General features: G+C 36.6%; 4 protein-coding genes across 7 annotated transcripts in view; all 4 read left to right on the plus strand.

Moving 5' to 3' along the window:
* The window catches only part of LOC138326798 (uncharacterized), an 8,902-nt gene extending 8,190 nt beyond the window's left edge, over positions 1–712 (plus strand). The window contains exon 5 of the mRNA XM_069272800.1: positions 1–712. This exon is cut by the window's left edge and continues 693 nt beyond it. The gene's annotated coding sequence lies outside the window, so the exon portion shown is untranslated.
* Positions 713–1,847: 1,135 nt separating this feature from the next.
* On the plus strand, positions 1,848–52,904 carry LOC138327553 (fibrillin-2-like). 2 transcript variants are annotated; one of them, XM_069273726.1, is made up of 24 exons: positions 1,848–2,000; positions 4,691–4,864; positions 5,266–5,430; positions 5,865–6,200; positions 6,422–6,553; positions 10,016–10,132; positions 32,956–33,084; positions 35,185–35,313; positions 36,552–36,680; positions 36,907–37,032; positions 37,534–37,659; positions 40,649–40,813; positions 41,198–41,314; positions 41,642–41,767; positions 45,177–45,302; positions 46,276–46,404; positions 46,869–46,994; positions 47,359–47,481; positions 47,609–47,764; positions 49,481–49,612; positions 49,960–50,082; positions 50,692–50,817; positions 50,929–51,159; positions 51,607–52,904. In XM_069273726.1, the coding sequence occupies exons 1-24, from the start codon at positions 1,907–1,909 to the stop codon at positions 52,122–52,124; spliced, it is 3,855 nt and encodes a 1,284-aa protein (XP_069129827.1). In that variant the 5' UTR covers positions 1,848–1,906; the 3' UTR covers positions 52,125–52,904. The 2 variants fall into 2 exon arrangements, with proteins under 2 accessions (XP_069129827.1, XP_069129828.1); XM_069273727.1 differs by lacking the exon at positions 1,848–2,000 and having other exon boundaries at positions 4,721–4,860.
* LOC138327554 (gastrula zinc finger protein xFG20-1-like) lies at positions 14,140–24,751 on the plus strand. 2 transcript variants are annotated; one of them, XM_069273728.1, is made up of 2 exons: positions 14,140–14,429; positions 20,479–24,751. In XM_069273728.1, the coding sequence occupies exon 2, from the start codon at positions 20,486–20,488 to the stop codon at positions 23,129–23,131; it is 2,646 nt and encodes an 881-aa protein (XP_069129829.1). In that variant the 5' UTR covers positions 14,140–14,429; positions 20,479–20,485; the 3' UTR covers positions 23,132–24,751. The 2 variants fall into 2 exon arrangements, with proteins under 2 accessions (XP_069129829.1, XP_069129831.1); XM_069273730.1 differs by lacking the exon at positions 14,140–14,429 and adding an exon at positions 17,006–17,432.
* A 5,443-nt stretch (positions 52,905–58,347) lies between the features above and the next one.
* LOC138327555 (protein ABHD18-like) overlaps positions 58,348–72,089 on the plus strand; it is a 19,537-nt gene continuing 5,795 nt past the window's right edge. The window contains exons 1-11 of one of the 2 annotated variants that reach the window (XM_069273731.1): positions 58,348–58,603; positions 60,065–60,296; positions 65,290–65,377; positions 66,420–66,526; positions 67,733–67,814; positions 68,504–68,585; positions 68,737–68,764; positions 68,886–69,024; positions 69,694–69,783; positions 70,165–70,263; positions 71,805–72,089. The exon at positions 71,805–72,089 is cut by the window's right edge and continues 353 nt beyond it. In XM_069273731.1, the coding sequence (XP_069129832.1) occupies positions 60,202–60,296; positions 65,290–65,377; positions 66,420–66,526; positions 67,733–67,814; positions 68,504–68,585; positions 68,737–68,764; positions 68,886–69,024; positions 69,694–69,783; positions 70,165–70,263; positions 71,805–72,089 (1,095 nt within the window). In that variant the 5' untranslated portion in view covers positions 58,348–58,603; positions 60,065–60,201. The remainder of the gene's footprint in view (positions 58,604–60,064; positions 60,297–65,289; positions 65,378–66,419; positions 66,527–67,732; positions 67,815–68,503; positions 68,586–68,736; positions 68,765–68,885; positions 69,025–69,693; positions 69,784–70,164; positions 70,264–71,804) is intronic. The other variant, XM_069273732.1, reaches the window with a different exon arrangement.

A 72,089-nucleotide genomic window follows, 5' to 3' on the forward strand; every position in this document is an offset into this window, starting at 1 on the left:
TTTTACAGTGTATAAAGACTATTGCGCTTATGAACTAATTACTTGTCCAATTATTGATTTCCCCAGGGCGACGTTCTTAGACTATAGTTCTTCTCGTAATTAATTTGCATATCAAATGATGATACTGACTTTTTTAAACAAAAAATCAATAGCATCATGTTAACCCCAGTAAATGTCCATAATTGGTCAATTATTGTTTGTATCTGTGTGTATATAACTTATTATTAAGAGAAATAAAGATACCCATGTACTTTTGCCTAGCAGCACAAAAAAGTGATATCAAGTCGTACATTGCTTATGAGTGGACTACGCCATGTGCTAGTGTTTTTAGTGATTTGTGGATTTCTATAGAGATATATACATGTACATGTTGTATGCGTAGATTAAAGCACTGTGAATTGTATTACATTTAAAAATTGCAGTGTACAACAGTCGCTATATTTGTAACCGATTTTTTTTTATAAAATGTATTGTTTCCTGTTGTGATATTGATCCGCTGTATATTAATAACTATATACCGAAGCTATATCAATGTATGTCTTTAGTGAAAGCTGTGTTTGTAAATGTTACATGTACATATTAAAACGAACTTATTATTGTAAATTGCAGAGATAATATATCATCTTAATCTCTGGGAATTGTATATATAAAGAACTACTCTTGTAATTAGTATGTTATAGATACGCGTGTATATAAAGCATATGAATAAGTATAGGCCTATAAGTTATAACATATTTATAAAGTACATTGTATAAGCTGTAACATATTTGTTAATTGTTTGTTTTTGTTGTTGTTGTTGTTGTTTATATCATTAATTTTATTTATGTTTATAATATTTAACGTGTGCGACAATGGTTTGCTTTTCATTACATCAAGCTTCTTTATCTGGGACAAAAATGAATCAATTTATCAAATAAATAACCACATTTTGCGGTTCAAAATTTAATAAACCCCGAAACATAAGTAGAAGTATGCCTGGTGGTATGGGAGAGCATTAATTACAGTTACAGACGAATAAATCTGAGGTTCTAAACCCTAGCTTTACTAGAACAGAATAAACCCCGAAATGTTACGGGTAATTCGCCTTGCCAAATCAACCAAGAACATTTCAATTTTGGATCGATAGGATTTTCACTAAAATTAGACCCCGTTTCAATTATTCTTTATTTGAGAAATTGCAGAGGCATATTAAATAACAAGTTAGGCATTAGGAATAACAAGTATATTTCCTGTGAAACATGGAATGATTTCAGAATTAAATCAAAATTTTTGTTATGGCCAAAACGACTACAGAATGATGTTCTTTATAACTGTGATAGGTCCTTGTACATATGGAGTGTAGCTAATGCCCTGATCCCTGTGAATCAGATGGACTCCGACACTTAGACTCTCAAGTACATAAAGTGGGGACGTATTAAATATAGGGTCACTATCCTTAAGATCGCCATGAGTGTCCACATCATCAACAATACAGAATCCAGAAAACTGCCGAATGGATTTTATGACACCCAAGAACGGTGCCACTAAAATTTATACATTATGATTCATACTAGATATATTAGTTTAAATAAGAACCTTACAAAATGTATACTATGTTGATAATAAATCATTGTACTCAAATGAATTTTAGTATAACATTTCACATTATAAGCTTGACAGCGTGCATAGCCATTATATCTTGTAATATATCTAGTGAATTGTTATTTACTGAACCTTTCCCATCAGACAATGATGTTGTCTATATACAGAGTATTTTATGTACCACACGAAGCTAGACACATACGGCTCACATACCGTCCCTACCGTAACCGGAAGTCGACCACTTGGTTCCCATCGAACTCTCGACTCCTGTACATCTAACGACCACTAAAACAAGACAGCTTTTTTATAAGTAGCTAGATTTAAAATGGCGATCTCCATGTGGCTAGAAATCGCGTTGTCTACTCTTCTAACGACATCCTTTTACGTTTCCATCACCTCCCCGGGAATGGAGGCTGCAGGTAAGTCATCAGACGGAAAATAAGGTTTAAAGAGTCAAAATGAGATTTTATCTTGCTATGTAAATAATAATCCATAATAACTAAAAATATATCTATCACGTCATGTTTCCCCTTAGTAAAAATAGTCATCCCCTCCCCTGACAGCAATTGAAGCTATTGGACAAGCCACGACTTGTAGAGTAGCTAGACTGGAGACGTATTACCATTGGTTTTTCCCGTAACATATGAATACTCATTTGTAGATGTTTCTTATCATACAACATGCATATATGTATTATCAAAGAAGTATGATTTTGTACTTGAGGGGGGATTCCCATTAGTATCCGCTTTTACTACCCATAAAGTATGATTTTGAATGAGTCTCCTTATGTACATGCTCTCTTGTTCGTATCCCACAGTCCTTTACTTTGCTATATTTACATATGCCCCTATATAGTCAATGGGAGGGAGTTGCGTTCAAATTAACGTAATCGCAATGACGTATGAATACAAACGCAGTGCAGGTTCGGACTACTTCTAGTTCACGCTTCGATAAGATTTTGCGTAATACGTTGAGTCTTGACGGATTTCAAAATGACAATAAAGAGTTTCTATTAGATCCAATTAAAAATATGTATTTGACATCAAAACAAAAGATGTGTTCAAGAATTGTAACGGTAATAAACAACAAAATGAATCACTGGTAGGGGCTACAACTGAGGGGCTTTTCTCGGGAATGTTCGGGGAAATTCCATACAGTAGTTACGCCAGTATGTGTAATACAGAACATCTGATTGTCGGAGCACAATTGCGGGATCGTCTAAGGTAACAATATGTTAACAGGTCATGTACAGGTTTCCAGAAGAAAAAAACATTACAGGTAATACCCTATCCGAAACAGTATCATGAGCTTTACTCCCGTCTTTGCATTCAAAATAGGCCTACACACACCATGCAATCACTTGTCTATTCTCCGTACAATAAAATAAAAGTCATGACTATTGTAACGTTAGGTGGTTCACGCTTGACTACATATGGATTATACACATTATACGATGTCTTCTGTTTATAAAACTGTGTGAGAATCGAGAGTGTGTTACGTTGTTTCAGTAAGCTTGACGTGTGACAGACGAGTGTTACGAATACGAAATATGAGCCGATATATTGTATATATTTGTTGTCAGTAAGAAATTATGTAATACCTCAATCTAGTAGATCGTTTGTGAATCATCGCTGCATGTGTTGCTTTTGTGAGTCGTAATATATTGTCGTTGTTAGTCATTTTAATCAACTGGTATCAATACTGATTGTTGACAACATGCTTTTCGCCGGTAGTGGCCTCTGCGCATGTCACTACCGGATGTCGTCATTGCATCACTAGTAGCCAATCAGATGACGGTCCCGGCACGTGGATATTTCGGGACATGTCCCGTAGCTTTCGGGACATTTGTATTGAAACGCCAGTCACGACCCAGCAGCCGATGAGAGTAGCAGGAATTATATAGGGCTCGGAACCGTTGACCAGGTTCGGGCGTGACTCACTCTCTATTTCTCCTAGGGAACAATACTTGTTATGTAATATATTTATACCAGTACGGTAGGTTATTTATAGTCGGGGTTTCCCCCTGAATTACGTATTGTTTACATTCGCTACCAGGAAAATTCATTGAGGCTAGAAAGATAGCGCACGTCATTTAAGAGAGTTATTATCATTATCTAACTAATTAAGTATATTATTGGAGGTGTATCTAGTAGAAAATACATTGTAGTGAGTATTACGTGAGAGAGAACATTGTGGCCTGTCGTAGACAAAAGTGTATCACGAACTCATACTCTGTTTATCTATTTGTACTTATTAATAAATTATAATTAACTGTTTATCTGGCATTTGTTATATTACTGAGTGGTACTAAAACAATTACAAAACCTTGAGGGCCTTGTGACCAAAGGCTGAATAAATCTATACTCCGTGTACCAGGAGTAGACCAGTGACACTGACCAGTGGTCTGTTACCAAGACCAGATATCTCACTTGGTGAAGTCTATCGAAAGATAGACCCGATCACGTTACACTATAAAGAATTTAGTCTATATCGCGTTCGTAGACAAACACATATATGATAAACAGCAGCTCAATGGTCATACGGTTATCTCATTTTTTGTTCGAAATGAACATTATTGATATATTATCAAATTGAGAAGAAAAAATTATAAAAAAAAAAAAAAAAAAAAAACATAATTCAAAAATAATTTAAAGGTGTCATTGTTATATTTCAAGTCAATCTGCAGCTATAACATTCAACAATCGAAACTATAACCTTTGTCATCATGACTACCGTAGTTACCCAACTTAGCAACAATCACCGTTTTAAATTTGACGTAAAAGTAGACTTATTTAATACAAATATAAAGATTGAACAATGTTTTGATTGCGTTATAGGTGGTATGAACGGGTATGAATGGGATACAGACATATTCTACATGTAGCGCTAACGCGCTACATTGAATATGTCTGCAACCCATGGCGTTCATACCCCCTTTAACGCAATCAAAACACTCTTCAATATCTATTTGGTACTATTTTTTTGTGCGTACATGTAGGTGTAGAATACACCCTTACAACCAACGGAGTAATTTCTGATAATCTCGCACATGTTTTCTACATATTAATGTTTCATTACTTTGGATACAGTAGTATTTTGATTTTTACAGAAATGTCTGTGTGTACGCCCCCTAGGGAGCTGCAGTACGGCCGCGTGGTAGTATGGGGTCCTAATCTCCTGATAGAGTATATTTGTGACGAAGGATTCGTGGCGGACGGGGAGACGTTTGGCGCGTGTATCACAGAGGAGGGACGATGGACCATAGAGAAACCTAAATGCGTAGGTAATTCTCCCTCCTTACATATTTAACCCGATATAAACCTAAAAATACATGCATTTATTTCGTTAAGCACTAATCTTTTAAACACATAGCCCGTTCTGATCTTCCAGAGTTACTTCCCTTCGTTCACTATTGACGGAGTGTAAACGAAGGGAAGTAACTCTGGTACCTGACAGAGAGTGAATGAAGGGAAGTTACTCATGACAAAGTGTGAATGAAGGGAAGTCACTCATGACAAAGTGTGAATGAAGGAAAGTAACTCTGGTAACTGAAAGAGTATGAATGAAGGAAAGTAACTGTGGTAGATCAGAAATTCTGACATATCCCAACAAGTTCTATGCTACGTGTCAAGGGAATAATTCATGATATACCGATCCTCTAACTTCAATACTGCGATCTTTCAGCTACCGGATGCGATCCCCCAAATGTGCCCCGTAATATGCACGTGCGTCTAGAGATGGATGGAGCTGTGGCGCATTTCTCATGCGGGCGTGGTCACTATCTGATTGGACAATCACGTGCTTACTGCAACGGTCAAAACTGGACAAAACCATTCCCATCATGTGTAGGTAAGTGGCAATTTTAAAGAGATTCCGTTTGGAGGTTCGATGCAGTGGTTGGTTTATGTCCTGTCGTCTGTAATGTCACCGTTCAAAAAGGTACTATTGGGGAAATTAATTGTTAATGAAACAATATCCATGTGAATAACAGCATATGTTCATACAGCATACATACTATAAAGGGGGGCTGGAGAACATCATCTACTATAACCAACACAACTTTATGACATGGTACACAAGCAATGAGCCCTTAGAAATGTCTGCACATTGACAATCTACTATATTTGCTTGCTAACAAATAGCATACAAGGTTCGATATCTCATTAGAGAGATCATTTCGTCGTATTTCCGTTAGTTTGGTGAAACTAGGAGGTAACTCAGACACAAAAAGAATATGCGCGTCTCATTTGACACATGTCTAATCCATTTGTTGGTATAACTAGGGTCCTCTGTCCGGACGCGCGCGGATCCACAGAACCGGAACCTTCCTGGCAGACATGTCCGTGATCCACTGGCCTTCAATATATCCGCCATTGACTTTGAAGCGAACCTGCGTGTAAGTGATAGCACATGTTTCCGGTACCGCTACAAAGCTCCACCGGAAATAGATCATGGGACTGCGTCTCCTCGCTACCTGTACAACCCACGGAGGCGGAGTTATGTTCTCGTCACCAACTACACGTGCGATCCTGGTTACGTCATCGAAAACAACCTCACGCGCTACTATTTCTGTAAGAACTACCAGTGGGTGGCTCCTGTGGCTCCTAAATGTATAAAACGTAAGTATCTGTCGCTAAGTTCACTGTGTCCTATCCATCATGGTACGAATATGCTGCCTGACCTACTAATATAGTATACTGTTCGGTCGGATGAAGACGACGTCGTTATCTGTTTTAAAAATCTTCTTGGCTACAATATCGCAGATATATTTACCAGATATGTTTCCTTCCTTGACCTTGACAACTTTATATAAACTAATCTGATGACGTCTATGTTGTAGCACTCGAGTCGACAGCATGCCAAGGAAATCGCCGTCTGTGTCACCAGATTTGTATTCCCGGAATAAGGAACAGGTTCGCGTGCGATTGTTTCCGTGGATTCCTTCTCCATAGTAACGGGAGGGACTGTTTTGGTAAGGCCAGAGACGCATTTCTATTTTTACTTCTACTTTTTCTCCTGTTTTTTTTTTTTTTTTTTTTCATCTTTGACCCTGCAGAATTGTTTCTTTTTCCCCTTTGTCTATTTACGCATTGCATCAGTTTGGATTTTTGTCTGTGCATCTGTTTTTCTCGTTTACACGATGCCAATTCTCTTTATCTCTACCTTTTTATGTTTGCTCTTTCGTCGTTGTTTTTCTTTTCCCCATACGCCCCTGTTTCTCTTTGCTCAGCCTTTGTCCCTCGTTGTGCCGTACGTCTTTTTATCTCTATGGTTCCTTCGCCTTTGTTGCTTCTTATTCCAAACGTATTTGTTATTCTTTGCCCTATACGTCTTTGTCTTTCTTTGTCCAATGCGTCTTTGCTTCTCTTTGATCCTCTGCATTTGTTTCTCTTTGCTCTTTCGCCTTTGTTCCAAAGTTAGCACATAGGTCTTGTGTCCCATACGTCTTTATTTTGTGTTTGTCCCATACGTTTTTAGTTTGTGTTTGTCCCATACGTCTTTATTTTGTCTTTGTCCCATACGTCTTTATTTTGTCATTGTCCCATACGTCTTTATTTTGTCTTTGTCCCATACATCTTTATTTTGTCTTTGTCCCATACGTCTTTATTTTGTCTTTGTCCCATACGTCTTTATTTTGTCTTTGTCCCATACGTCTTTATTTTGTCTTTGTCCCATACGTCTTTACTTTGTCTTTGTCCCATACGTCTTTATTTTGTCTTTGTCCCATACGTATTTAGTTTGTTTTTGTCCCATACGTCTTTATGTTGTCTTTGTCCCATAGGTTTTATTTCGTCTTTGTCCCAAACGTCTTTACTTTGTCTTTGTCCCATAGGTTTTTACTTTGTCTTTGTCCCATACGTCTTTATGTTGTCTGTGTCCCATAGGTTTTTATTTTGTCTTTGTCCAATACGTCTTTATTTTGTCTTTGTCCCATACGTCTTTATTTTGTCATTGTCCCATACGTCTTTATTTTGTCTTTGTCCCATACATCTTTATTTTGTCTTTGTCCCATACGTCTTTATTTTGTGTTTGTCCCATACGTCTTTAGTTTGTGTTTGTCCCATACGTCTTTATTTTGTCTTTGTCCCATACGTCTTTATTTTGTCTTTGTCCCATACATCTTTATTTTGTCTTTGTCCCATACGTCTTTATTTTGTCTTTGTCCCATACGTCTTTATTTTGTCTTTGTACCATACGTCTTTATTTTGTCTTTGTCCCATACGTCTTTATTTTGTCTTTGTCCAATACGTCTTTACTTTGTCTTTGTCCCATACGTCTTTATTTTGTCTTTGTCCCATACGTCTTTACTTTGTCTTTGTCCCATACGTCTTTATTTTGTCTTTGTCCCATACGTATTTAGTTTGTTTTTGTCCCATACGTCTTTATGTTGTCTTTGTCCCATAGGTTTTATTTCGTCTTTGTCCCAAACGTCTTTACTTTGTCTTTGTCCCATAGGTTTTTACTTTGTCTTTGTCCCATACGTCTTTATGTTGTCTGTGTCCCATACGTCTTTATTTTGTCTTTGTCCCATACGTCTTTACTTTGTCTTTGTCCCATACGTCTTTATTTTGTCTTTGTCCCATACGTATTTAGTTTGTTTTTGTCCCATACGTCTTTATGTTGTCTTTGTCCCATAGGTTTTATTTCGTCTTTGTCCCAAACGTCTTTACTTTGTCTTTGTCCCATAGGTTTTTACTTTGTCTTTGTCCCATACGTCTTTATGTTGTCTGTGTCCCATAGGTTTTTATTTTGTCTTTGTTCAATACGTCTTTATTTTGTCTTTGTCCCATACGTCTTTATTTTGTCATTGTCCCATACGTCTTTATTTTGTCTTTGTCCCATACATCTTTATTTTGTCTTTGTCCCATACGTCTTTATTTTGTCTTTGTCCCATACGTCTTTATTTTGTCATTGTCCCATACGTCTTTATTTTGTCTTTGTCCCATACATCTTTATTTTGTCTTTGTCCCATACGTCTTTATTTTGTCTTTGTCCCATACGTCTTTATTTTGTCTTTGTCCCATACGTCTTTATTTTGTCTTTGTCCCATACGTCTTTATTTTGTCTTTGTCCCATACATCTTTAGTTTGTTTTTGTCCAATACGTCTTTACTTTGTCTTTGTCCCATACGTCTTTATTTTGTCTTTGTCCCATACGTCTTTAGTTTGTTTTTGTCCAATACGTCTTTACTTTGTCTTTGTCCCATACGTCTTTATTTTGTATTGTCCCATACGTCTTTATTTTGTCTTTGTCCCATAGGTTTTATTTCGTCTTTGTCCCAAACGTCTTTACTTTGTCTTTGTCCCATAGGTTTTTATTTTGTCTTTGTCCCATACGTCTTTAGTTTGTTTTTGTCCCATACGTCTTTATGTTGTCTTTGTCCCATAGGTTTCATTTCGTCTTTGTCCCAAACGATTTTACTTTGTCTTTGTCCGATACGTCTTTATTTTGTCTTTGTCCCATACGTATTTAGTTTGTTTTTGTCCCATACGTCTTTATTTTGTCTTTGTCCCATACGTATTTAGTTCGTTTTTGTTCCATACGTCTTTATGTTGTCTTTGTCCCATAGGTTTTATTTTGTCTTTGTCCCAAACGTCTTTATGTTGTCTTTGTCCCATACGTCTTTATTTTGTCTTTGTCCCATACGTCTTTATTTTGTCTTTGTCCCATACGTCTTTATTTTGTCTTTGTCCCATACGTCTTTATTTTGTCTTTGTCCCATACGTCTTTATTTTGTCTTTGTCCCATACGTCTTTATTTTGTCTTTGTCCCATACGTCTTTACTTTGTCTTTGTCCCATACGTCTTTATTTTGTCTTTGTCCCATACGTATTTAATTTGTTTTTGTCCCATACGTCTTTATGTTGTCTTTGTCCCATAGGATTTATTTCGTCTTTGTCCCAAACGTCTTTACTTTGTCTTTGTCCCATAGGTTTTTACTTTGTCTTTGTCCCATACGTCTTTATGTTGTCTTTGTCCCATAGGTTTTTATTTTGTCTTTGTCATATACGTCTTTGTCTTTTTTTGTTATAAACATTTCCATCTCTGTTTTCTCCATTGCAAATTTTCTGCTCAGTTCATGCGTCTATGCTTTTCTTTATTCATTTGCATTTATTTTTCTTTCTTTGTCCTTTGTTCTCTTTGTTTCTTCACCTTTATTTTTTTCTATGATCCTACGTCTCTGTCTCTTATTTTGCATTCTTTTCTTCTCAGACACTTACGTCTTTATTCCATTGCTCCTTCGAATCTGCATCCCCTCCTCTCTGTGTCTTCCTTATCTGAACTCCTTTACACATCCGTTTTTATAAGCCTTTGACTATTTTTATCTGTGTGTGTCATCCTTCCAGATGACCTGACTTTACAATCTGTATCTCTATTTTGTGTCTGTCTTGATTTTTACTCTGAATTGAATGAAACAACCGGTTCGTTTTCAGACCATAACGAGTGTCTGTATGACAACGGTGGGTGTGAGCACGAGTGTCACAATACGTACGGATCGCGGATCTGTTCGTGTAGGGATGGATACCGGAGGGTCGGGACACAGTGTATCGGTAAGTCGATGAATACCGGAGGGTCGGGACACAGTGTATCGGTAAGTCGATGAATACCGGAGGGTCGGGACACAGTGTATCGGTAAGTCGGTGGTAACCGAAGGGTCGGGACACAGTGTGTCGGTAAGTCAGTGGATACCGGAGGGTCGGGACACAGTGTAACGGTAGGTCTGTGGATACCGGAGGGTCGGGACACAGTGTAACGGTAGGTCAGTGGATATCGGAGGGTCGAGACACAGTGTGTCGGTAGGTCAGTGGATACCGGAGGGTCGGAACACAGTGTGTCGGTAGGTCCGTGGATACCGGAGGGTCGAGACACAGTGTGTCGGTAGGTCAGTGGATACCGGAGGGTCGGAACACAGTGTGTCGGTAGGTCCGTGGATACCGGAGGGTCGAGACACAGTGTGTCGGTAGGTCCGTGGATACCGGAGGGTCGGGGTACAGTGTATCAGTAAAGCAGGGGATACCGGAGGGTCGGGATACAGTGTATCGGTAGGTCCGTGGATACCGGATGGTCGGGATACAGTGTATCGGTAGGTCCGTGGATGCCGGAGGGTCGGGACACAGTGTATCGATAGGTTCGTGGATACCGGAGGGTCGGAACGCAGTGTATCGGTAAGGAAGTGGATTCTGGGGGTCGGGACACAGTGTATCGGTAAGTCAATGGATACCTGAGGGCTGGGACACAGTGTATCGGTAGGTCCGTGGATACCTGAGGGTCGAGAAACAGTGTATCGGATGGTCCGTGGATACCGGAGGGTCGGAACACAGTGTATCGGATGGTCCGTGGATACCGGAGGGTCGGAACACAGTGTATCGGTAAGTCAGTGGATACTGGAGGGTCGGGACACAGTGTATCGGTAAGTCAGTGGATACCGGAGGGTCGGGACACAGTGTATCGATAGGTTCGTGGATACCGGAGATTCGGGACACAGTATATCGGTAAGTCAGTGGATACCGGAGGGTCGGAACACAGAGTATCGGTAGGTCCGTGGATACCGGAGGGTCGGAACACAGTGTATTGGTAAGTCAGTGGATACCGGAAGGTCGGGACACAGTGTATCGGTTAATCAGTGGATACCGGAGGGTCGGAACACAGTGTATCGGTAGGTCCGTGGATAACGGAGGCTTGGGACACAGTGTATTGGTAAGTCAGTGGATACCGGAGGGTCGGGACACAGTGTATCGGTTAATCAGTGGATACCGGAGGGTCGGAACACAGTGTATCGGTAGGTCCCTGGTTACCGGGGGTCGTTACAGTGTATCGGTAAGTCTTTGGATACCAGAAGTTGAATTATGAGATGATAGACATCATGTTTGGAGGGGGGTGTAGGTAAGTCAGTTGATATGGGGGTCGGGAATGGTGTATATGCTAGGTAAGTCAATGGATACCGGGAGTCGGGACACTGTGTATAGGTAAGTCAACTTACAAAGAAAGGAGGTGGGGTTATTGTGTATTTGAGAAAGAGACATTCTAAGTCCACATAAAGGAAATTAGGAAAGAGTCATAGTACTATCATCCAGTCAGTTTTAAAAGAATCTGGTTAAGAGAAATACAATGCAATAGGAAATGGGAGGATCGGGACATTCTATTAATGGAAGTTAGCCCATAATAAGAATACCCTTTCCCCATCCCCAAGTTGGGAGCAAATGATTGTCTAAGGATTAACTTGAATAGATTTTTATGTTATTGAGATATAATACAAAAATCTGAGTGAAGCGAAGTGGTTTATGATGAGAGTACACTCAGCTTTTTCTGTAATATCTCCATAATATAAAATATCTATTCAAATTAATCCTTTTTAAACATGTACTTCAATTTACTAAATAGTATCTCTTCAATATTCAAAATTCATTTTTGGACTCTTTTAACAATCAAATTATTACGCCGTCATCACATCCAATCAGAAGTGACGTTACAAAAGGCGACGCCATAATTCTCTTTACAAGCAAAACTGACTTTTTTCTTTAGTTGTCCAAAATATGTTCTGTATGGAGCAACGTTGTTACTGTCGCGATGCAAGAAAGATAACTCGTCCAGTATTTCTTGGCTCGCAGTTGTATAATCTATTATATTTTCTTCTCTTTGACCTTTGAAGGGAATTCATTGTGACTTGCCGTCTGTTTTACCGAAACAAAAACGTTTAAGTGACTCAACCTCTTTATTACCGACAACGTTTGAGTGACTTGCCCTCTTTATTACCAACAACGTTCTAGAGACTTGCCCTCTTTATTACCGACAACGTTCTAGAGACTTGCCCTCTTTACTACCGACAACGTTTGAGTGACTTGCCCTCTTTATTACCAACAACGTTCTAGAGACTTGCCCTCTTTAATTATTACCGACAAAGTTTGAGTGACTTGCCCTCTTTATTACTGACAACGTTTGAGTGACTTGCCCTCTTTATTACCAACAACGTTCTAGAGACTTGCCCTCTTTAATTATTACCGACAACGTTTGAGTGACTTGCCCTCTTTAATTATTACCGACAACGTTTTAGAGACTTGCCCTCTTTAATTATTACCGACAACGTTTTAGAGACTTGCCCTCTTTAATTATTACCGACAACGTTTGAGTGACTTGCCCTCTTTATTACCGACAACGTTCTAGAGACTTGCCCTCTTTATTACCGACAACGTTTGAGTGACTTGCCCTCTTTATTACCGACAACGTTTCTAGTGACTTGCCCTCTTTATTACCGACAACGTTTGAGTGACTTGCCCTCTTTACTACCGACAACGTTTCTGTGACTTGCCCTCTTTATTACCGACAAAGTTTGAGTGACTTGCCCTCTTTACTACCGACAACGTTTGTGTGACTTGCCCTCTTTATTACCGATAACGTTTGAGAGACTTGTCCTCTTTACTCAGAGCTTATGGGTGATTTTCCCTCTTTTTACAGAGATCGTTTCACTGACTTGCCATTTTGTAGTATAGAGAAACGTTTGAATAACTTCCCCTCTTTATTACCGAGAGCGTTTAAGTGATTTGCTCTCTTTCGACAGAGAACGTTTGGGTGACTTTTCATCTTTACTCAGAGCGTTTGAGTGAGTTAATTAAGAGTGCAAATTAATCGCCCACTTTATTTCAGAGAGCGTTTTACTTTTTCTAAATCTAAATATTACTCTATCTTTGACTATCTCTCTTTATATAAAGGTATACTAAACCATATTAGTGACATATTCATGTCCTCTTTATGTTTATTTCGAGAACATTGGTGACTTGCCCCCCCCCCCCCCTCCCTAATTTATTTCTGAAGCGTTTGAGTGACTTGTTATGCATACACTCGTATTTAAACTTCATTTTTTGTCGTTAAAATTGAATTGTCCTGTTGGATACGTGTGTCTCGCCGTTTTATCTTATTTATTGTTCAATAATTCAACTTTGCTTTTTACGAGCATTTTCATCTTAAATATTTACTTTATCAGTCCATAAAAGAAAAAATGGCGTCACTGATTGTTACGTCGCTTTTGATAGGCTGAGATGACGGTGTAATGATTTCATAGACAAAAGAGTCCCAACATAAATTTGGAATATTGAAAAGATTATCTTTAGTAAATTGAATTTTACGGATTCATTTGCATCGATTATGTTATGGAGATATAACACAAAAATCTGAATGTACTCTCATCATCAACCACTCCAAGTTAATCCTCAATTCTTTTACATTGTCTTATCATACTCCATCTCACCTATATTTGACAGTGAAAAGCAAACAAATGAACATCTGGAACAAAAAGTAGATAATTGTTCACAGCAGTTTTATGTTCCTGACGTGGATTTATCTAGCATTGTCATATGATTCTTCCGATTGTGTTCTTTTTATACAACTACTACAGACAGAAACATATTATTATGTATATATGTTTCTGCTACAGCTAGATACATGTAGAAGTCACCATTATTTCTATACGTGAACGTTACTACTTATACACATACATGTATGAACGGCGCCGACACCCGAATTATTCCTATTCCCACTAAGCCCCAGTAGTTTCTCCGCTCCTCCTGGCATGTCGGCCAGGGTCCCGTACAAACTCCAGATAACTTGACACATATGTGTCCTTATTTATTCTGCCTCACGGCTTCGTTCCGTTTTTTGCCCACACATACGCGGTAATTTATAGGAACCATACGTGCCATGCGTCCGGGTCGGAAAAGGACACAGTTTGTCGGTCGGTTGGTGGGCTGGCGTCTGCTCCAAAGTTTCCGAGTGTGAATTCAGGGCTGTTTTTGGCGGACTTTAAAGTTGTCAACTGGAGCTAAAGTTCACTGAGGGACATTCCGTCACTTTAAAGTAAGTATATCCTATGTTGGAGAAAGTTTGGAGAAGTTTGGGAGAGTTTTTACATTCCTATGGGATCAGATAACTGTACACAGTCAGGATAATCCGAGGCGAAGGGGCCCGTCACGGGGTATTCAACCTTAAGATTTTGTCGACATTAATTGTTTACACATCTACGGCTCTTATACGTGTTTGTAAACTACATTTCGATGTTGGTAATGCATAATTAGGCCTGATTTAGCAGTGTGAAGTCTCTTCTAAGAGAACTGACTATGTTGGGTGAAAGTGAGAGTGGATGTGTATTGCCTGCGGTAACGATATGTTATATAGGTATACGGTTCATTGACACTTGACAGAGCTACTTGAGCGATTCCACTTCGATATTACACCGAGTTTATATAATTGACGTCTGAGTCATATTCACTATAATTTTTATCCTTTATTTATATACTGGAGTGTTAGGGACCCCACGGTGCCCCCTTTGTCCCATATCCGTGGTAAGTGTGAGCTGAGACGGATATCGTCTGCTCGGCTCATGTTTACTGACGACATAGCATACATTTTCCCATTTTCCTGGTCTCGATTCAGGAGATATAACTTTACAAACAGGCTTTAAAAAATCTACGTCTATATCACATGTATTAGCCATTTGGGAAACTGTCAGAGAAGGTTTCCGGACGGGAAGGGAGGGGGATCCGGATTTTTTATCGTACGGTAGCGGGGTTAGTCTAGCTGCAGTTGATTAATCTCCAGATGTGGGTCCTAGCCACGTGGTGTCCGTATATGTGTACACACTCAGGATAGGTACTGGCGTATTGTATGGCGTTTAATTAGTGAGATTATCGTCTGGCCTGTCCGGTATGTTAGAGGGGAGGGGGTCATCAAGGAGGGGTACTGGACATGTGTACAATACTCTCATTATCACCAGCTTTATAACGGTATAAGTTACGCTATAATCAAGTCGACTATATAACTGACAATATCCGGTCCTAGGGGCGTACGCTCCAGATTCCGAAATCTGGTTGTAAAATTTCTCTTTTCACGTTTGACGCCTAAATAATATTCTGAATCGGACAAGTGACTATGATGCATCGTATCCGATTTCCATGTATAAAGTTAGTTTTTGTAATTTGTATTACATCTACAATACTCATATTCGCCTAAAACCCGACCTACAAATCCTTCTCATCACTTATAAATGATGATGATGATTATGATGATGATGAGACGACGGGAGGAGAAATACAACGACGATCCATCTTCAAAATTCATTTTTTGATACATTTGCCCAGGCCTGTATATTTATTTGCATGTGTATATTATTTTGAATAAAATTTAACAATAAAATTGAATATAATAAATTATAATGTATAAATCATTTCTCTAGATATGTTGGGCAACGTCGGGTAACATCTGGCGGAATAGTGAATACTTCGTTGGATTTTACATCGGATTAAAAAAAAACTACGTTTAGACTGTTTACGTGTATATCGATCACTAGCGATAGGATTGGAATAAACTCGACTGCGAAAATATTATGAATAATGGAATGTTATTGTTAAGATGTGAAACTAAAACCTCATTGAGTTTTTATGGTAATAGTTAACTCAACCTGTACGGTAAGGTTTCATGACGTGTAATGTCATTTATAGTAAAAATAGTATAGAATAGTAAATACTAAACGGGTTCAACTCGTCATCACCATCATCATCATCATACTCATCATCGTCATCTTCGTCGTCATCACCACCACCACCACACGTACATCATCATTATCATCAATCATCATCATCATCATCATCATCTTCGTCGTCATCACCACACGTACATTATCATCACCACCACCACCACACGTACATCATCATCATCATCATCAATCATCATCATCATCATCATCATCTTCGTCGTCATCACCACACGTACATTATCATTATCATCATCAATCATCATCATCATCATCAATCATCATTATCATCATCAATCATCATCATCATCATCTTCGTCGTCATCACCACACGTACATTATCATCACCACCACCACCACCACAGGTACATCATCATCATCATCATCACCATCACCTCCACACGTACATCTTCATCATCGACATCATCATCATCACCATCATCGTCATAATCATCATCATCATCACTACACGTACATCATCATCATCACCACACGTACATCATCATTATCATCGACTTCATCATCATCATCATCATCATCATCATCATCATCATCATCATATTATCATATCATCAGCAGCAGCAGCAGCATCACACGTACAACCACATCATTTTAATCACAATCATCATCATCATCATCGCATGCATAACCACCATCATCATCAGTATATAGATGCAATAGATATGATCAAAGATAAATGAACCATTGTACTTGCGACAATAACCAGGCGTTATAAAAAGTGATCATGAAATCGTGATAGGGTCATTGTGATTTGTATGACGGGGTGGGAGTGGTCTTTGGGCTGGTGTCTGTATGTACCTTGTTTAGTCAGGCAGGTTTACCCAGTGTGCTATGTCCGGGTCTGGTTTTCCCAAACTTTTCCGGAGTCGTCCTTGACTGCTAATGTGATAATGAACCTATAAGCCATGCCGCCTTAATATACAGTATTACATACTTCCCATGCCCGATGTTTTGATCCCTAAAGTAAATACGAACAAGAGCGAGAATTGATTTGGAAACAACATTGAACCTTTACTTCCAGTTGATATTAATTAAGACAGACACTGTCAAGTGTTTAGCGGGAAGTACATGGTGTTTTTTTGGCTGGACACGCACCAGAGTATATATATATAGTTGTCATTATATTGAGGAGGCGTGATTAGCAGGAAGCTGTTACTCCGTGTTCCTGTGTTTGAAGTGGGGCCTTATATAATGAGTCCCTCGTACGGGTAGTCACTTCCATGCCGGGGAGACACGTTCTACCAAACACTGGATTATACTGTTCATAGAAACACTATTTCACCGGAACGTTCCTTCTCTGATGCCGCCAGGTAATATTGATTTTTCTAATTAACGAAAACAGGGAGGAATTATGTTAGAAAATAATTAAATATTATGGCAAAAATATAGATAAATACACTGTCAAACATATTAAATAGTATAGCCTTAATTATAGGAAAGTGTATCTAAGGGACAATCGCGTCACGTGACTGTTATGTCCTTTGGGAATGTATTTTATTGTACAATCAAGGCCTTTTCCTTCTGGGAAGCACTGCAAAGTTCTTAATACAGATATCTATAGAAATATCTACCCGTAAACATCCCTCGTGAATAACTTAAAACCAGGAAGAATGCATTAATTTATGTCGACGTGTCATTGTCGCATGGCATTGTTATAGTGATTGGAGAATATAATCATCCATATAAAGTGTAAAATATTTGTTGATTCAGAATTAAGATTGTTTATTCTCTTGACTCTTGTACTTAAACATCCTGTTTGCATTGACGAGTTCGTCCTTACTTTGGTTGGCAGTAGTTCGGACTATTTGATACGGTAGCTATGGACTGTAGATAAGTTATGAGATGGATCAATCTAGATTTTGTTACAGACTGGTAGATCACGTGATCTGACGAATTACTGACAGGTACATCACATAATCTGGCGAGTTACTGACAGGTGTATCACATGATTTGACGAGTTACTGATGGGTATATCACATGATCTGACGAGCTTCTGACAGGTGTATCACATGATTTGACGAGTTATTGATGGGTATATCACATGATCTGACGAGTTACTGACGGCTGTATCACATGATCTGACGAGTTACTGATAGGTATATCACATGATCTGACGAGTTACTGATAGGTATATCACATGATCTGACGAGTTACTGATAGGTATATCACATGATCTGACGAGTTACTGATAGGTATATCACATGATCTGACGAGTTACTGATAGCTATATCACATGATCTGACGAGTTACTGATAGGTATATCACATGATCTGACGAGTTACTGACGGATATATCACATGATCTGACGAGTTACTGACGGCTATATCACATGATCTGACGAGTTACTGACGGCTGTATCACATGATCTGACGAGTTACTGATAGGTATATCACATGATCTGACGAGTAACTGATAGGTATATCACATGATCTGACGAGTAACTGACGGATATATCACATGATCTGACGAGTTACTGATAGGTATATCACATGATCTGACGAGTAACTGACGGATATATCACATGATCTGACGAGTTACTGACGGGTACAACGCATGGCCTGACGAGTTACTGACTTATATTAGATATTCTCTGGGTTTTAACTATTCTCATTGGCTGATACATAGTCACGTGAGGTTCTATATAAGACTTATCGACTCGATGTGTTAGTTTTAGAAACATTGATTCAACATCCCCTTTTTGACGTCAGAACCAGGTTAATATTGTGCTGATGCGTTCTTTCTGGTATATCACGTGATCTGATGTGTTCTCCTGCTATATCATGTCACCTGATGCGTTATGACTGGTTATCACGTGATCTGATTGAGTTACTAACGAGTTTACCATTTGACGTTTGTTACAATCACTTATAAGTCTTAGAGCATCCCATTTTCCCTATACCCGCGCTTTATTCAGGAGAAACATGCCCACACAATGTATATGTATTACATCTTCCTTATTGCAGTAAACTACAATATACGGACTCACCATTTCCGGGATCTCGCTAACACGCAATGCTTACTGCCCTCGGTATTACATAATTTGAGTAATTTATCGGGAACAACTACCCAAATCACACAGTAGATCAACAGACAGTTCTCCTTGTCTTTTCGAGCAATATTTATCAAGCTTTCCAGAACGGGCTGTAAAGAGTAATGGCAGCTAATCACAGGGGTCTGTGAATTAGTTACAGTTTATATAATTATGGATTCACCATAGTTTCCATAGACCATTTTAGACGCTTTATGGGTCTAGATAAAAAAAAATCGGTAAAAAAATCATACTCGACATTGTACTATACACGTAAAGGGTGGGGGAAAATCAAATTTCTAGCACTTCTTCACAAAACACTGTTACTATCGTTTGAAAGAGCGATAATTTCCCTTTCAAAATCATCCTACACATCTATACAAAGTGCTGTCACTAAGACAATAGTAGCGCCATTCCAACAAAACTTTTCATTTCAGTTTGTCCGAAAGGAGCTTAACAACTTTTCATTTCAGTCACTGCTCCTTTCGGGACACCTCGTCATTTACCGATTTTTTTATCTAGATCCCTTCAACGTCTAAAATGGGCACTCTGGTGGGTCCATAACTATATAAACTATAACTAATTTTCATATCCCTGTGTAGCTAATGTGAAAAAGAATTAGGTAGCGATCTCTACGCGATGTCGGGTACCTACAGCTACTCCGCGTCTTCTCCAAACAACTCGACAGAGGGTTAAATACTGCGGTATGGATTTCTAGTTTTAGGTTCGACTTACATGATGTATATGATCAAGATTATCTACCGATATGGCATCCTTTTTATTGGTCACTAAGTATACCATTACCCCAGTTCGAATGAAGTTGGGAATATTGCCTCTGCCGAAATAAGTTGTTTACGATGGCCCTACCCAGAAGGTAGTCTGAGTCTGTTTTTGCATTTGGACAGTGTACGATGCTCGGAATAAGTTGAAATATGTGCGATTTTTAGTAATCCTCGACGTTGGAAATATGATACATTTAGTTGATTTTCTTGATTACCAGAATTGCTCATTTAAGCGTTAGGCAATGTATAGTCGGAAAGGCATCATTGTTGACATGCTACTTATAATAAATGATTTTTTTTCAAGTATCTAAGGTGACGTTACTTTCCTCTCACTTTTAACCAATGAGGATCATACCTGGTGCATTGGCTTTGGTTTTGAGGATATCTTAGACCTAGTACAATGACTTTGATTTTGAGGATATGTTTATATATATAGTACATTGACATTGGTTACGAGAATATGTTTCTAGACTTTGGTTACGGGGATATGTTTAGACCTAGTACATTGACTTTGGTTTTGAGGATACATTTTTTTTATATTTCCAGGTCCGAGATGTCCAGTAAAGAGAAGGACCTAGTGGCCCGCCTGCTGAAGCAGTCTATACTGACCTTGTGTAAGGAGACGGTGTCATTTCGTCACAACCTGGAGGTGGACGGCATCATCAGTATCACACTCGAGAACGAGTCTCAGCAAATCGTCATCAAAGTACATGAGTATTTCCAGAAGATCCGGGACGAATCGTCCCTGCCAAATAATGACAGTTTATGTGAGGATGATAGCTCTATGGAACGATATGAAAAACAACCACGTGTCACCAATATCGTACAAAGAAAGGGTTATTCCGAGACGTTTCGTCCTCAATCATTAACAGCTGGCGATCAAACATCTAGCAATAGAATGCGAAGTCCTAGCTCTGGCAAGTTCACAAAGACAGTACAAAAGTCGTGGCCTGATGATATATCGGCTGTAGCCGACTCCAGTCTCCCGCCCTCAGGAGAGGATGACATGTCGCCACAAGACGCACCTTCCAGCATGTCGTCTAGCAACGACTTCGGGAGTGCTCCTGTCGACTCGGAATTGGATGACATGGACGATGATTATGACGAGGACGAGAAGAAATTCGATCCACAAGATCAGGCGGTCAGCAGGTCAAATAATTTAATCCACAGCGTTCCAATGCGAAAACCAATTGTCCATCGGCTCATGGCCCAGAAACTGGTTGCTAATGCAAGACGAATCCCCAAAGCAAATGCCACATCGCGATCGTTAGCAAATGATAATACGAAACCGACCAGCACCAATACGGCGGCAAGTACGTCATCGGTGGCGTCTCTGCCAGCTAAAAACATTCGCTGTAAGCGCTGTGGGGACGTGGCAGCTGATGGGCCTGCATTTGTTCATCATAATCTCAATGTTCACAATGTATTTACGTGCCAAATCTGTTACAACACCTTCACGTGCCGGAACAACATGAAACGTCATATCCGCTTGCACACGGGTTACAAACCGTACCAGTGTTCGCTGTGCTCCGAAAGTTTCACTCGGAAGGACGATATCAAACGTCACCTTATTCGCCATAACTACAGCAAACCGTTCCGCTGTAACTTGTGTGGAAAGGGCTACATGGACAGGAAGACGATAAAAACACACATGCGCAAAGAACACTTAAGGAAACTTGTCCATGTATGTCCAACATGCGGCGAGAGCTTTGACGACGATCAGAAATTCCAGATTCACAAGAAAGAACATCCTGAGTTGAAAGTATATCAATGTTCCGTATGTCCTTTCACAGGCTCAAACTCGCTTATGTACAACAAGCACCTTCTTACTCATGACAATGCTAGTACATTCTCCTGCACCACGTGCGACATGGAGTTTAACGACCCGTTTAAGTACACCAACCACGTGAAGAAACATAGATACGACACCAACTTTACATCGTACCAATGCTGCTTCTGTCGCCAGCAGTGCTCCACGTACGACCAGTTCATAAAGCACGAGCACACGCACGCTCAAGCCAAGCGCCACACATGCACGATTTGCTTGAAGCAGTTCAGGTATCCTTCAAATCTCCGCGAGCATATGGTCACTCATAGCAATTTCTTCATGCATGGAATAAAAGAAGAGAATGTTGCCATCAACGGTCGAAGTCAGTCGCCGGAACAAGGAAGTCTTCTACCGAAACAGGAAGTAGGAATGATGGGTATAGACTCGAGAGATGAAGAGTACACGGGAGAGTTTATCAAGGGAGAGAAAGTTCTGAATAGTGACAGCTCCAGTCAGTACTGGTGTACGGAATGTCAGCAAGGGTTCGAGACCGAGGACATCCTCACGGAACACATCACCAGAACGCACGAGATGTCAATGGATGATACGTCACCGTATTCTAATGACAGCGATCCGAAATCTCAGGCAGATGTCGAGACATCAAGAGAGTCAAACGCGCAAGACACTGCTCCAGCGGATTCACTGACGTCATCAGACGACCCGATCACGCCTGTGGTGGCATCAAAACAGTCACTATTGCTGAATACTTTGACCACATCTTCGTCACGTAAAACACATGTCAAGGTCAAGCTCGGGGATAGTTCATACCATAACTTAGTGGTCAAACAAGAACCAGATTCGGACTCGGACGGAGCATCCGATGATCAGCATCTCTCACCTGATAATCAGAGTGTAAATGTCGCGTCACCACACTCATCCGTGACGTCACAACCTGAGCAAATGGATACTGGTCCCGTTTTTCCACAGAATGGTGACCTTGAAAAAAAGTTAGTCATACAACCGTCGCCCATAAAGCTGAATGTTCGTTCTCCTGGGTTCGAGCGAGTCGTAACGCCTGTTTCTCTCTTTAAAAACGAGGAGTCATTTACGTGCGACGTTTGCGGAGATTTGTCGACCGATTTTGAAACCTACGACAAACATAACAATACGATGCATCGACGTTTTCTATGTGAATACTGTGGTAAAACGTTCACATCCAAACCTAACAGAGATCGTCACGTTCGATATCACACAGGCGAACGGCCGTTCAAGTGTGAACTCTGCACCAAATCATTCTTCCGTGGCGATGATCTGAAGTATCACCGTACCACCAGACATGCTGAGGTCAAACCGTTCTCATGTACCAAATGTACCATGACCTTTGCCTGGCACAACGACCTTGAGCGCCACCTTAAGACACATAGAAAATAGGAGGAGATGTGAAAGAACCTTTGAAAAGTGTTCCGGCTAGTTTTGATTGTTTTCCCTTGTTTATTAATCATCATAAATGTGCCTTACAAAATGCACCGGATTTTAGCACGGTTAGTCCTATTCCGCTAGCTTTCGGCTACCTTAATTTCATAACAACATTAAGAATATTTGCCAACTTTGCTTTCTCTTCAGATTTAAATTCTGTCATAATCTATCTAACCATTTACGCTCATATTTCGATTGAAATGTTATTCGCGTTGCCACAGTTTTTCATTGTGTTCAGATTGTTTGCTTCTTTCCCTTTGCGTTAATGTTATATTCTTCATATTCTATGTTAGTGATAAGAACACAGGCGTTTGGCTCTATAGACATTTTTCTCTCCATATATATGTAACACAGTGTTACATGTATATAGAAGAGAAAATGTCTATCGAACCAAACGATTAGACAATGTTCAGAATTACTCCCGAAGTTTACAGTCTTATACTCAGTATGGTCGGAGCTTTCTGTCGCAATATTATTTATAGATATATATTTCTGTGGAATGTTTAAAGTTTGTTCCTAATGTTCAACAATAACTTCCAATGATAAGAGATATTAGCGACTTCTACAATGAAGTTAATGTGTTCAGCATTACTAATACTGTTCAGTATTATTATTCCAGATGTCACCAGATTACTAACAATTTTTCAGATGCAATGTCAAGAGTTTTATATAGTCTTTTTTCAATACTTAGTATTATCAATATGCTTTCTTAAATTAGATGTAAGCTTTGTCCATTGCCTTCATTTCTTTAAAACGCTAAAAAATTCTCGGTATATTTAAGTCAAATTTCGTCAGAAACATCAATTGGAAAAGAACATATCTTTTATAAATGTTGACTAAAATTACTTGGCTAGGCAGGATTGGTCGTATCGGGGAAAATACATGTACGTTCTAAGCCATATGAATTGCTGTTTCTGAAAAAAGAGGAACTTATGTTTGGTCAAAACTTATTTTGATAAAACTGAAATATGTGAAATTATGCTTTCTTTTTGGGAATGTGGTATTTTGTCATTATTGCATTATCTAGGTGAGCAATACAGGCCGTCCAGACATCTTGTTTGTTTATAAATTTCCATTCATTTTCGGATGGAGTCTGTGTTCAGATATATTTGTGGTTGCTGTGAAGATAATCTATCTTATTATGTATAATATAATAAAGCTCAATGTGCCTTATTCAGAAATATGTCAACGATTTATAGTTTGTATTTTAGCCCGGAGTTACCTCCCTTTTATACCTGTAAACATTTCCATTGGCGATATTTGATGTAATGTATATTGCATACAATCCTATTAACGTTTAGCTCAAACAATATTACACAGGAGTAAAGAGAGGATTATCCACGAGGTTGGTTTTCTTTATCTTTATTACACACACACACACTTCTATATACATGGAGCTGTATGTGGGTATGAAACAAAACACCTATTGGTAAATCGCATACCGAAGTGTTGCCCGAGTTTTATCCGTTAATATGTGCCATACTAACAACGATTGTTTGTAAATGATGCACGATTTTTCTATTGCTTGTTCAAGTTTGAAATTATATATATTAAATAAAGAACAATTTACCTTTAGTTATAGTTTGTTTTATCATTTAACCTTTCGAATTTTCCTTAACAGTTTTTTACGCTTCAAGTTGTATGGTCTACTACTTTCGCTCTTTTTGTTATAGTAAAAACTGTATAGGTGCTATACACATTTTTCTCCGTCTGTCCGAGGTTTAAACTTTCTTATTTTACCACTTTTTATAAAGTTGCAGCACTGGAAGTATTTTAATTATAAAAGTGAAAAAATCTTTTTAACGTGTACACGTAAAAAATAGGCTCGAAAGATGCCGAATCATTCCGAACTCTTCTGAACATCGTCGCGACAATCTCGAAGTAACACGAGAGTTGTGAAACCAAGAGAAATGTCAACAATTTTTCGTACACAAAACAAGTGGTCGACCTCAGCAGACTGGATCTACAAAGAAATTAATGCTCGCACTTTACAATTTTTGATACACACAATATTGAATTTCGGCAATGTGTGAATTCGATTTTCAAATGCATGCTCTGTGGACATTATGTTATATACCAGCACGATTTGCTCATATTAGCCTGAAGGAAAACGTAAACAAACACATGTGCGCTTACGCTAGTTACCTGAATCACCACGTGTAGGACGTGTGGACGATTCGAAATTCCGACAAAACCCGAAGGTACTGAATATGGCGGAGATTGAAGGCGTTTTATTCAAAACCAGTAATATATGATCCCTAGATTTCGGCTCTTTGATAGAATGACATATGGTTTTGGGGAGCTAAATCATCAAGTTAATATGTCCATATTCAAATTTCAAATGTTAAAATGACATATGGTTACAGTGAAAATTACAAGAAATACAACTTTAAGGCTATAAGCCTTGCAGCGTATTGGTATTGCCTCTACAACCGGAAATACCCTTTCGACTACGACACCACCTAGCGTGAAAAAGTACTACAACTCGGGTCCAAAAAATCCGCTTTCTAAAGCAAATATGCTGTCGTAGTGTAATTATGATTGCATGAAAAAAAAATCTGTAGTATTTCCTTAAGTGTTATAGTTTCAAAAATGTGTCCAAAGCTATAATATCCTTGATCGATGACCTAAATTCTCGCCAATTATTTGCATATAGGAAAAGCTTCTAGTTTAGATAACACTAATTAAAGGAATTGACAGGATTTGAGTATGTATAAGTAGGGCTGGTATGGGTACTAAATTTTGTCCTCGTGTACCCGAATTTAAGTATCCGATCCGTACCTAGGTAGTTGACATGTATTCCTATGTGAACGTATCAACTTCGTGAGTTAGCTTAGTGGTACAATTTACCGATGTTGTTTGGGGCGATCTTCAGATGGAGCAAATTTCAATGTAATCATAATGAAATGTGAGAGATTTATTCTCCAATACTGCAAATGGCATTGGTATATCAATTTAATATCAATCGGTAACATCATACAATCGTAATGTAACAAGCTGACATAGCCCAGAATGTCCGTGACAGATGTTGTTTTACCGCACATGCGCAACAGGAAGTACAAAAGAGTGACGTAGTCTTCATTCGGATAGCCTCTGGTGTTATCATCTACAGCATACCGATAGTGAAAGTAAACATGTGCGCCAGTCATGATCACTTCTCCGATCATGGGAAATAAGAATTGCAACAATGTTGCTTGTGAACATGTCGTTAGCAGATGAAGTGTCATCCTTTGTGAGTAAAACAGAACAAAAGAGTGCTATTTTGTACTTCTTGTTACTGAATTTTACGTTTACACAGACATAGATCTATCACTCAGTATCAGTATGTTTGCTATTTTGACGGATGCCCGGCCGGGAAGGCCTACACATGTTTTCTACATGTATTTTGACGGGTACCCGGGTACTTCCCCAACCCGACCCGTGTGACAATAATCAAAGCCTACAACATTCTATTTGTATTTGTACACAGAAACAGCAAAAATCGTAAGTGTTCATTTCGTTTTGCTTATACCTGTCTACAGTAAATGAATTACACGTGAAGTGAAATTACGTGTCTCTGTGTATTTCTGCTAACATATAGATAAAGATGTTTTATTTTATTACAAGAACAAGAACATTACTTTAAATTTTGGAGCAGTTTCCTTTTTAAAGTCGAAGTTGACAAAAATTAACTGCTAGCATTATTTTCTAATTTTATGACATACGATTTAATGCATTTAAGTCAGTAGGTGTAACTGATTTAATTTGCCAAATTGTCCATAAGGATACCGTGGTAATGGAGTGTCACATCACAAAACATAACGGTATGTAGGATTTTGTATAGTGTGTAACATACATGACAATGAATTAGCATATTGATGTAATCAATATATAGCTACTGTTGTAGCGGAAAAGATATCACCTTCTGACTGACTTTCAGTCAAAAGGTGATATATTTTCCGCTACAAAAGTAGCTAATCAATATAGAGATACAATCATGCATACACAATACATTTGTACATGTATATATGTACATAATATACATGTGTATACATGAAGTTTAAGAGACAAGTGTAATAAGACAATTATTATCTCTGTTTAAAAAATGGAAACACGAGCTTAAAATATTGATGAAAATTAAAAATAAAAAGATTAAAAATGATGCTAATATATTAACTCAAATTACTTGTATACAAGATTCCACAACTGACTTGAACTTAACAAAATTCTTGTTTAAGTTAATGTTAGAGGACTCTATAACTTTTTATTGAAATTATTGCATATTTTGTTATATTCTAAAATAACAGGACCCAATATTTGCTAGTCATCCACAGCAGACTCAAAATGTTGAAGAATTGAGATTATCAAGAAGCAGTGAAATAATACCGGGCATATATTAACTAGCTGCAATGGCAGATATATAAAGCTCTAGACAACTTTGTCGTCAGATCTAGGGTTACAATTCTGTCCAATTGACCGTAGTGTTGCAAAACATCTAATGAAGAACATGACATAATTAGTGGACTGCAGGTTTCAAGTAAATTTGCAATTGAACATATTTACGGTACGGTGTATGTAAAAACATATAAAAATGCATACATTCAGATGGACATGTATCACTAAAGAGTAAAATAAAAATAATGTTTTGTAATGTTATGCTATGTTATTTTATTCAAGTATTTTTGAATAAACATGATTAAACACTGTTCACTTTGGATTGTGATGCAGCAACCAATTCTTTATAGGACAATTAACCCTTAGATCATCTGACCTGAAGGGTAAGGATGACCTATAGTAGATATTTAACGATTCACATGGATGTATCAATGTATTGCATCCCTTGGTGCACCCGGTGCATCAATGCATCGTGTACAATTTATTTGTGTCGCGATACCTAAAAATAAAAATTGAACATTGGATTATCTCCCTTGGTCAATGTCAGACGAACGTTTGTTTGTAACAAAATTGTGGAATCACAAGAAGAGCAAAACACTAAACTTGTGTCAGCGCCTGTGACCTATAAGTCCACTTGCTGGTCTTATTAAGTTTCTGTCTATAAAACTCGCGTCTATTGCAGTGAGTGTAAGCAAAAAATAAAATTTTCCGGAAATACAACCAACCTAACAACACATTTACAACAACACCACGACATTCGATGTGTCGATTAAAATATCGTGATACGTATCGTATCGTGAACCCTGTATCACGATATGTATTGCATCGTCAGATACCTTGCGATACACAGCACTAACCTATAGTCATCATGCACCTTCCGTCGTCGTGCATAAATTTTTCACTCAAACGACTTCTCAATATCAGAAAGGCCCAGGGTACTGATATTTGGTCTACAGCATGCTAAGAAGAAGGGCTACCGAGTTTGTTCAAATGATTTACCTTGATCCACATTCAAGGTCACATGGATAAAAAAGGTTAAAAAGCTTTAAAGATATGATGGGATAAAAGGCTTCCAAGTTTGTTCAAATGAATGACCTTGACTGCCGTTCAGTGTCACAGGGGTCAAAAAGCTATAACTTTAAACAACTTTTTGGGAATAACTAAGAGGCCTAGAGAAATGACATTGGGCTTGTGACATGCTGGAATGAAGGGCTACCAGGTTATTCAAATGAATGACCTTGGTCGCCATTTAAGGTCACAGGGGTCAAATAGTCTAACATCTTGCAAATAACTAAGAGGCCCAGAGAACTGATATTGGGCCAGTGACATGCTAGGATGAAAGGCTACAACGTTCAATGACCTTGACTGCCATTTTAGGTCATAGGAACCAAATAGGCATACCCGGTAAATATTTAAAACGAGTTGTTGTGAATAACTGAGAGGCCTAGAGACCTGATATTTGGTCTGTGACATGCTAGGTTGAAGGGCTACCAAATTTGTTCAAATGAATGACCTTGACCTTCATTCAAGGTCAAATAATCAAATTAAAGATTTCTTTTTATTGCCTTAACTATTTGCCATTACTATTTTTAAATGTCTTGATAACTCTGCCTTTTCTTCTGTAGTTGATCTATACCACTGAGTTCATCCACAAAGTTTTACATGTAAATTTTAGATATTGCATATAGTTCCTTATCAATGCTATCTGTAAACAACATTTAAGAATAAAGCTATGCAACTTGTGAAAAGCAACATCATTATCTGTTATCATACACCATATAGGGATATACATGTGTCAGATTTTACTTCGTTCTTTTATTGAGTCTTAAGGTAAAGTTAGCTTGTTTCCCTTGTTGTCATTTTCTAGCAAATATCTTTTAGCTGTATATATATCCATGATCTTGTCCTCAAGATCAATAATCAAATAATGTTAATTACACTTTTATTTCTCCCTGGGGAGATTATTTGGATAGGATCACATTTTTTTAAGTTCCAGTGATTTTCATTATTGCTACCATCCTATTATAATTGGTTGCTTTGCCTGCCATGTTGTTGGGATTTCACATTGTTATCAGTAGTCTGTTCACTTTGATTGGCTGGCCCAAATGATTTACGTGTGTTGTTTGTTTGATTAATTAACGTCCTATTAACAGCTATGGTCATGTTTGTTTGATTAATTAACGTCCTATTAACAGCTATGGTCATGTAAGGACGGCCTCCCATGTATGCGGTGTGTTGCGTGTATTATGTGCGAGGTGCATGTTTTGGGATACTGCAGTATATTCATGTTGTGTCTTCTTGTATAGTGGAACTGTTGCCCTTTTTATAGTGCTATATCACTGAAGCATGCAACTGAAGACACCAAGCAACACATCCCACCCGGTCACATTATACTGACAACGGGCTAACCAGCCGTCCCACTCCCCGTATGCTGAACGCAGAAGCAGAAACTACCACTTTTATAGACTTTGGTTGTCTTGGCCAGGGGTCAGAACCCAGAGCCTTCCTCACAGGGGCGAACGCTCATCTCAAGGCCAAAAGTGAGGCGGTGCCAAGGGAGGCATTAGGAAAGATAAAGTAAGATAGGAAGAATAGAAAAGATAATATCCTAAATTTAGTTGCCTTTTACGATCATGCAATAGGGGCAGCAGGTACAATTCTAACGCCCTACCTTCAGAGCAAACACAAAATTAGTTACTTGTTGTTGAAGATTTCATGTGTGTAAGGGGTACCAGTGGAAAAATCATTGCAAACAAATTATCATTAGATAAACCCACAGAAGTCTGAATGTTTTTTTTTCTGGTTGTTCGACATTATTCTCAGAAATCACACAAGGCGTCGCTACACGTACTGAATAGAAACATTGCCGGGAGCGAATGGAGCATCTAGATATAGCCTAACTGATACTGTACGCTAGATGGTCATGACCTACTTGTAAAAACTGTCCGTACATGGGAGATGCTGAAACAAAGTTAGGCTTTACTTAGGGGATAATTTTGGAACTGTATGCGCTAAAGTAAAGTACAGTTTTAACTGAAAAGTTATGCTTTTATACTATGTATTTCACCAACTTGTCCAAGTAAATGTATATCAGTATAGTGTATATTTGACGGAAAACGTGTTAGCATAAGGAAAAGACCCTCTTTACCTTATGAACAACTTTATTGAAATAAATAAAAGGTTAAGTTTCATATCGCAGGTCGTATTATGTTCCTGGCGTCGTCATAATTACAATGGGTTAGTTGACCATTTCTGCGCCACACGGCAAAACTTCAATTTATTATGTTATAATTGTTATAAAAAGATTTTTATTTTTTGTTTTTGTTTCGGAAAGGTAGCCTAGTGGCCCTTTCATGAATATCATGAAGTTGATAATCTTTTACATTGAATGTGAAAACATTTGAATTATCATTATTCAAAAATGAGAATAAGAACTATGGCAGCTACCCTAGGTAACTGTGAAAAGAACAATTTGTCAAGCTTTCCTATCATTGCTTCCTAATAAACAATACTGTATGGTAGCCTTCTTAGCTTTTTGGGAAGCTAACACTTGTTTTTTATGTCTACTCGTGTGAATACCTGCAAATTAACTTTCTTCACTTGCCTTAAGCTCTCAGTACTTTCAGTACTTTGATTAAATAAACAATTTCAACTTAATATTTATGACATCTTTAATGAAATCCGGGAAAATCCCGGACACTTTATGGATAATATATATTGACAACTTCTAACATCGTGTATGCTATTGATAATTTCCTGTTTGGTATTGGCAATATCCAGTATATATGACCACAGTTAATCTTAATTTCTTCACGTTACATCACCAAAGTTTATTGTATTGAATTGCAAAAGAGAAACAATAAGCGCCTTCAATTGGAAATTGTTTAAACATTATTATCTATAGACTCGCCTGACCAGTGTTCGAACACCTATTTTATTTTTCGGTTACCATTCCTAAAATCTGTCGATTCTTTTGTTCGTGGTGTATGGTAATTATGGTGTGTGCGGACATTTTTCTTCCGCTAATAAGAAAACTTCGCTAACCAGTTCCGTAATTTGAATATGAGCAGACGACGTCTGACAGCAAATCACAAAATTGACGATCGCCAAAATGAACATCAGCGCATGAAAAGTTAATAATAATAAACTTTATGATAATAAAATATTCCAAAAATATTTTATTATCCTTAAATGATAGCAAAACTTCTCTTCTTAAAGAAAAATAGCACTTGCAGCAAATTTTTGGGATAAATAACGAATCATTTCCCGCCCCGTTAAAACAGGTGACAATGCATGATTTCCGGTGTATTACCCACGAAATAGATGGCTTTGTTTTTGTCGAATATGAGCAGGTTTTGAGTTTCTAAATATTTTTTGTTGCTCTTGAGAGAAATCGGGGTCTATATAGATTAGAATAGATAGAAAATGTTTCATAAATACAAAGTTTATTTTTTCGATTGGGATGTTCAGGCTGGTCCTTTTTTACGCAATTTCCGCCATTTTGACAGTGGTCTTTGACTCACTGTCGTAAACAAACAAACAAACACGCAAACTTAATTTTAATTTTGTGGAAAATGTTCGCCAAAAGACTGTCCTAAGGTTGAGTAACAGACTTCAAAAATTGCTCATTATTTTTAATTTATCAGCCAAAATCCATGCTTTTTGTTCGAGCACTGGTCAGGGGAGTCTAGTTCAAACGGGTTCGCGGAAATAGATTTATGTAAATACTTGTTAATTCCTAACAGCAGGTGTAAATTTTGCAAAGTAAATTGAATAAGAATCGTCTAGCTAGAAAACGAAGGTATTTGAACTTGTGGTTAAGAATACGTACGCAAGGAAAATCAAAAGGCCAATATGGCCTTTATGCTAAAATGGAAACAGGGTTAAGTGTATGATATCAATTTAATTTCCATAAGTGATTTTTATGTACATATTGTATTTCCATTACTGCCCAATGAGGATCAAAACTATCATTTATAAAAATGTTCACATTCACAAAAAGAAGTGCAAGGACAACTGCAATAAATACCTATTTATAATACTAGATATGATATAACATGTTGTTGAAGCCGAAAACCTAAATTACTGTGTAAAGCAGTCTCCTAAATCTCAAGATATCAATTTGAATTTTAGGAGCCTGGAAACGGGAAGTATTTAAAGCTTTTTCTTATTATTTGTTTTGCTTTAATTTATGCACACCACTTAATAACAATAGAATAAAGTGGTTTTTATATTCATTGCGTAAAGTACGGCTTGCGGAAACTAATTTCAGATCAAATATCATAGAGGGTAATCAAGAGTGGCATATTTGAAACAGGAAGAATTTCGAACATATCTTTGTAGACATCAACTATTGTTTAATGCGCTACGGAATCAACGAACCATGAGTTCAACTTGTATTACAGATATGAATGAGTGCGAGGACGACAGCTTGAATGAGTGTCCCGGGGATTGTGAGAACACGGAAGGATCCTACAGGTGTAACTGTACCATACCAGGCTACATGAACAGCTGGGACGGGCGGTCATGTTACGGTACGTCTTCCGGTACAGTGATGACGTCATCAGGTACTATAGGTCACATGGGAAACGGGGTCTCGTTACGATGTGTGGGTCTTATTGTTATGTCAATGAATAATTATGACTGTGTGGCAGCACAAGCTATCGGGATTCATTTGCATAATAAGACCCACCAATCTTGATATCCGGGTATCATGTACATTATATTTGGTACCGTAGAGCTCCCTCGCGTGCAAAACAATCACAATCGACAATATGGGTTCAACAACAAGAAATAGCCAATATCTTGTGTAAATGGTAAATTAAAAGAGGATAACAATGAATATGGTAAATAAATAGTTCAGTGGTAAGGCGATTACTGTGTTATCAATTACTAGTATGGACTTTTGTTGAGGTTGATATGGTGTTTCAGATTCTACAAGGGTGATATAACACCACCATTAACCAAATAAAAGGTTGTTAAAGTGAGTCGACCATTTGGGTATGAATTTCAGTGCGTAAAAATCAAATGACCTGTTTTTGGTTTGGAAAAGATGAGATGAGCATTGTGCGATATTGTTCATACAAAAGAAAAGATTTTTTTTCTCATCGCCTTTTGTCCATCGTCGTGCGTCTTCCGTCGTGCGTCCGTAAAAAAATTACATTTTCGACTTCTTCTCCAAAACTGCTGAAGCAAATTCAATGAAATTTTGCACAAATCTTCTAGGGCATAAGGTTAATCAAATTTGTGAATTGTATGGCCCCCACCCGCCGGGGGGTTGTGGGAGGGACCAAAAGGGGTTAAATTGACTAAAATTTCAAAAATCTTCTCCACTCACAGATGTGGTAGAATCAAATGCTCTTCATAGATTGAAAGGTCCCAAGGCCCACTACGTTTGTGAATTTCATGGCCCTGGGGTCTCAAATTTTCCCCTAGGGAGGGGTCACATTTATTATAGTTTACATAGGAAAATAAATTTATGAGCAAAATTAGCTAAATTTTCATATAAAATGTGTCAAACTTGGTTAGAATTATTAGCCGGAGATAGCAGTTTAACATCTTATCAATATAGGTCCTGGCTGACTCTCAGTGGCCAGAGGGGCGGGGCCAAAAAAAGAATATAATACTCTTTATATTTTGAAAGGTTCCAAGGCCCTCTTCAAAAATTGTGAATTTCATGGCCCTGATCTCAGATTTTTTCCTGGGAAGGGGTCGAATTTACTATAGTTAATATAGGAAAAACACATTTATAAGCATTATTTGCTCAATTGTCACAGGAAATGAGTCAAACTTGGTTAGAATAATTAGTCTGAGATAGTAGTTTAACATCATATTCATCTAGGTTCTAGATGACACCCAGGGGCCAAAAAGCGTCAAAAAGGTTGAAATTTCAAAAATACACATGATGTAATCTTCTCAACTTGCAGCTGTAGTAGAATCAAATACTCTTCAGATATTGGAAGGTCTCAACGCCCTCTACAAAAATTGTGATTTTAAGGCCCTGGGGTCTCAGATTTTCCCCAGGGGAGGGGTTCAAATTTACTAAAGTTTATATAGAGTTAATACATTTATGAGTATTATTTGCTCAATTTTCATAGATAATGAGTCAAACTTGGTTAGAATTATTAGTCAGAGATAGCATTTTAACATCACATCCATATAGGTCCCCGGCTGACTCCCAGGGGTCAGAGGTACGGGACCAAAAGGGGTCAAAATGGCTAAAATTAAAAACAAAAATCTTCTTATGAACTTTTCATATATTAAAAGGTCTCAAGTCCCTTTACAATATTTGTTGCCCTGGTTTCTAAGATTTTTCCCTGGGGAAGGGTTTTAATTTACTATAGTTTATATAGGGAAAGCACATTTATAAGTATTATTTGCTCAGTTTTCATAGGAAATGTAACACATGCAATAGAATCAAATACTTGTAAAAGATGAAAATGTCAAATCGGTATAATCATTGACTGATTTCAAGAGCCTGATGGGCATTCACATAGCGTTTTTATGTCTTTGTTTCATTCTTTATCCGAAGTCAGGTGACCGTTAAGGCATATGGGCCTCTTGTTATGATATGCTGAAATGTGTCATTTTCAATAGCAAGGATCATCAATATAATGTACATTTCTACCATCTAGATGACAATGAATGTACACTGGAGTACGGAGGCTGTGAGGATATATGTATCAACGTGATTGGTTCTTATTACTGCAAGTGTATAACACAAGAGGGATACCAGCTGTCTAGTGATCTACATAATTGTACAGGTAGGTCATTATTATGCTTCAACTTTTTGTTTTATTTATACCATGGCAGCACGGCATCGCCTTCGGAATGCGATTTTACAAAAACAGGATATTTATTTTCGGTCAAGTAGAAGCCTTTATTTCGTTACCATGCAGGTTTACGACAGTAGTTGTGTTCGGCATCCCTCAAAGTCATTACACACATACCACATATCTGATTGTGTTTATCAATCAGAAGTCAGTACAATTCTATTCAGGTGGGACACGAAAACGAAACGGGGTATAACCACTTATTCAAAATAGGTCTTTTATGCAGCACAGGTACAGAAGATGGAGTAAGATAGATTCACTGGAACGTATAACAGATCTCGGTGTACTTGACTTGTTTTGAATCCTGTTGACGCCTGAACACTTCGGAATTGGAGTATGTCGAGGGCATGGTAACCCTTAGCAACCAAAGTGCCGTTTCCCGGATGTGGCGGAGCTTGTTAATTGTGGGAAGGACCGACATTCATTAGTCGTTTTTTCCACCGGAAGTCGACCTAGACAAACTTAAAAAAATCATATGTACACATATAGATCTATTACGGAGAATCTTTAATGGGCTCCCTTCCCCGATATAGGCCTCCAATAGACCACGATGTAGACAGCGGATAAACATACTTGTTTAAGTCCCACACGTATTATGTCATGTAGAGAGTAATAGTATGATACGAACGTTCCAATGGTGTATTGTTCTATATTCTTTTCTTTTCATAATAAGCACAAGGAGTATATAAAGTAACTGTCTGAATGAATATCCTGAAACCATAGAACTTCCTGGAGATAGCATACTCCAATTTTCGTCAAAGAAACAAAATTTTTTGCAGTTTTCATTGTACCATTATTTGATTTTCTGGACAACAAACTTAGCCCAAATGCTTTTTCTGACGATCATACACTGTAACAAAATTAATTGCCTTAAGTTTATTCTTTGATAATATTGCGTTTAAGAAATTAAAAAAATGGCGCGACCGTTTTCAAGACATACATCAGACTGTTCCCAAGAGGTATTGCTTCAGAGATAAATCGTTTATCAAATAATCTAACCTACCGGTAGGATGTTACGCAAGTAAACAAATGATTCTTAGCAACTTTCATTCTATGGGAAATAGGGAGATCTTTCAGCCAAGATCATAAACATCTGGATCAGAAAGTATAGTGTGCTGGTTACACAATATGACAAACACATTACCTGTAAAGTTGTCTCTCCAATACAGATGTTGACGAGTGTGAAGTATACGGGAGGAAGATCTGTGATAACGGTCGATGTGTGAATACCGTAGGCTCCTACGAGTGTGAGTGTAATAATGGCTTCCGTCCGGACAAGGACCGCACTAAATGCGAAGGTAAGTATCCCGCACTGAATAACGAAATTTACACTTCACTTCTTCTTGAAGGAATTTCCGCATTGGCAATGTCATCTCTTTTTGTGGTGCTTTCCTACTCAATAATTCTTCGAAGACATGATCAACCATTTGCTTGCAAATTAAAAACAGAAACTTTACATTTTACAAATCTATATCAATGTAATACATTCTTCAATGTATCTAAACGGCTACATATCTATTTTAGATATAGACGAGTGTAAGATCGGAAATGGGGAATGCCAGGACTTGTGTGTAAACAGCGTTGGTTCGTTCAACTGTGACTGTCAAGAGCCTGGATTTCAGATCGACTCAGGAGGCAAAAACTGTATAGGTTAGTACATCCATCATGTGGATTTGTAACAGTAAATGTGTTAATTTTACAAAACTAAAAATTTCTCAACTGTATGGAAATGTAAGGATAGATAAAAATTGAAAAAATTGATTTATAATTATGACAGGTGCGATCTGTACGGGTATTGACAACGTTGGCCACGTGATACGAATCGGGAGGTTCCGATCTATACGGGTGTCGCCGATGTCGGTCACATGATGCAATTCGGTTTTCCGATATCAGTCATATCACCCGAAAGTTGGAAACGGCGATGACTGGCGGCTCTTTCAAAACGTATGATGTTTCATGCGACATTAACCGCTATGTCAATAGTATATTGGTGCTTTCATGGATCTGAACCACCTATTTAAGCATCCATATTCACAGATTATATGTTTTAAACAACTTTAAAAGATGGGGCGCAATACTGAATTTAAACAACAAACATAACTCGTTGTCTGATAACGATGATGTAAAATATAGTATATAAATTGACTGTAGATGTGGACGAGTGTATCGACAACGGCCCTAACTGCGAGAACGACTGTGTGAATACTATAGGGTCATTCTACTGCTGGTGTCACTGGCATGGATACGTGGTGCACGAAAACCAACGCAACTGTACACGTACGTATACATATGTTGCCTTATTAAAATTCAAGTTAGAAATAGCTCCATGGTTGAATGAATGACTGTTTCGTGAACATGGCAACAAAGTTGTCTATCATTGTCATCATTCGACAGAAATTTTGCTATAATAGCTGTCATTTTCTGCACCTTGGCGGTAATCCTGCCATCAAATCACCTTTTAAAGGTACCCACATTTTACCTTTCAGAACGAAATGGTCCATACCTACACTTTCTTTCACTTAACTTAGGATTCTTTGCGGATTTCATCAAATTAATGTAATCAAGACTAATTATATGGCGAACCTACATGTACTGGCAAAGTAGTGAATATGACCGCAAGGGTGGGAGAAGTGATGACATGTATTTGGAAATTGACAACCATAACTAAATTGATACTGATGGATTTCGATGATATAGTTTTATGATGCTGTGAAACAGCAATCATGGGTACGCGCGGCGAGCCTGAGCACATCAAAACGGAAATAACAATCCGCGATGAAAATGTTGTTTTGTTACTTTCACACGCTAATTGAAGGTATGAAAAAACTCATGTACAACGCCTTCTTAATGTATTCCTCCGCAGTAGATTTTTTGAGTGTATCTATCTATTTGAATGTTACAAAATTGATGTAAGATTTAAAGGTGTTTGCAAAATCTTTATCTTTGGTTAAGTTCCGATCTATTGTTACATGAACGAATAACAGAAATGAGAAACCAGCAGCTAAATTCAAAACACAATTTAATTATATATACAATATTATACAGAGATGGTTTACAATATCTAAAGTAATTGGTGGTGGTACAAGAGTAATACGATGATTTAAAGTGTTACTTATCTGTATGTGAATGTCCTGGTATAATCCTTGATCCTTCCAGGTTTCAAATTAACAATAATCACAAATCCACAAGGAAAATGAATGTCCACAGATGATTTGTAAAGTTCCAGGCAATATGAATAAATCCACACAAAGTGTTGTAATAATCCACAGATAAAGTCACAATAGCTCTCCCAATAGAATCTTATATGGCACTGTACAATTCTTGATATGTCTCATTACAGGTCTCATTACAGTTCTGATTAGCCTTGGGCAGCTGGAGTATATATAGCTTAACCCTAATTCAAGAATATTGGAGAACCTTCTACTTCTAGAAATATCTAACTAAAAACAGTAAACAAGTAAACACACAGAACTTTCTGGAAATAGATCACTCTAGATCTCTACTTATAATCAACATGTTTACAAACATATTTGTTTATACGATGATAATATTCTAGAAAGTTCTATAACCTAAATTAATTATGTGAACTTTATAGGATACAACATGTATTGATAATATATCTATAGGAGTTATCTCCCCTATCTAATAACTACATGTATTTAGTGTCATACATATAACACTATATTTGATGAAATTACTACGCTCAGCTTTCGTCCATCAAGATCTGGTTGCTCGAGTTGCCTCCCTTAAAACGACATTGTTATTACACCATACATTTATTTCAGGAATATATTAGTTATAGCAACCTTTTAATTATTTAACTCAGATTATTTTCAAACCAAAATACATGTAGAAAGTATATATGAAAAGATGTCAATCTCTAGGTCTACTGTAGTCAACATTAATTTCATCTTTTTTGTTTTTGAAAACATTTGTACGGCCGTAACAATTCTATATTTAGTACTTGCTGTTCCACTTGTTCAAGCAGTTTAAACAAACATAAACAATGTATTATTTGCAATAATGTTTCATTACATCAAATAAGTGTTATTAAGTAACCAAGTTGTGTGCCTTTTATTTGGCAAAGGTATCTGGCCATGATTTATAAGTCAAAAGTCGGCAACCAAAGTGATACACATGCAAGCAGCCATGTTGGTTTTCTAAAAATAAAACCATCACATATTCCGGAAATCATAATATTTCTATTGTTGTTTATTCGAAAATATTCTTAAATGATTAAGTGGAAATTAAAGATGCTCCACCGCCGACAGAGCATAAATGATATTAATCATTTGAACAATAATTGGTGTTTAATCGTGTATATATATGCCTAATTAACACAACAAATAGTATAAAATAATTTATTTCGCCTTTGGTGCATGCGCAATCAGTACTTCATTCCAAATAGAATATAGTGTCACGGAATTTTTTCGGGACGCAATTAATTATTTTTCATATTTTTAACTTGAAGTAAAATTAGAAGCTCAAACTTTTCAATGGTGGTAATGGTGTAAAGTAAGTAATTTTAGTAACTGAAGAAAAATACTAAATCGTCTGCTCCTGTTTTTTATAGTGACAAAATACCATTTGTCAGCGGTGGAGCATCTTTAACATACGGATATAACAACCAATTTCTAATATCATTTGTTTACTTAGCATTGATAAAACTGAAAATTATAGTAATTAATATATATTTATCAATTAGTTTAAAAAATGGCACTTCGTTAGATTCTAGAATTGATTAATTAGTTATAAAAAACGGCACTCAAATTCTTATTTCCATAATTAGAAATTTAAAAATAAAATTTTATTTTAGTTATTTCATGAAAATATTCAACTTTAAATATCATGAAAAATAAATACATTTGTACAAACGTTTTGTTAAACTCTAAGTTCAACATTAAAAAGTATATACAACTACAACATGTATACTAAATTCAATATAAATGATAAACCAATTTCTTTTTTCCATTGTTTGAGTCCTTCATTCACAGCTTCTATGAGTGGCCTTGGCACTTTGATTGAAATTTTGTTACCATTTGTCTAAATTATATACACAAATATTTATACACGCATGTTTCAGTTGTGAATTGTAATAACTGCCATGTTTGTTTTATAAGGAAGGAATGGAATTACAGTAGTCTAATGATAATTTTTTCATATGAAAAATGGGTCAGTATCCACCAGCGAGCTCGAGGTGGTTTTGGAATTTCTGACACAGTGTTTACTTGTTTTTCGAAATTGATACACGGATGCCCTCCATTAGAATGTCGAGACGACCAGTACATCATCGAACACGACAAATTGTGTGTGGACTGTCCTAACAACTCGCATATCGTCCGGGCCTTACCAGGAGCGGCGAACTCCCTGGAGGATTGCCGGTGTCTCCCTGGATATGTTGGTAGTCCAGCCGAGAAAATTCCCTGTCAAGGTGGGTATGGTGTTAAAAAAGCCTACAATGAAATATCTACGTCATGATTTTCTTGCCATTAATTCATTTCGGTCTTTATAAAGTAAGCATTGCTATTTACTACGTCTACAACTGAATATTGATATGGAGTTAAATTCATTATTTATCTTTCAATCGTATATTTCAGTTGTGTTGGTTCTTGTCAGCTTCTATCGTTGACTAACTACCTAATATGTACTAGATTACAACTGTTGTGTCGTTATTTACCGACGTAACATTTAGCTCTAAATAAAATTAATGATGAAAAATAATGGTTGTTGCTACTACGAATACAAACCAATATGACTAAATGGGGAGTTATCAGTAAACCAATAAATCGTCCATTCTTTTTTGTAACCATTGTAGATGTTGACGAGTGTTTGGCGGCCGACTGTGAGCATGGGTGCCTGAACGAGATGGGCAGCTTCACATGTGTGTGCCCCGACGGCTTCTTCCTTGTGGAGAATGGACAAAACTGTACAGGTATTCTTCTACATAATATTCCTTTACATTCAATATTTACCTGCAAAGGTAAATAATCTGTTTCTTTTTTTATTGAAAGATTTTTGTCATTGACAATAGTTTCTATTCATTGGAGGGCTAAGCTTGTTCTAAACCCATGTGAAATGTGCATTCTGAAATCTGTCCAACCGACGACCATGACAACCAAAGACATCAAATAATATCATCTTACCTGACTAGTCTAATTCAAATTAGCCAAGTGTTTCCAAACAAACTCTACCAAACACGGCAATCATTATTCCCATGGTTTGCAGTCTGTAAAGGATATATTTTATCGTTTGCTTGCAGATATTGACGAGTGTGGAATGGACAACGGAGGCTGCAATGTCACGTGTGTTAACACGCTGGGTTCATTCTACTGCGCATGCCCATACCCGGGATACCTACTGAACAATGACAGTGTCTCTTGTGATGGTAGGCCAGATATTAATCTTTAATTTAAATCTGCATATAATGTCAACATTTAAGTTATACCTATTTAGCTGTCTCTTGAATACAGAAGATATGTTTTAAGTTTCTCTCAGAAGTAACACAAACTGCATATAGTAGACATAACTGCTATATAAATAGAGCAACTCCTACTGCATAGCTGGCGTATAAAGCATGATAACTCTTTGTCTGTATCTTATATAATCAGGTGTAGTCCATCTTAACAACATAGCAATACGTTCAAGTTTGACTTTGCTTTATCGAGCCAAGATGAAAAATCGTTTGAGCAACCACAGAAGATAACAAGACAAGTCTAAGACAATTTAGTTTTTCTTTTGTTAAATGTTAAACATTGTCATAAATTGTATAATTCCAATTCAATTTCATTCAGCCATACAGCTTACAAATTAAATAGTTTGCACTTGTCAAACTGTTGGGTGCGTGACACTAAAGTTCAAAATTACGACATAATCACGGCTGCAAAAAAGATCCCTTGTAACAGCAATTCTTAAGGTACAAAATAGATCCCCTGTATCAGCAATCCTTTAGGTACAAAAAAGATCCCCTGTATCAGCAATCCTTAAGGTACAAAATAGATCTGTTTTATCAGCAATCCTTAAGGTACAAAATAGATCTGTTGTAACAGCAATCCTTTAGGTACAAAATAGATCTGTTGTATCAACAATCCTTTAGGTACAAAAAAGATCCCCTGTATCAGCAATCCTTAAGGTACAAAATAGATCTGTTTTATCAGCAATCCTTAAGGTACAAAACAGATCTGTTGTATCAGCAATCCTTAAGGTACAAAATAGATCTGTTGTATCAGCAATCCTTTAGGTACAAAATAGATCTGTTGTATCAGCAATCCTTTAGGTACAAAATAGATCTGTTGTATCAGCAATCCTTTAGGTACAAAATAGATCCCCTGTATCAGCAATCCTTTAGGTACAAAATAGATCTGTTGTATCAGCAATCCTTTAGGTACAAAAAAGATCTGTTGTATCAGCAATCCTTTAGGTACAAAAAAGATCTGTTGTATCAGCAATCCTTAAGGTACAAAATAGATCTGTTGTATCAGCAATCATATAGGTACAAAATAGATCCCCTGTATCAGCAATCATATATGTACAAAATAGATCCCCTGTATCAGCAATCATATATGTACAAAATAGATCCCCTGTATCAGCAATCATATATGTACAAAATAGATCCCCTGTATCAGCAATCCTTTAGGTACAAAATAGATCCCCTGTATCAGCAATCCTTTAGGTACAAAATAGATCCCCTGTATCAGCAATCCTTTAGGTACAAAATAGATCCCCTGTATCAGCAACCCTTTAGGTACAAAATAGATCCCCTGTATCAGCAATCCTTTAGGTACAAAAAAATCTGTTGTATCACCAACCCTTTAGGTACAAAATAGATCCCCTGTATCAGCAATCCTTTAGGTACAAAATAGATCCCCTGTATCAGCAATCCTTTAGGTACAAAATAGATCCCCTGTATCAGCAATCCTTTAGGTACAAAATAGATCTGTTGTATCAGCAATCCTTTAGGTACAAAAAAGATCTGTTGTATCAGCAACCCTTAAAGTACAAAATGTATGTATCAGCAATCCTTTAGGTACAAAAAGAGATCTGTTGTATCAGCAACCCTTTAGGTACAAAATAGATCCCCTGTATCAGCAATCCTTTAGGTACAAAAAAGATATGTTGTATCACCAACCCTTTAGGTACAAAATAGATCCCCTGTATCAGCAATCCTTTAGGTACAAAATAGATCCCCTGTATCAGCAATCCTTTAGGTACAAAAAAGATCTGTTGTATCACCAACCCTTTAGGTACAAAATAGATCCCCTGTATCAGCAATCCTTTAGGTACAAAATAGATCCCCTGTATCAGCAATCCTTTAGGTACAAAATAGATCCCCTGTATCAGCAATCCTTTAGGTACAAAATAGATCTGTTGTATCAGCAATCCTTTAGGTACAAAAAAGATCTGTTGTATCAGCAACCCTTAAAGTACAAAATGTATGTATCAGCAATCCTTTAGGTACAAAAAAGATCTGTTGTATCAGCAACCCTTTAGGTACAAAATAGATCCCCTGTATCAGCAATCCTTTAGGTACAAAAAAGATATGTTGTATCACCAACCCTTTAGGTACAAAATAGATCCCCTGTATCAGCAATCCTTTAGGTACAAAATAGATCCCCTGTATCAGCAACCCTTTAGGTACAAAATAGATCCCCTGTATCAGCAATCCTTTAGGTACAAAAAAATCTGTTGTATCACCAACCCTTTAGGTACAAAATAGATCCCCTGTATCAGCAATCCTTTAGGTACAAAATAGATCCCCTGTATCAGCAATCCTTTAGGTACAAAATAGATCTGTTGTATCAGCAATCCTTTAGGTACAAAAAAGATCTGTTGTATCAGCAACCCTTAAGGTACAAAATGTATGTATCAGCAATCCTTTAGGTACAAAAAAGATCTGTTGTATCAGCAACCCTTTAGGTACAAAATAGATCCCCTGTATCAGCAATCCTTTAGGTACAAAAAAGATCTGTTGTATCAGCAACCCTTTAGGTACAAAATAGATCCCCTGTATCAGCAACCCTTTAGGTACAAAATAGATCTGTTGTATCAGCAATCCTTTAGGTACAAAATAGATCTGTTGTATCAGCAATCCTTAAGGTACAAAACAGATCTGTTGTATCAGCAATCCTTTAGGTACAAAATAGATCTGTTGTATCAGCAATCCTTTAGGTACAAAATAGATCTGTTGTATCAGCAATCCTTAAGGTACAAAACAGATCTGTTGTATCAGCAATCCTTAAGGTACAAAATAGATCTGTTGTATCAGCAATCCTTAAGGTACAAAATAGATCCCCTGTATCAGCAACCCTTTAGGTACAAAATAGATCCTCTGTATCAGCAACCCTAAATTTTAAGTACAAAATTGTCCCTCGTATCAACAATAATTTTTAAAAGTACAAAAATAGATCTCCTGTAATAACAATTCATTCCATACAAAATAGGTCCCATGTCTGAGCAAGGCTTTAATTACAAATAGATTCCCAGTATCAACAATCATTTAAGTAAAATATATGTCTTCTTCTGTCATAACAATCAATTCAATACAAAATAGGTCCCATGTGTCAGCAAGGCCTTTAGTACAATTTCTTTTATCAGTTATACTTGAGTACAGTATACTATGTACCAGCATTTCCTCTCAATCAACAATCCATTCGATATTACATCCCTTGTATCAGCAACACTCATTTTGTTAGATATACCTTCGGTTGAATGTTCCTACCATCACTAATCCTTGTAATAAATATCACTTTTATTATCCATTTTATTATCCAATAAACGGAACGACTCTTTCCTTACAGACATAGATGAGTGTTCGATGGATGACAATTACAACTGTAGTCACATATGCAACAACACGGAAGGATCCGCCGAATGTAGCTGCTACCTAGGATATGTTCTCTCGGCCGACAACCATACCTGTGAAGGTAGTCCATAACAGTGTACATTATCTTAAATCATCCCTCTTCCTATGTATGTCCACTCAGTCGAAGACCAAACTTGCAATAGTTGCCACAATCCCACCAGACTATTCTCTTCAGACTACCAGCTTGCCTGTTGAGGTCGGGACCTCTATATATGCCTTTATCTAAGTCATCCATGTTAAGTCCGCGAAGGTTTCCAGCTCTTTATACTGTGTTCTATGTCATCCAGGCTGTGCTCTCTCAGCCGATAACCATACCTGCAAAGGTAGGCTATCTTTTTAGATACTGTATATATTGTGTGTCCTTTCAATAGTTAACCAACACTGTCGAACAAAGTCTTATCTTCAAGGTCATTCCGCTATGCTCTGTTCATACTTGTAGGAAACTTGATTATTTCACAAATCTTAAAGCATTAGGCCAATGTCACCATTAACAAAGAAATATCGGCCACACAACTTAGGATCTATGTTCTCTCCCCTTTGTCCACCACTTGTACAACTCCTGGTGGTTAATAATTAACTGGCATGGCCTTCTAATGAATCGCGGTTTAGGACCTATGTTCTCTCCCCTTTGTCCACCACATGTACAACTCCTGGTGGTTAACAATTTACTGGCATGGCCTTCTAATGAATCGCGGTGTTGCGGTACTGTTAGCCATACGACTAAATAATACTGCCATTCTGATTTTAATACTCCATGTCTGTGTTGTATGTTCGAAGCCTTTAAGAGGAATTTGAGAAGAATCTGCTTAACACTGTTAAGGTGATGCTTTCCAATTTCGGACTAACCATAGTTCTTTTTTTGCGACATGAAGTACAATACAATAGGGCAAGTGGACAAACAGGAATCATTTTTGTATTTAGCCCCTTGACATTCCTTCATATTTTCTTCATTAACAAACATTATATGTACCATTGAATTGCAGCGATGCAGTTTAATGGCTCTGGTTTGGTGGTATAATAAACTTTGCCTTCAGATATTGATGAATGTGCCAACTCGTCCCTGTCTCTGTGTGAGGACGTCTGTATCAATACCAATGGATCCTTCCACTGTGATTGTGAGGGGTCAGCAATGAAATTATCATGGGACCAGAAATCGTGCTCAGGTAAGTCACAATGGATTTTTTATGGAATTTATCATTTTATTAACAAATCGACAACTTTAAAGTGTTTGCGAAACACAACCAGATCAGATTGGACCGCTGTACATATTATTCGTTTATACGTTTGAAATGATGTACCGATGAGATTGGCTATTAAAATGTTCACCTACCGTACAGTTGATTATTTTTGCGAGTCGAAATTATTGTGATTTAAACTTAAAACGAGGAATTTAAATTTCAGCGATTTTCAACTTTTGCGATATAGTCTTCAAGATATGTACGCTTAACCTTTTCACAATATTTTGCGGATCAATTACACTGTAATCATAACATGACATGCGACATCGCGAAAATACCATTCAGGAATAAGCAGCTGTATGGTGTTTAATTGGTTATCAAAGCTACGTATATTTGAATCTTTGAGTAAAAACTGATCACATACTTACCTGATTGACGTTGGTTGACAGATATCAACGAGTGTATGGAAGGTGAGAACCATTGTGAAGATCTGTGTGTGAATACACATGGTTCGTATCACTGTGACTGTAACACCACTGGCTTCGTCCTGGCTGAGGATCAGCGGACATGTGAAGGTAAGTTTGCATACATTAGTAAAATTGAAAGGATCAACTGTAAAGAATATTAATAAAATCCATTGATTATGTTTTGTCGTTTTACATTCCATTCAGAGTAGCGCATTTTAGTCGCTGGTATCATTGAAATATCTTAGAAAGTCATGACACTTGCAAATATGCATAATGTTGTATACTGGATACAAGGTTTAATGTGTTGTCTTCCCCATCATGAAGTGACATATTGTTGCTTTTTTATTACTACAAAAAGGAAATGTGATAACAACGTCGTTTCGCCTTTCATACATAACATTGGTTTCTCTATGACATGTATAGAAATTGATACATTGTCCTTAATTTCTTCTGTCCCATCTATTTGTCTCAGATTTGGACGAATGTCTGTCCAACACAACCAATCAGTGTGACCAGATCTGTACCAACAGACAGCAGGGTTACGACTGTAGCTGTTACCAGGGTTACGTGAAGGAAGGAGTGTACGGATGTCGGGGTAAATGGCAGTAAAGAAAGAAAAGTTCTTGTTTGTTTTAACTTAAGTTGTATATTTTTACCATTGGATAAAGGTTCTGCGTTTTGGTGATAACAGCAATTTTATAGTTGTCATGTCTGTTACACAGGGTGTGATATAGGCCAGTACCACGATAACGACACCGATAGTTGTGTGGAGTGTCCACCGATGTCCACGACTAATGGAACCGGCAAGGTTAACCGGTCCGACTGTGTGTGTATGGCGGGCTTTACTGAAGATCTAACCGGAGATGACTTCTGTAGAGGTACGTTATACCAGTAAAAGGTAAAAGTTTTATATACCAGGCTATTGTGAGAAGCTAACTAAAAATAGGTTAAAATTGGAACTCGGTAATATAGAGTTATGATTCTGCTATAAACCAAAATACAGTGTGCATGTTATAACTTGAAAAGGTTATCACTGCAACTGAATGCGTTTTATAGGTTTCATTGTTGTTGTTATTTTTTCAAGTAATTTTTGTGTTAGATCTACTGAATATTAGAATATATCGAATTGAGTAGTCTCCATTTTATTTTTTTCATATGAGAGTTATCTTCCCTGACATATTTACCGGAAATTAATTATTTATATTTAAAGTTGTTATATATCAATCTATTTACAAAGGATATGAATGGATGAGATGTAATAATGAGAAAATGATGAAGATCGTATTGAAAACTTTTTTTCTAATATACCGTAATTAGATCAAAGGTCGAATGAAAAGTTCGCTTTAGGGTCAAAGTTCACCAATTTTATTTATTTATTTATTTATCATACAAAATTTCTTTTTCAGATCAAAGCAGAATGTCAATTATTTGATGTCGTTGATTTCTTGGTAGCACTTCCGGTTAAGGTTTTATGGTATTTTGAAAAGAAAAAAAACCTTAGATCTTCCCGCCAAAATGTAACATAGTATTGTGTTTTTTGTTTACGCTCTAAAAGCTAAATAAAAAGACATTAGATAAAAACTATTTTAGAATTTAAACGCCATGTATCTGAAGATGTGCAGTGAATAAAATCAAGTAGGTCGAAAAATCAAATATGGCCCCCATGACGTAAAAGCTAAAAAACGAAAACAGCTATGAATCAAAAAGTATAAAATCTGAAGATATGTTGTTATAGGGAATTTCCATATCTAACATTGTTTTATTACATGCTAACACAAAATATATCACATTAAAAAGTTCGCTAAATGTCAAATTTTACCACCTGTTACTACTTTTTGATTTTGTTGTTACTTATTTTGTCTCTGATTGTTTGCATTAAATCGATGCAGTATGTCCTTCCGATGATTTTGATATCTACGGATTTAAGATCGGTTCACGGATATTTTTGTGGACGTAATTAGTATTTTACAAATGAGTTTTTGACAATTTCGTCATTTATATTTTAAAGAGTTTTCCGATTCCAATAGTCCGATCAAACCAAGTTCACACAAAATGTTACTTATTTACTTGTCAAGGTCTACATATATTTTCAGTTCTTAACTTACCTGGCAATGATGACATTGTAAACTAAATGCAGTAAAAAGCCCACCAAATTATCTAAGACCATTTTTTGTTGTTTTTTTTTTTTGTGAAAAAAAATGCAACTCGGTAATACATGTATATAGAGTAATGATTCTGTAAACCAGATGATAGTAATGATAAATCAGGAAGTACATTTTATAGAATTGCTTTTAACCGGAAGTAGCTATTGTTGAGTTGAAGACGTAGCCGGAAATAATCCTTTAGTTGTTATCATATACATCAGAATATGAAGATTGTTACCAGTTAATGTAGATGTATCATAGTACCGGAAGTACTACTGTAAAATTATGCTTTAAGTGAAAATATATTAAGATAATTATTAATTATAGTAGTTTTGCTACCGAAAATAACTGCTTTAGATGGTCATGAGGTAGTTCATAGAGATTTTGGTATTATAAGCACCACTGAAAACAAATAGTTATTTAAGATTGATAAAAGACGTTCGTTCCTAGATATCAACGAATGTGATGAAGGGGAGGAAGAAAACTTCGGCTGTGGTCAGATTTGTGTAAACACCAAAGGGTCGTCCTATTGCGCATGTGAGAAAGGCTTCAACCTCCACACCAATAAGAAGAATTGTACAGGTAATACAACATAGACACGCGTTACAGGATTAAGGAAATAGACGTCAAACTAATGGCGTAACATTCAAACAGCAAAAACCCATGTGCTACTTCACAGTTTCTTACAGTCATGCTATAGATAAAAAATATAAATAATGTCAAAAATATCTAATGACAATTAAATAGTTATGACAGAATATTTGTCCATCTTTTCACAATCTGTTATTTTTGTGTTTGGTTATATTGGAATGGAAATTGAAATATACTGAGGGACAACTTTAGAGATAGAAATTATTTTAGTCATATATCTTTCGGAGACAAAGACTACATGTCAATTAATTATTTTATTGGGATATCTCATCGGACAGATATCAACGAATGCATGTATGGCAACCACTATTGTGCAGAAATATGTATCAACTTAGAGGGATCCTATAAATGTGCATGTAGAGAGGGATTCAAACTCCACTGGGACAACAAATACTGTACAGGTACGTTTGTTTAAGGTTTCTCATGCTAGCGGAGAAGTCTTTAGTGGTATATGCATGCATTTCATTTACTTTGTAAGCCGTTGAATGTCAACCGACATCTGCTTGTAACCAATTTACATTGTCAACTCCAAAAACCAAATGAATTAAGTTCAGTTAACATTGCCGAAAGCTGTCGTGTTATCTAAGAATTTATGAACTATATTGTCTCATTCTTTGAACTACTTCTTGCAATTTATATGGAAACTACCATATAGTTTGGAAATCACTTCGACTTTGATTTGAAAAACGAACGAAAACACGAACATTTAAAAATGTTAAATTAAAAGATAGTTGGTTCTAAGAGAAATTTGAATGTTTCACATGTTATATGAAATAAGTTAATATAGTCTTGTAACACAGCTAAAGTCATGACATTGTTTCTTCCATCTTTCTTCTTTCTTTGACAGACCATTACTAATCGATTGTTTTAATAAAATACATCGACATTTTCTATATTACAATTATCTCACAAATAAATATACATAAAGCGACAATCAAGATTGTTTTGAAAAAATTCTATATTATATCATGACCTAGCTAGGCTTTGTGAAACTTGTGTTCTATAACCAGATATTAACGAGTGTTACACCGGAGAGCACCAGTGCGAGGATCAGTGTGAGAACACCTGGGGATCCTACATATGTGGTTGTTCCAAACCTGGAACACGTCTGACCTCCGACAGACACACGTGTATTGGTGAGTTAGATGTCGAAGTTTAGTCATATCAAATTAGCACGAATAATGACAAAATCACATAATATTATTTAAAACTGTATGTGTTTGCTGTAACAGAACCTTGTGTTTTAGCACTGGTGCCGACATGTCCGGCCGACATACGTGTAGAGGTCCCGGATGGAGTCCCTTTGGTACATGTGACGCTCCCGTCCATAGTATATAGTGACCAATGGCGTGTTGAGCCCTCATGGGTGGCGGAGTCCCAAGGCGTTCTTTTCCCAGTAGGCAACAGTAGCATCCGGGTCATCAGCTACAATACAGATGCAGGAGAGGTCAGCTGTTCATTCCATGTGGTTGTCACAGGTCAGTCATTAGCGAAATCGGACTTTTTAAAAAGAAACTGTAAAACCAAAATTTAATTCTTTTATCCCTTCTCCGGAAAATCGGAATTAATTGTGTAGCTACCAACATAATATTATTTTTGATGAGATACCATGGTTGAATGTGACTTCACTTTTAGGAGACGTGATACCGTATGTATTTCTGGCAGGCATTTTATTTCGCGAAGCAAATGTGAGTCTATTTATTCGACTCCAAATCACAGCGCAGATGTAGGTTGAACGAAGAGACTAATATATTTTTCATAAAGCAGAGTATCAGTCAAATAGGTCAAAATAAGCCATTGGTAGGGTAAATTCGTTTACCGTTTTACAGGAGTGACACGGAAATATATTAGGTCCATAAAAAAGTTGTTTTTTGTATGACATACATCAACGCATCTCATGTTTGCTCTTTTTATTCCTACAACAGTTTCATGTGCTCGTGGTACCTTCCGGTCCTCAGATGACGTTTACGCTGGGTGCATGCCGTGTCCTTCAGGAACTTTCCAGAACGAACAGGATCAGAGAAGTTGCAATCCCTGCGTCCCCGGTACATTTCAGGATGAACAAGGGCAACTTCAGTGTAAATACTGTACGTTAGGCATGTATCAGGACCGATTCAACCAATCCTTGTGCATCCCCTGCCCCCCGGGGACATACCTGGACGAGAGTGGGGGTGTACAATGTAAACCGTGCCATGCAGGACAGTACAACCCCTTGTCCTCGCAGACGTCGTGTGCTTATTGTACAATAGGAATGTATCAGGACCAGGAAGGACAAATGGAGTGTCTCGAGTGCCCGATAGGTCACTACCAATTACAAATTGGTCAGTCCCTCTGTAAACTCTGTCCAGAGGACCTGGCTCCATATATGGCCAATGTTGTCATGGTACAGCAGTGTCAAAGGTCAAGTGACGCCTTGGTAACAGAATTGGAGCCAAGACGATGACACCATTACTTTGATAAATAAAACATGAAACTAGTTGATGTCATATTGTATAGGAAATAAATTTTATTGCAATTGTTGTTATTGAATAATAAGCCATCATCAATACTGTTGAAGTATTTCTATATAAGAGCGAGTATGGAATACAGACATATTACAACAGTGACAAGATTGCCGTGTAATGTATCAGGTAATGAGTAGGCATAACTGGAATTAGGTTTTCATAATCATCTTCCTTACAAAGCTACTTCCTTCCATGACATTATCACTAAACTATGCCATTTTATGTATGTGGACCAATTCGGATTAAATGACTCGTGCTGTAATTGCCAACGATAGTGATGATGGTAAAAATATGCTAACTTTAAATCGTGTACATATTTCGTTCTAGACATATGTGATTCCATAATACAATACATAGATTTCACTTTTGTTGGAAGAAAGCTGATCTTTATATTACAGACTCTATGTGAAAGAGGTGTAGCTTTCCATTTCCAAAACGATTACTTTCAACCGTTTGAAAAACTTCCGTTATCTATGTATTAAAGGCATGGAAAGAATTTCCCTCTTAAATAAGAAAACGATAAAAACGTTATAAGACATGAGTTGGGTGTATCGTAAGTTCTAACGTTGATTAAGTATGACTTGGAAGCCTAAATAAGTCGGCGAAAAACAACTTCCTATTCTCCTTCCCCTCTAGCATTAAATTATCACGACTTACCTGATTTATTTTCTGTCCGTGTATTATACCCCACACTATCCAATAAAGATACTTTTATGTAACCTGTGTTTCTTCTTTCTATGGCTTCAACACACCAATCTCACCACTGTTTACCTTGAAAAGCAAGGTTGCAAGATACGTTTATATCCGTCAAGTACGAAGAAGAAGTGATAGAGACAAAGCAGAAATAAAAAAGTGATACATGTATTCTGTATAGAGAAATCGGCTCACAATATAGCATAACGCGGTGTTTACTTGATGAAATATTTTGAATTTCTAAAATCTTTACTGATCAAATTCATATTCCATATTAAATTTTTCTTGTTTCTTGATGAATACCAGTTATATTTCATCTCGTGAGGTATATTTCTCGCGACTGTGAATTAAACAAAAGCACCAGTAACTTTTGTTACTCAGCACCCAGACGTATTATCATTTGGAAAATTACGAAAGTAATAATACATATCTTTAAAGATGATCCACCGCTGACAAATGGTATTTTTTTCACTATCAAAAACAGGAGGAGACAATTTAGTATTTTTCTTCAGTTACAAAAGATATTTACTCCGTGTCATCTGGAAAATCCTGTTGATATTACTTCTTTGAACTTGGTTAATGATTATAATAGTATTCTCAATGTCTATAAACCACGGTAGTGTTGGTATTACCCTTGTAGTTGGTGTGGTAAGACATACCTTGACTGATGTTAGGCTTACTTTTCTGTCAATGTTCGCGTAATGATATGCGATATGGTCTGCTGTTAGGTCATGGAGGGATTAATAGAAGCTCACTGGTAGATCTATCCATGATCACTCGTAGATCTGTCCATGACCACTGGTAGATTTGTCCATGATCACTCGTAGATCTGTCCATGACCACTGGTAGATTTGTCCATGATGACTCGTAGATCTGTCCATGATCACTCGTAGATATGTCCATGCCCCGACTGACACTTGTGACACTGTGAGTGACAGAAAAGTCGTTAGTGTGCACCAATCCTGTCACGTGTTTTTGCAATTGTTCACTTCCGTCTGACTGGAATAAGTACAGTATGCTCATTTTCGTGATTCGTGAAGGCATCTTCTCAAATGATCTGCGTCATAATCTGCGCCACCGGGAATTCCCATCAAAACAAGCATATACGTAAGGAAGCAAGAACTGTCTGAATGGTTTATGATGACATCGGCATTCGCGAGTACATCCATGGAACCCTTGCGGTATCGTCGTGTACAGTGTATCTAGCGCAATGACATCAAGGTATGGGACACCAAGGTATCCACCCCTGGAATGTGTCAGTTACGGCGGCGTATTAGGGCCACTATATAATTTAATTTATCTTGTACGTACAAGTTAGTATCTTGTACGTACAAGTTAGTATCTTGTACGTACAAGATAGTATCTTTTACGTACAACTTAGTATCTTGTACGTACAAGATAGTATCTTGTACGTACAACTTAGTATCTTGTACGTACAACTTAGTATCTTGTACGTACAAGTTAGTATCTTGTACGTACAAGTTAGTATCTTGTACGTACAACTTAGCATCTTGTACGTACAAGATAGTATCTTGTACGTACAAGATAGTATCTTGTACGTACAAGATAGTATCTTGTACGTACAAGTTAGTATCTTGTACGTACAAGATAGTATCTTGTACGTACAAGTTACTATCTTGTACGTACAAGTTACTATCTTGTACGTACAACTTATAGTATCTTGTACGTACAAGATAGTATCTTGTACGTACAACTTAGTATTTTGTACATACAAGTTTAGTTGAACTGCTGTTCATCACCGCAGAATTGAGTCACCCGCCTGATATTTTTCGTAATTAAAGATAGTCGGTCTAATTTGCATTGCTTCAAGTACGATCACAGGTTTATAAACTTATTTGACAATATTAAAAATATAGATATATATTAATGAGGACAATATCTTTTTCACAATCGTAATATGAAATTGCCGGATTATGAGTTGAAACTGTATAGTCACTTGCATTATTTTGAAACTGACACTGTATAGTTCCTTCCGAGGAAACTGTATAGTCGCTTGTTTTATAACAAGATACATTTAGTGATAAAATGGATATGATACATCTCCGATGAATGATAAGTTTTATCTATTAAAAAGAGGAGCAAACAAATTCGTAATTTTCTTCAGTAATAAAAGTTAAATACTTCACACTTGTGCCATTATTGGAAAAGTTTGAGCATTTATTTTACTTCAGAATAGTGGTATTGAAAATAATTAAGTGCCTCCGAAAACAATTTTAGGCATTATGCCCTAATTCGAATGATTTACTGATTGCACAGACAACAAAAGCAAAACAAATTATTTCATATATGTTTTTGTGTTTATTAGACATATATACACACATCAATTATTGTCAAAATGATGATCATAGTTTATACTCTGTTATAAACATTTACATCTATATGTTCGGAAACTTATCACAGCATCACAACTCCACAACATGTCGCTAGGTATTCTTTTTTCCCTTCGGCTTATACAAAGGGTACGTAATATACGTAGCTTCATGCGATACCATGGTGACAGTAAATCAGCCACAGCCTTTAATACCGAGAGTTTCAACATTATACTATCTTGTACGTACAAGATAGTAACTTGTACGTACAAGATACTAACTTGTACGTACAAAATACTAACTTGTACGTACAAGATACTATCTTGTACGTACAAGATACTAAGTTGTACGAACAAGATACTAACTTGTACGTACAAGATACTAACTTGTACGTACAAGATAATATCTTGTACGTACAAGATACTAACTTGTACGTACAAGATACTAAGTTGTACGTACAAGATACTAAGTTGTACGTACAAGATACTATCTTGTACGTACAAGATACTATCTTGTACGTACAAGATACTAACTTGTACGTACAGGATAATATCTTGTACGTACAAGATACTATCTTGTACGTACAAGATACTATAAGTTGTACGTACAAGATACTATCTTGTACGTACAAGATACTAACTTGTACGTACAAGATACTAACTTGTACGTACAAGATAAATTAAATTATATAGTGGCCCTAATACGCCGCCGTAGTCAGTAATTAAAATTGAAGGCATTTTAGGACAAAATTACCAATCACAGACCTGCAAAGTCTTCACAGTGCACCGTTTTGCGATTCTTTTCATGAATATCAAATGAACAAACTACGTACATGTGCTTGTCTCATCGCACTCATAGAGCCTTCAGATTTACTCTGACCTATCCACTATAATCCTAGGGGTGGATTTATATTACGACTGTGATTAATCCCTCGAGGCGCAAAAGGAAAATACCAGTATTAATTGCTTTTTTCGATGAGATGAACCCCGGAGTACATGATAACTACTAAAAAAATATGTGATGTAAGCAGTTGAAAAAACCTTTCACGTTGATGATGGGAAATTCAGGAAGTTATTTCATCAACCTGTTTGCCAAAGCAATAAAACCGCAACCATACAATAGATTAAAAGGTAGTGGACCTTTAAATCAAAGTCTGGGGGTCGACATCCTCAATGCTTCAGGGGTTACATTCACTGACGTTATATCTACCTATGAACTAGACTAGACCATAGACTCTGGACTAGACCCTGTCTCATAGTAAAACTGGAGGCTGTTCAGGATAAAACAAGTGACCAATCATAGGCTTGCAGAGACTTCCTTTGAGTTCTACAGAGGGAGCGACGCCCGATCGCGACTTCAAAGACACAGTCAACCACAGTGTAATTACTGTTATTCGATTTTTTTTGTGTCGCCTGCAACGCAAGGGTGACACATAGGTATCACTAATGAGATCTCGGATGAGTTCGATAATGGTCAAAATCCGTCAATATTTGCAAGAGCTACGAGCCTTTAAGATCGTCAAAACAGATAAATCCTAAATCCATGGTTTCCGCCCAGTAACTTTATAATATTGTCCGATTTCAACCAATTTGGTGTATTGCTTTATATCAATGAAATCTTTGATGGGTAAAATACGTCATTATTTGCAAGAGTTACGCTACTTTAAAATCGTCAAAACATGGTTTCTGCTATCTAACATTAGTATTTATTGTCCGATTTTTACAAAGTTTGGTGCATGTGTATTGCTTTATATCAATGAGATCAAAAATGTTTTCGATACTGGTCAAAATCCATCAATATTTGCAAGAGTTACGGCATATGATAACTTCACCTACATGTAATTATTAACTATATTTTCAACTGTAAATATTTTTGTGATGCTGTGCAGGCGACACATCCACTTCCGTGGAATTCTCGTTTTATGTAATATAACGTCATTGTACCCCTATTGATACTGTACCCAAATTGATACCCTAATTGGAAAAAAAATACCTAAAACATTTGTGTTGTTAAAGTTTACCTCATTTCTCAGTGGTGATACCAAAGATGCATCATTTATTGATTATAACGCTTCGTTTTACATTACTATTTCTGTTATTTTCTCTGAAAGATAACTTTGAAATTGATAACTCTGTCTGAAACGTGTTAATCCCTAGAAATGTGGCTGTGCGACAATTACTATTTGTACTATAATAGTGGTGTTTTTTTCAAAGCGTAGGGCCTCCTCAAAGAAAATTTTCTTAAATAATGAAATTTAAGATATAAACACTGAAATAGATAAAATATAGTTGCCACACATTATTTTTTATTTAGTCATGTTCAAATTGCTCTTTGTATAGCGTTATTTCTCCATCTTAATTTTTACTAAAACTGTTACTAGATTCAAGTATTTTGTAACTTGATTGATTCATAATTATGTTTGTAGTTTTTTTACATTGAAATTTTTTACAATCATTAAAAATAATTGATAGTGGTCTTTTGACATATACACCACATTGGAACTATATAAGCTTAGGTGAATGCCACAGAAAACTGATTTTAAATCATTGAAATATCACACAAGTCATTACGTGGTGTTACAGGGTACCAAATTAGCACAGGTACTCTTGTGAAAACACTTGTACAATTTTTACAGTAAAATTTATAACTGTATTCAGTAAAAACTAGAAATTTCGAGACATGATATTAATCGTTCTAACAATAAAAATAAGCACTGAAATAAGAAAAACAAAGCATCAAAATAAAGTTTGTATGCTCTTTTTGAAAACAAAACAGAAAAAAGTGACGCATACCCAACAACAAATGTCATATAAGAGAAATCTACGTGTATTGGTATCAATTTTGGTACAATGACGTTACGTACTGAACTGAAGTTATGTTTCTGACTTGTTTACTCGCTTATTCTAAGTTAAAAAAAAATACGTCTCTAACAGAAATTATGTATCGTGTCTGTAAATTTAGAATTACAGGGGTACGACGTGCATACCCGGTATATCATATGAACACGTGAGTTTTCTTACGAAATACCATATCCGTAATCTTCAACCGGCTCTGACTTTTTACGCGAATAGTTACAATACCACTATACATTATCACCTAAACGCTTTGTCTAAATACGACGTCGCATTCAAACTTCTAAGAGACTGCGACTGGGTCAGGTGACGTTATCGAACGGGAGCACGACTGACGATTCAACATCGGATGATCTTATTCGAAGTGGACTGATTCACGTGTGTGGAAAACTGAACTAAAGGTGGTCTTTATACCTCAGTTGTTATTTCGAGTTATTGCACGAAGTCTGTATGTGTAAACGGTCAGAAGTTCCATAAGGTGTAGACGAAATTTAGACTAACTCGGTGACCCATATTCGACTGGGTCGTGTTGACATTTGAAAGGTAAGATAGCCTATTTTATCCAAATCAACGAGATGAATGTTTTGTAGTTTGAAATTAGGCTAGATGTAAACTAGGCCTACAAAATAAATGATTCAACCTAGAGTAATGTAAGATGACATTCGTAACATTTTATAAGAGTTCTTCAAATCATTTACTCAATATGTCTATTAAAAGTACTGAAATGACCGTTATGATTTGTTTTGGATGTCTTGACCCTACCTGTGTAAGTGGGACGAAGTGACCTTTTTTCAATGACCGATATACTTTGTATTTTGAAAACAAAGCTCAAACAATGTAACATTTTATGGCTAAATTATATGCGTATTAGGCCTACTATTTGTAATTAATTCTGAAGAAAGTTGATAAAAATACAATAAGCCTAAAGAATTAATTCTAAATTTATAAAAATAAGCATATTGTACTTAAACGTATGTAAAAAAGTACAAGGACGGTAGGGCTAGATGGCGGTTATAAATCCTAGGTAAATATTAACAACTATGTCCTAGTTATGTTGTGTTTGTTTATATTCAATATAAAAAAAAATCATAAAATAAAAAATGTACATAATACTGACCTACATATAATGAATTGAAAGCCAGAAATAGTCTTTGTTCATACCAAGTATATGCAGAGAAACTCCACTTATCCAAATTGAGGTTTTGTAGTTTGAAATTATTTAAAAAAAAAAAAAAACACAGGTGCTCAATCGATGGAGCAACTATATAGTCTATAGACTACATTTTCTCCTCTCCTGTACATTTTACAAAATCGGTGATCATAAACTAGCCAAGTTAACGTTGCCATCCCTATTTCTATCCTACATTCTCTAGGTGTTACTATCACTGACATTATTATATCCACCCTGGACTATTTCAGAATTGTATAATGGTACACTCTAATTAAATAACACTGCACAGTGTGTAGCTTTTATGTTGGGTGTCATTCTCTCTGTACTTTTCAAAGGAAGTCTTTGGAGGCCTGCGATTGATCAGATTTTTTCCCTGAACTGCCTTCAGTTTTACTTTGAGATTGTCCAAGGGTGGATATAACGGCTGTAATAATAACCCCAGAAGTATTGAGGATGCCTATGGGAGTATGCGTTCACCTAGCAGGAGTTATGCAAACTTGTGAGTTGTGGCTTCGTGGTCGAAGACATGATAAAAGAGGGAAGAATTTGTTGGAATTTGACAAACGATCGTCGGTGACCAGCTGGTGGCTCAGTCAGTAGTGAGTAGAGCATCCAGCTGGTGTTTGGAGGTCCCATGCAGGTTCAGACCCTGGTCTGGCCACTACATTAATATTTCCCCCTCTGAATGATTTTGACAGGTTACAATTTAGAGTTAATTCTGAATTATCAAGTAAACCATGTTACAGAAAAGAGCACAATTATTCTAAATGAGTGATGGTGACATTATCGTGTAATTGTTGAAATCATTAATATGATATTTTCATCTTTTGCAGTTTCACTCCAAAAGTGAATTTGGATAAACACGAGGCCAAAGTGTCAGAAACTCATTTTTTATTGTAATACATTGATTGGCTTTAAGGACTCACACTAAAGTCCTTAAATCTGGTGCACCAAAACAGAAACGCTGACCATGAGTCAAATCAGTAAAGTGGACGCTGCTTTCCGCAGTGTCATTGTCTACAAATTCTTCAAAAATGGATGGGGAACACCAGAGAATCTTAAAAAGTATGTATAACGGTAGTCTTTATCTCCAAATATCTGTCTGTGTATAATGTATATACCGGTATAGTCCTTATCTCCCAATATCTGTCTGTGTATTTTAATGTATATACCGGTATAGTCCGTATCTCCCATTATCTGTCTGTGTATAATGTATATACTGGTAGTCCTTATCTCCCAATATCTTTCTGTGTATAATGTACATACCGGTAGTCCTTATCTCCCATTATCTTTCTGTGTATAATGTACATACTGGTAGTCCTTATCTCCCATTATCTGTCTGTGTATAATGTATATACCGGTAGTCCTTATCTCCCATTATCTGTCTGTGTATAATGTACATACCGGTAGTCCTTATCTCCCATTATCTTTCTGTGTAGTCCTTATCTCCCATTATCTGTCTGTGTATAATGTACATACCGGTAGTCCTTATCTCCCATTATCTGTCTGTGTATAATGTACATACCGGTAGTCCTTATCTCCCATTATCTGTCTGTGTATAATGTACATACCGGTAGTCCTTATCTCCCATCAGTAGTCCTTATCTCCCATTATCTTTCTGTGTATAATGTACATATCGGTAGTCCTTATCTCCCATTATCTTTCTGTGTATAATGTATATACCGGTAGTCCTTATCTCCCATTATCTGTCAGTGTATAATGTACATACTGGTAGTCCTTATCTCCCATTATCTTTCTGTGTATAATGTACATATCGGTAGTCCTTATCTCCCATTATCTTTCTGTGTATAATGTACATATCGGTAGTCCTTATCTCCCATTATCTGTCTGTGTATAATGTACATACCTTATCTCCCATTATCTTTCTGTGTATAATGTACATATCGGTAGTCCTTATCTCCCATTATCTGTCTGTGTATAATGTACATACCGGTAGTCCTTATCTCTCAATATCTGTCTGTGTATAATTTATATATATTGGTAGTCCTTATCTCCCAATATCTTTCTGTGTATAATGTACATACCGGTAGTCCTTATCTCCCATTATCTTTCTGTGTATAATGTACATATCGGTAGTCCTTATCTCCCATTATCTGTCTGTGTATAATGTATATACTGGTAGTCCTTATCTCCTAATATCTGTCTGTGTATAATGTATATATCGGTATATTCCTTATCTCCCAATATCTGTCTGTGTATAATGTACATACCGGTAGTCCTTATCTCTCAATATCTGTCTGTGTATAATTTATATATATTGGTAGTCCTTATCTCCCAATATCTTTCTGTGTATAATGTACATACCAGTAGTCCTTATCTCTCAATATCTTTCTGTGTATAATGTACATACCGGTAGTCCTTATCTCCCATTATCTTTCTGTGTATAATGTACATACCGGTAGTCCTTATCTCCCATTATCTGTCTGTGTATAATGTACATACCGGTAGTCCTTATCTCCCATTATCTGTCTGTGTATAATGTATATACTGGTAGTCCTTATCTCCTAATATCTGTCTGTGTATAATGTACATACCGGTAGTCCTTATCTCTCAATATCTGTCTGTGTATAATGTATATATATTGGTAGTCCTTATCTCCCAATATCTTTCTGTGTATAATGTACATACCGGTAGTCCTTATCTCCCAATATCTTTCTGTGTATAATGTACATACCGGTAGACATTATCTGTCTGTGTATAATGTATACACTGGTAGTCCTTGTCTCCTAATATCTGTCTGTGTATAATGTATATACCGGTATATTCCTTATCTCCCATTATCTGTCTGTGTATAATGTACATATCGGTAGTCCTTATCTCCCATTATCTGTCTGTGTATAATGTACATACCGGTAGTCCTTATCTCCCATTATCTGTCTGTGTATAATGTACATACCGGTAGTCCTTATCTCCCATTATCTTTCTGTGTATAATGTACATATCGGTAGTCCTTATCTCCCATTATCTGTCTGTGTATAATGTACATACCGGTAGTCCTTATCTCCCATTGTCTTTCTGTGTATAATGTACATACCGGTAGTCCTTATCTCCCATTATCTGTCTGTGTATAATGTACATACCGGTAGTCCTTATCTCCCATTATCTGTCTGTGTATAATGTACATATCGGTAGTCCTTATCTCCCATTATCTGTCTGTGTATAATGTACATACCGGTAGTCCTTATCTCCCATTATCTGTCTGTGTATAATGTACATACCGGTAGTCCTTATCTCCCATTATCTTTCTGTGTATAATGTACATACCGGTAGTCCTTATCTCCTAATATCTTTCTGTGTATAATGTACATATCGGTAGTCCTTATCTCCCATTATCTGTCTGTGTATAATGTACATATCGGTAGTCCTTATCTCCCATTATCTGTCTGTGTATAATGTACATACCGGAAGTCCTTATCTCCTAATATCTTTCTGTGTATAATGTACATACCGGTAGTCCTTATCTCCCATTATCTTTCTGTGTATAATGTACATACCGGTAGTCCTTATCTCCTAATATCTTTCTGTGTATAATGTACATATCGGTAGTCCTTATCTCCCATTATCTGTCTGTGTATAATGTACATATCGGTAGTCCTTATCTCCCATTATCTGTCTGTGTATAATGTACATAACATACCGGTAGTCCTTATCTCCTAATATCTTTCTGTGTATAATGTACATATCGGTAGTCCTTATCTCCCATTATCTGTCTGTGTATAATGTACATATCGGTAGTCCTTATCTCCCATTATCTGTCTGTGTATAATGTACATATCGGTAGTCCTTATCTTCCAATATCTTTCTGTTTATTATGTATATATCTGCAGTCTTTATCTCCTAAATCTGATATTTAAATGTAAATACAGTTATGAATATATACATGCCTCTATGCACATGTACATGTAGTACTGCACAAGTCTCTGATTTCTTCTGAATCCCATGCATATAAGTTCTAATCTTAAGTGTTGAACAATCTTAAGTGTTGAACTAACCATAATTAAGTGTTGAACTAACCATAATTAAGTGTTGAACTAACCATAATTAAGTGTTGAACTAACCATAATTAAGTGTTGAACTAACCATAATTAAGTGTTGAACTAACCATAATTAAGTGTTGAACTAACCATAATTAAGTGTTGAACTAACCATTAAGTGTTGAACTAACCATAATAAGTGTTGAACTAACCATAATTAAGTGTTGAACTAACCTGAACTAACCATAATTAAGTGTTGAACTAACCATAATTAAGTGTTGAACTAACCATAATTAAGTGTTGAACTAACCATAATTAAGTGTTGAACTAACCATAATTAAGTGTTGAACTAACCATAATTAAGTGTTGAACTAACCATAATTAAGTGTTGAACTAACCATAATTAAGTGTTGAACTAACCATAATTAAGTGTTGAACTAACCATAATTAAGTGTTGAACTAACCATAATTAAGTGTTGAACTAACCATAATTAAGTTGAACTAACCATATTGAAGTGTTGAACTAACCATAACTAAGTGTTGAACTAACCATAATTAAGTGTTGAACTAACCATAATTAAGTGTTGAACTAACCATAATTAAGTGTTGAACTAACCATAATTAAGTGTTGAACTAACTATAATTAAGTGTTGAACTAACCATAATTAAGTGTTGAACTAACCATATTTAAGTGTTGAACTAACCATAACTAAGTGTTGAACTAACCATAATTAAGTGTTGAACTAACCATAACTAAGTGTTGAACTAACCATAATTAAGTGTTGAACTAACCATAATTAAGTGTTGAACTAACCATAATTAAGTGTTGAACTAACTATAATTAAGTGTTGAACTAACTATAATTAAGTGTTGAACTAACCATAACTAAGTGTTGAACTAACCATAATTAAGTGTTGAACTAACCATAATTAAGTGTTGAACTAACCATAATTAAGTGTTGAACTAACCCTAATTAAGCCCTGTGGCCCTGCTATAGGTTATAATTATTTTGAAGAAGAGACATTAGATGTTGTTTAGTGGTCATAAATATAGATCAGGCTTATTTGATTTTCAGATACATGCACTATTATACAAATATTTCATGGGTTACTGTGCTCTAGTTCATAATATTTAACCCGAGGTGATGGTAATCAACAAATGTTATATTGCACGAGGCCAAAGGCCGAGTGCAATATAACATTTGTTGATTACCATCACCGAGGGGTAAATATTATGAACTAGAGCACTGAGTAACCCATGAAATATTTGTTTTATTACATAATCAATTAATCACCAGTTTTTTAGTTGATTTTTAATGAATTTCAGAATCACAGATCAAAATCTTCATCACCGCATCGTATGGGAAACCTTCTAATCATATTGAAGATTGGCGTCTGAGTCCACGTACTCCATGGCGTAACTCCACTTTTCATGTCGTATTGCATTCTTTTAAATTATTAGAACTTTATGCAGCCTTTTAATCCAATACATTCGTCGTGTTCGTCCTCTACTTGATAAAACCAACTGTCAAGCACAGCGAGCAACGTCAATGGCGTGCTTGATCCGACATCTATAAAACTAGCGCGAAATTTAGCGTGAACCTTTGTGACGTCATTAACGTAACTCAGTGATACGCGCGATTCCTCGGAGGTTTTTTATGAAGCTAGACAACAACGGCGAGGTGTTCCAAAAGCCGTGCAATATAACATCTCGAACCGTGCAATATAACGTTTCCATGGTAGCGTGCAATATAACTTCGAACTGTGCAATATAACAAAGTTTTATTGAACGGTCGGGATAATAGTTGGAAATATTATATTTCCTCATATATAGATTGGTGTAAACAAATTATGTAATAAACTGTTTTATTTGATCCCAGTATATTGCTAAATACCACTTAAATGTAAATCAAAAGGAAAGATATATACCAACAGTGATTGTATAATAGTTTTGATCTTACAAGAACTTTGAGTTGGGACAATATTCATGAAATGTTTATCATTGTGTGTATATGTATTTTATGTACATTTGTACATGACATTCTGTGATTCTTGTGTTCTCAGGATCTTTGACTTTCGTAAGAAGATTTCCAACCGAGACACCTGTAGATATATGGTCAATATGTCACTGGACAAGGTTATCATTGACAAGGTAGGTCAATGTTCAACATTACATGTAAATCCATCGTATTATCATTGACAAGGTAGGTCAATGTTCAACATTACATGTAAATCCATCGTGTTATCATTGACAAGGTAGGTCAATGTTCAACATTACATGTAAATCCATCGTATTATCATTGACAAGGTAGGTCTATGTTCAACATTACATGTAAATCCATCGTGTTATCATTGACAAGGTAGGTCAATGTTCAACATTACATGTAAATCCATCGTATTATCATTGACAAGGTAGGTCAATGTTCAACATTACATGTAAATCCATCGTGTTATCATTGACAAGGTAGGTCAATGTTCAACATTACATGTAAATCCATCGTGTTATCATTGACAAGGTAGGTCAATGTTCAACATTACATGTAAATCCATCGTGTTATCATTGACAAGGTAGGTCAATGTTCAACATTACATGTAAATCCATCGTGTTATCATTGACAAGGTAGGTCAATGTTCAACATTACATGTAAATCCATCGTATTATCATTGACAAGGTAGGTCAATGTTCAACATTACATGTAAATCCATCGTGTTATCATTGACAAGGTAGGTCAATATTCAACATTACATGTAAATCCATCGTATGTATTTAGATTTCATCCTGAACATTGATCTGATGGTTTTGATACAATGTACAGAAACTTTTGTTAACTATCAAAAGCAAGCAAGGCAAGTAAGAAAACTTTTTTTTTTCAAGTACATGTATTACACAATAAACAAGTTACATATATCACAACGAACCCCAGTAATGTAGGAAGGCATTCTCTATCAGGAAAATAACTTATGAAGTTTTCATAAGCATGCTTGTGAATGAGCAATTGCTTGTTGCTATTGTGTACCATATTATAAACTTTGATAATACTTTTGAAATTAAACCTGCTGACATGGTAAGCTTGAAACCTCTTCTTATACTAGATGACATGACTTAAATATTTAAAATAATTGAAAGGAATATACAACATTCTCAAACAAAAGCCTTGTTAAGAATTTAATATATTACATGTATCTATCTTAAGGAAGAAACAGTGGAGAAGAAAAACATGAGAACCATCGAAGGCCATTTTACCTCACCGTTTGAGAGACACCTACCGGGAGTAATGCCAGAGAAAGCCAGAACGGCCAAGTAAGTCATTATAAAAGGGTGAAGTCCACTAAAGAGAGAAAATGTAGGTGATGGAATGAGAGTTACACATGATGCAAGATCTGTTCAATTTCAGCTGGTTATTACAACTGAATAATCCTGATGTGTACTTCAGAGAAAACATTTTTAATCTTCATAGATGACACAAACAGTTTCTAAAACTGTCAAAACTATTCTTCAACACTGGACATTACAGTAAAGGGAAATAAATCGTACATACAGTCAAACCGCGATGATTTGAACATCGGGGAATCAAATTTCTCGCTGTATCAAACTTTTTGCTTGGTCCCGAATTTCTTCACAATATAACATTACTAACAAACCAATGAATGAATCAAAGTTTTATGAATCAAAGTTTTCGATGTATCAAAGTTTTATGAATCAAAGTTTTCGATGTATCAAACTTTTTTTCACAGACTATTTCTTAAGAATTTTAGGTAATTGACAATCGATGAATCAAACCAAACAAAATTACTTGTACAGATCACTGACAGGTATTCACCAAATATATTTATTGTAAACGATAACAATGCAGGTGATTGATTTTATACTTTTTAAAAAAAAAAAAATTTATATGCAAGATAAGATGATTATTAAGTTTCTGGAATGGAGATGACATGTACACAACTGTAACAGTTGCTCATGGTATTAAAAAAAATATTTTTTTAATTCCAACTATGAATAATTCGAAGTCTCGATATATCAAAGTTTTTCTGTCGGTCCCTTGAACTTCAAAACATCTAGGTTTGACTGTATATATCTAGAGTGTAGTTATCTCCCCTAGATTAAACCATATACACAGCAATACCTCTACAACATAAATCTCCACACAAAGCTAAACCAGAAACTAAAACGTAACCTATTTTATTGTAATAAGGCCATGAATAGTAAACTAAAGGTTAAAACCAGAATCTGAACTGTGTGTTTGGCAACTGACATGAGTTATATCTGTTGAAACACACTGTGAATTTGAAGATCTGTTGAAACACACTTTGTGAATTTGAAATATAATTAAGAAAACCCTGTTCACATAAATCCATATAGCCCCTATGCCCTAGTTGCATATATATCCTGTTATTTCAAATAAGTTTTTTCAATTTTCGTAGGATTTCAATATACCGAGTACGTAACAGATATTGATTTGATTTGAAATCATATCTTGATAAACACATGTTTAATTTTCTTCAGATTCAAGTTAATTCTTCCAAAAGACTGGCAGAGTGAAAATTACAAACCTGTATGTTTACAACTGGCCGGTACTGGGGACCATGTAAGTAGTTTTCAGTAGTACTCTGCATGTAGAGAACTTATGAGTATGTGTTTTGGATGCTTTTATGAAATAATAAAAAAAAACCCAGTATAAGCTGGCTTCCTGGATGATAGTTGTAGATTGATATGTTATACAATGTAACTTCTCAAACCATCCCCTCTTAAAACCGAGCATAGATGTGATGTATGGAATTAATTCCTCTTTATTTATAGTAATTCAAATGTCACAAACCAATTCCTCCCAATTCTAAATACCAGACTGATTTTGAGGTCGGAATAGACAAATCGGAGCGACTTAAAAGTTAATTAGCTGTTAATAAGATCTTGAGCCTAATAATTGAAACCTTGAAGACCACATCCTCTTTAACTTTTTCCATGCAAGTTTTAATATACACAAATTCTAATCACCAGCAAAAAACATCAAATTTAATTTCATGCAAAAATAAGTTTATTTACTGTTCCTGGTACTGAAGTATTATCAGTGTGATAAAAAGATTAAGAGAATTGGATGATTTATCGCTGAATTGGGAAAACATGCATTGATATTGTGCATATTTTATCCTCAACAATTCATCCATCATCCGCTTGATTATCACTATAAAGCCATACAGGTCCTAGAAAAATTGTCAAATTGATTTCATAACCAAATGCTGAATATATCATGTAATGTCATCTCTGTTCTGTTTCCAGGGCTTCAGGAACCGAGAGGAGAGGATGGCGGTGCCACTGTTAAAGAAAGGGATCGCCTCACTGCTGGTGGAGAACCCTTTTTGTATCCTTTGTTGGTAGATATCTAGCAAGCCACAATTCACTATTTCTATTTTGCTTTTTGTGCATTTGTAGGAGCTTTCTCAAAGCTTTAAAATTAAAGTATCATGATTACAATAAAATGCCTTTCATATGATTCCTTAGCCAAGACACAGATGGTTCCAGAAAACCAAAGACGCAAACGTAAGTTGTCAAAAAACTGTTTCCTAAACTTTTGTGCTCATTTCTTTTGAAAATTTTTGTTTTTGTCTTGAAATGTACAAATTAAATCTTCATTTCTATTTGATACAATTTTATTTTGCAGACGTTCATTCCTGCTGCATGTGAACGATCTGTTTGTGATGGGGGCTGGTCTTACCCTGGAATCTCTTGTCCTGTTACGCTGGTGTGAAAGTCAGGGATATGGACCTCTGGGGATCACTGGTATCTCATTAGGAGGTCATGTAAGTAGTTGACTCAAATAGGGGAATTACTTTTGTTTATCGATAATAAAACGGTGTTACATGAATTGCCACTGCAGTAGTCGAGAAAGGTATTTGTGAAAGCAACTTTTCTATCGTTTGTAGAAATAACAAGTTTTACATGTAGTTGTGAATTTCCTAACATGTTTGGTCAAGTGTAAGGGGCCGCGGTGGCCGAGTGGTTAAGATGTCCCGACATATTACCACAAGCCCTCCACCTCTGGGATGCGGGTTCGAATCCCATGTGGGGCAGTTGCCAGGTACTGACCGCTGGCCGGTGGTTTTTCTCCGGGTACTCCGGCTTTCCTCCACCAACAAACCTGGCACGTCCTTACATGACCCTGGCTGTTAATAGGACGTAAAACTAAACAAACCAAAGTCAAGTGTAAAAGACTGCATATGTATGTATGCTTGAACTAAATTATTAAGTGATATGTTAAATCTCTTAGTGAATTCATCTTAATAAACCAAAAATATTGGTGTCTTATTACTTTTATCATGGAGAGAATTAAGTGATATCAATATTATGGAAACTTTGGTGGCTTTTAATGTGGTTGAATACTTCAAAATATCTCATGGCATCATCATTGTTAAATTTGTTAATCATTCCCAAAATGAAAAATGACAAGAAATGTTTTAAATTGACTTCAGATGGCATGTTTAGCAGCCACCAACTGGCACAAGCCCCTGGTGTTAGTTCCCTGTTTGTCCTGGACTACAGCGTCTTCTGTCTACACCAAGGTAACAACTGGTATCTATAACATAACTACATCCCTTTTGATATCAAAATATATACCAACAGAGTTAAAAACTTTGTAGAAACCATTTTTGTTTTCACTTGAACCATGAATGTAAAATTATAATGTGTATTCTTTGTTTTAAGGACTAAGCACAAATATATCTACATACATTTAGTAAATACTCAATATTTATAAGAAAGTTGGCAACTCCAAACAACATAAGTATGACCACACAGACATTTCATGTTATTGTAAAAACATTAAAAAATATAAATTCTGTATGTCATGGTGAATGTACGTCGAACATATTATAGAAATAAAATGACTTCTTCAGCGAATCTTCTCCAGTACCTGATATACATGCCTGCTTTATACAATACAGGGAGTACTGAGGAATGGTATTAATTGGAAAAAGCTGGAATCTCAATACAAAGATGGATCAGAATATAAGGAAATGGTAGATCTCCTATCACAGGATCAGGTACTGTATGGTTGATATAAGACAAACATCAGATCCATCGTGGGTGGGGCCACAGTGGTCCAGCGTTTAAGATGGCCCAACATTTAAAGAATAGACTTTTATTTTGTTGAGTTTGTGAGGTTATAATGATAATGGAGCCTGTGTAAATTATGTAACCCCGGCGAAGGGTTACATAATTTACATGTGCTCCATTATCATTATACATCATCGTCAACGAATTGATTGAACAGCTGATTGGAATCAAGTCATTCATATATGTTCCCACCAAAAGTGGGGTCATGACCTCCCGTTGCTACACCAGCGACAATTCCCGTAACAATAGAATCGCTGCACATGTTGTTATATCATTATACACTGATAATGATAATACTAGAAAGCATGGTTATTGATTCCATGTCAGTGCAAACTGTAAATATAATACCAAAGTGCATGGCCACAGTCCCACCTAGGAACATTTATTTTATGATTGATGGTCACAGTCAACAATCAAATTTTCTGTATGCTGAGAAAATGATGCTATCCAGAAAAGCACCACTAACCTTTGAGGTATATAAGATCATTGCAATTCACAAGACTTTCCTAATAATAATTATTAACATTAATTTCCTTTGCTTGATGGAAGTCTTTTCTAAGCACCTTTATATCCATGCATTCTAGGTCATTGATTACTGTAATATCTGACAAACTGAGCTTTTCTCAGTGTTTATACTGGGCATGGCTCATCAACATTCCTTAACTTAAAAGACACTTTTTGAGAAATTAAAATTTTTCTGTAGGATGGTTCCTGATCTTTAGATTTTTTCCTTAATTTGCTTAAAGAGACAATTCACTCAGGCAAATTATTTTACATAACCAATAAGCAAAATATAGCATAAATGTATTGTTCTACATTTCTTATGAAACATATAACGTAAAACAGTGACAAATTCCACGACATTGTTAAGTATTTTAATTAATATCGTTGAAATATCAAATCGTTGATCAATACGATTAAGCAGGTACAATATTAACTCTACCCATACCCGAGCCAAAGTCACGCACGTTAAACAAATGAACTACATAACCACTGAGAAGGTGATAAAATGATTTTTAGGCAAGACAATTCACCTAATAAGGTAAACACACTACTGTCAGAGCGATTTGAGCAGTTCACGCCAAAAGTTGCATTACTTTACGAGCAAGGGACAGGGTTCGGCATACAAGAAGTTCGACCACAGTGTGTAATGGCGGACAGCGAGCAAGTTTGAATATTTCACACACATGTCGCCACCATAGGCGTTTCAGGCATATCACAGTAAAACTGACTGATCTAATTTCCATTAGAACTTGTTTTATCTGATATATATATACAAATTCTAATGTTCTCTTAGACTGAATTGTCCCTTTAATGCTTTCCTATGGAGAATTTTAAGTTGAGGAATGGTCAATAAACTTGAGTTAATTTGTCTTTGTCACATACATTAAACCGCCGCAGTGTTTCAGGTTTTGAAGATTGGGGTACTAGGTAACTTGTATACTGATCTTTGACCATCTTGTTGTAGTGGGATATGTCAGCTTACTCCGAAGGTCGCAGAGCTGTGTACGACATAGAAAACCCTGAGGACCTGAAAAAAGGATATGAAATGGCAGCAAATTATGTGATAAACAATTATTCTCCTCCACAACAAGAAAACCTTAAGTCTATTGAGGAGCCAGTACTAAGTGGGGACGAGCTAGGCATTAAAAGTGGTAAGGGACTAAATATTGGGTCTGGGGAGGGGCTGCGTGTGGGGAATGGGGAGGGGCTACAGATGGGGAGTGATGAAGGACTTGGTATGAAGAGTGGG

Source organism: Argopecten irradians, chromosome 7 (genome assembly GCF_041381155.1).
Source record: "Argopecten irradians isolate NY chromosome 7, Ai_NY, whole genome shotgun sequence".
Classification (NCBI taxonomy): Eukaryota; Metazoa; Mollusca; class Bivalvia; order Pectinida; family Pectinidae; genus Argopecten; species Argopecten irradians.

Bases quoted from the DNA above. Each gene is read 5' to 3' on its own strand.
- LOC138327553 (XM_069273726.1), top strand. From the start codon at position 1,907: ATGGCGATCTCCATGTGGCTAGAAATCGCGTTGTCTACTCTTCTAACG. The intron at 37,660-40,648 runs GTACGTATACAT...GCCCTCCATTAG, and splicing joins AAACCAACGCAACTGTACAC to AATGTCGAGACGACCAGTAC. The intron at 51,160-51,606 runs GTCAGTCATTAG...TTCCTACAACAG, and splicing joins ATTCCATGTGGTTGTCACAG to TTTCATGTGCTCGTGGTACC.
- LOC138327554 (XM_069273728.1), top strand. From the start codon at position 20,486: ATGTCCAGTAAAGAGAAGGACCTAGTGGCCCGCCTGCTGAAGCAGTCT.